The sequence below is a fragment of the Macaca fascicularis genome, chromosome 13 (assembly GCF_037993035.2).
Source record: "Macaca fascicularis isolate 582-1 chromosome 13, T2T-MFA8v1.1".
Lineage (NCBI taxonomy): Eukaryota > Metazoa > Chordata > Mammalia > Primates > Cercopithecidae > Macaca > Macaca fascicularis.
In genome coordinates this window covers 86,098,445-86,170,533 of record NC_088387.1, presented here as the reverse complement: position 1 = coordinate 86,170,533, position 72,089 = coordinate 86,098,445, and positions in this window count along the sequence as shown.

The following is a 72,089-nucleotide window of genomic DNA, read 5'->3' as shown; positions in this document are numbered from 1 at the left end:
GTAGATAACTATTGAGAAGATAGTATGAGTGTACATCCTCTAAGCACATTAAAGAAAAATAATAGAATGATACAAACAGATAAAAAAAAGGAGAGAAAAAGAAATGCAGTCATGTACTACAAAGCAACGTTTCAGTCAATGATGGACCACGTGTATATACAACAGTGGTCCCTGAAGATTATAATGGAGTTGAAAAATTCCTATTTCTTTCTGACATTGTAGCCATCATAATGGTAATGTAACATTATACTGCAACACATTAGTCATGTGTTTCTGGTGATGCTAGTTCAAACAAATTTACTCCACTGCCAGTCATATAAAAGTTTAGTGTATACAATTATATACAATACATAGTACTTGATAGCCATAGGTGACTATGTTACTTGTGTACATATTCACTATACTATTCTTTTTATTGTGATTTTACAGTATAATCCTTGTACTTATACCAAAAAAAAAAAAAAAAGGCTAACTGCGTAACAGCCTTAGGCAGGTCCTTCAGGAGGTATTCCAAAGAAGGCATTGTTACCAGAGGAGATGACAGCTTCATACTCGCTACTGCCCCTGAAGACCTCCCAGTGGGACAAGGTGCGGAGGTGGAAGCCAGTGATATTGATGATCCTGACCGTGTGTAGGCCTAGACTAGTGTATGTGGTGTCTTCATTTTTGACAAAAAAGTTTAAAAAGCAAAAAATATATTTAAAGATTTAAAAATAGAAAAAAGCATATAGAATAAGGATATAAGGAAAGAGAATAATTTTGTACAGCTCTACAATGTATTTGTGTTTTAAGCTAAGTGTTATTAAAAGAGTCAAAAAGTTTCTAAAAATTAAAAAAATTATAAATTTAAAAAGTTACAGTATAATTAAAGAAAATATGTTTTATAAATTTCATGTAGCTTAAGTATACAGTGTTTATAAAGTCTATATTAGCATAGAGTAATAACCTAGGACTTCACATTCACTCACCACTCACTCACTGACGCACACAGAGCAACGTTCAGGCTTGAAAACTCCATTCACGGTAGGCGCCCTATATGGTGTACCTTTGTGTGTGTGTGTGTGTATTTTATACCATACTTTTACTGCACCTTTTCTATGTTTAGATACACAAATACCACTGTGCTAAAATTGCCTGCAGTACAGTAACATGCTGTACAGGTTTGTAGCATACAAGCAATAGGCTATATGATATAATCTAGGTGTGTAGTAGGGTATACCACCTAGGTTTGTGTAAGTACGCTCTATGATGCTGGCACAATGATGAAATGGCCAAACTTCTTAGAATATATCCCCATCGTTAAGTGATGCATGACTGCATAGGACAGTAAGATTGCAAATTTAAACCACAATATATCAGTAATTAAAGCAAATGAACTAAATATTCCAATTCAAAGACATATGTTGTCAGACTGCATTTTAAAGTAATTTTATATGTCGTACATAAGACAATAAGGATATAGTAAACTTGAAAAGCAAAGAAGATCATGACCAAGAGAAAGCTTGTGTCATTACACTAATATCAAAGTAAAATTTAAGAGAAAAAGCATTACTAGAGAGAAAGAAGTACACACCATAAAGACAAAATATTTACTACAAAGATATCAAATTTATCAATTTTCGCCATCTAATAAAATAGTTTTGGCCAGGGGCGGTGGCTTATGACTATAATCCCAGCACTTTGGGAGGCTGAGGCAGGTGGATCACCTGAAGTAAGGAGTTCAAGACCAGCCTGGCCAACATGGTGAAACCCCGTCTCTACTAAAAATACAAAAATTAGCCAGGCATGTTGGTGGGCACCTATAATCTCAGCTACTGGGGAGGCTGAGGCAGGAGAATTGCTTGAACCCGGGAGGCAGAGGTTGCAGTGAGCTGAGATCATACCGTTGCACTCCAACCTGAGTGACAAGAGTGAAACTCTGTCTCATAAAAAAAAAAAAAAAAAAAAAAAAAAAAGCTTCAATTCTTCAATGCAAAATCTCTATAGGACTAAGAGAAGAAATAATTCTACATATTGGAGGAATTTTTAACACATCACGCTCAGTAATTGATAGAACAAGCTGACAAAATTCAGTAAAAATATAGAATATTTGAATAACATAATTAATTTGATCAATTAAATTAATACTGTTTAGAACAACTTTCCCAAAAACTATAGACTATTTTTTAAAATACATTGGACATTTGTAAAAATTAACCATATTCTGGGTAATTAACAAGCTTTGACACATTTTAAATAATTGAAATCACAGTCTATGGTCTCTGGCAACAATTCCATTTAATCAGAAGTTAATAACTATGTAGTCACAGCTACTCGGGAGGCTGAGGCAGGAGAATAGCATGACGCCTAGGAGGTAGAGGCTGCGGTCAGCCATGATCATGCCACTGCACACCAACTTGGGTGACACAGCCAGATTCTGTCTCAAAAAAGAAGGAGAAGAAATTAATAACAAAAGATAGCTTGAAAAATCATATTTTGAAACTAAAAAATACAGTTCCAAAATAAGTCACACGTCAGCGTAAAACATTGCCATTTAAATCAGAAAATAATATTTTAAACTAAATTATTGCTATGGTCTGAATGTTTGTGTCCTCCTCAGAATTCATGTTGAAATTCTAACTTGAAGGTGATGATATTAAAAGGTGTGGCATTTTGGGAGGTGAGTGGGTCACAAGGGTAGAGCTCTTGTGAATAGGATTAGTGTCCTTATAAAAGAGACCCCAGAGAGCTGTCTTGCCCCTTCCACCAGGTGAGGACACAGCTAGAGGCTCTATAAATCACAAAGCAGACCTCAGCAAATACCAAAGCTGACGGGTTGTTTACAGATACACAGTGGAATCTTGTTCAACCATAAAAAATAATGAAATCTTATAATTCAAAGAAACATTGATGAAATAGAGGACATTATGTTAAGTGTTTTTAAATCAATCACAGAAAGACAAATATCACATGTTCTCGCTCATGTGTGGATGCTTTAAAAAAATTGAACTCAAAGAGAGAAAGTAGAATGATGGTTAACAGATTCTGGGAAGGGTAGTGGGGTGTGGGGAATAAAGAGGAGTTGGTTAATGGGTACAAAAGTACAGTTAGATAGAAGGAATAAGATTTAGTGTTTGGCAAATTTACAAGAAAAAAACAAACAACCCCATCAAAAAGTGGGCAAAGGATATGAACAGACAGTTCTCAAAAGAAGACATTCATACAGCCAACAGACACATGAAAAAATGCTCATCATCACTGGCCATCAGAGAAATGCAAATCAAAACCACAATGAGATACCATCTCACACCAGTTAGAATGGCGATCATTAAAAAGTCAGGAAACAACAGGTGCTGGAGAGGATGTAGAGAAATAGGAACACTTTTACACTGTTGGTGGGATTGTAAACTAGTTCAACCATTATGGAAAACAGTATGGCGATTCCTCAAGGATCTAGAACTAGATGTACCATATGACCCAGCCATCCCATTACTGGGTATATACCCAAAGAATTATAAATCATGCTGCTATAAAGACACGTGCACACGTATGTTTATTGCAGCACTATTCACAATAGCAAAGACTTGGAACCAACCCAAATGTCCATCAGTGACAGATTGGATTAAGAAAATGTGGCACATATACACCATGGAATACTATGCAGCCATCAAAAAGGATGAGTTTGTGTCCTTTGTAGGGACATGGATGCAGCTGGAAACCATCATTCTTAGCAAACTATCACAAGAACAGAAAACCAAACACCGCATGTTCTCACTCATAGGTGGGAACTGAACAATGAGATCACTTGGACTCAGGAAGGGGAACATCACACACTGGGGCCTATCATGGGGAGGGGGGAGGGGGGAGGGATTGCACTGGGAGTTATACCTGATGTAAGTGACGAGTTGATGGGTGCAGCACACCAACATGGCACAAGTATACATATGTAACAAACCTGCACGTTATGCACATGTACCCTACAACTTAAAGTATAATAATAATAAATAAATTTAAAAAAAAAAAAAGATTTAGTGTTTGGTAGCACAATAGAGTGGCTATAGTTAACAATAATTTATTGTATATTTCAAAATAACTAAAAGAATGGAATTGGAAAGTTCCTAACACAAAGAAATAATAAATACTTGAGGTGATGTCCTGATTTGGTCATTACACATTATATACTTGTATCAAAATATCACATGTACCCATAAATATGCACAACGATTATACATCCATAAAAATTAAAAGTATTTTTTTAGTCTGGATGCAGTGGCACAGGCCTGTGCCAGCACTTTGGGAGGCCGAGGTGAGTGGATCACCTGAGGTGAGGAGTTCTAGAACAGCCTGGCCAACATGGTGAAACCCCGTCTCTACTAAAAATACAAAACAAAAAAATTAGCCAGGCGTGGTGGTGCATTCCTGTTATCCCAACCACTCAGGGGACTGAGGCCGGCGAATCAATCGAAACTGGGAGCCGGAGGTTGCAGTGAGCTGAGATCGCGCCATTGCACTCCAGCCAGGGCGACAAGAGTGAAACTCAGTCCCAAAAAAAAAAGTGTTTTTTTAAAAAGGCATTGTTGGCAACACAGATTTTGCATATACATGCCAATGAGAGTGAGTGAACGTGACTCACAGAGAAAAAGTAATTAAAAGTAATTAGAATAAAATAAACAAAATTGCATAAAAGCAATTATTCAGGACTTTTAAAGAAGCAAAAGGAAAAAGGAGGAAAAGGCAAAAGAAGGAAGAGAGACAGAAGGAACATGAAAACAAAATGAATTTTGATTCATCCCTTAAGGTCGTATTCATGGCTTTCAATCTTTTCTCTACCTCATGTGGTTTAAGGATGCTCGCCTAAGGCCTAGAGATTTTTCAGCCAAACTTAGAGGAGTAAGATAGGATCTAAGGGAAGAACTCAGTGGGCTGGGTTTGGGGATGACTCCCTACCTCATTTCCAACAGAGTAGCTCTGCTTTTATCTGTCTAAATGTATTGGGCTTCTCTATAAGACTAGATTTGAAGGGATTGGTTTTTTTTAAAGCATTAATTTTGTAAATAAGGAAAGCAAGTCTGAAAGGATGGAGTGACTACCTCAAGGTTATAGAGACACTGAGCAGAGTCATCTGGCTAAACCAGGTCTTTTGGGTCCTCAACATATGCTTTTTCCACTACAACAGAGATGACACAAATCATCATGTTCTCTAGGGGTATGAAAGTAGTCCTAAAACAAAGCAAACAAGCCAACAAAGGAAAGAAAAATATGCCTCTGTTATTTGCCATGACCTGTGCCTATTTTAGTCCGTTACACTTTTTGTCAGGAAGATCTCTAACTTCACCTCCCCGGTCTACGAAGACTGCTTGTGCTCTCTGAACTTGATCCCTTAACTCCCTTAACCTGTTGACTTTCCTGACACACAATTAGCCAGCACTGAATGGTTACCTACCAGACCTCTATGACTAGAAAAGAGAAAAAAATATATCCTTGTCTCTAGACTTTCAGAAAGTTCATCCACAGGATTAATACCATTAATTGTTAAAAACATTCAGAGGTATTTACAATTTAAAAGGTAAAAACATTTCTATGAACTAAATAATTTGCGGAAAATGTGACTTTTGTAAAATAGTAACTATATTGCTTTCTGGTAGCAAATACTTTGCTTAAAAACACTGTCATATGGTGGTCTAAAGGGACTGGCATTATATATGTTTCATTGTAGTTGAAAAGGAAGGTTAATGGGGCTGATATTTTGACCCCCAAATGCTGATGACTAAGGAGAGCATATTGCCTAAAGCACAACTAGATAGCAAAATACAATCAAACTCATAGAAATCAATAATTCAACAGTTGTTAACAAATTCCATCATCTATTTTTTCTGGCAGATATGTGTTTGTGATTTTCATTTTAAGATTTATCAGTCATTGGCATGGCTTATGCCTATAATTCCAGTACTTTGGGAGGCCAAGGTAGAGGAACACTTGAAGCCAGGAGTTCGAGATCAGCCTGGGCAACATCGTGAGACCCCCCACTGTCTCTACAAAAATAAAAAAATTAGCCAAGCACGGTAGCATGTCCCTGTAGTCCCAGCTACTCAGGAGGTGAAGGTGGGAGAGTTCCTTGAGCCCAGTAGTTTGAGGCGACAGTGAGCTATGATTGTGCCCTGCACTCCTCTGGTGCATATTGCCTATCATCACTAATTTCACTGATAAATCCTACAGGGAACCTAAAGAGCCTCTCGTCTCACTATTTGATGGCGTAAAAAGGCCTATGCCTGACACATAGAGCTTTAGCCTGCCCTTTCCGAACCAGATGGGCTTGCAGAGAGACTGAAAGGAAAGGGGCTCTGTCTCTGGGTAGACAGAGTGACACCATGTCTCCAAAAAACAAATAATAATAATAAGATTTATCAATACAGTTATAGTACGATGACACTGGATGGTTAATTCTAAGTAAAAAGCAGTAAAAACTACAAAAACCATTTTTAAAAAGCTTCTTTTCAAGAATATCATATCTGAAGAGGAGTTTATAAATGCAACAGCTCATCTGCACCATCAAGTACTTAAAGTATAAGTTACACAAACTCTATAGACCCTTACTGACATTGGGGCTCAGTAATTGACATGCTAAGCTCATAAACCAGTAGCTAGTGCAACATTTTAGGGGAAATCAAGAAACTCAGTAATCCAGAGAAATAAAACAATGTAAAGATTAATAGCAAAACTAAAAGACCAAGCTCTTTAATTCAGTAATTTTGGCGCTGTGTACATAGGTTGTAAGTGCATAGGCTTTGGGACAGCTTTTACTCCCTCCTGTTATTTAAAAGCCTCTATTCACTTACTTGTGGAATTCTGGAAGATGGTTATAGTTACCAGAATTCATTATTCTATATCAGTAGAGTGTTGTATTAATTCAATAGTATCCTCCTCAGACTCCTCCAAATCCATAAAAGTTATCTAAATATAAGTGTATCTTCAAAACTCATCCATGTACATGTACACAAATATTTCTGGAGTCCCCTGCCTGGTTCAGCAAACATTTACTGAGTGCTTCATAGTCATCAAGTGCTGTAGGATTTGAGGATTCAAAAATTGAAGGAAAAAAAATCCCTATATCGTTTACACTATTTTTAAACACTCATTTCTCAATTACTTGTGGAACTAAAGGGTAAAATTCTGTCTTACGGTTAAATCCCAGGTGAACGGATGATGGAATAGCTAATATTACAAGAACAAAGAAACCTTTCATAGTAAACGTAGGATTGGACCACATTTAAGTCTTCTGTCTCAATGGAATAGGAACTGAGAGCAGGTGCAAATGTGGGACGAATGTCTGGAAGGATAATGATGCAGCACAGTGTCTGGGTATTTTCTAATCCATCAGGAATAAAATTGACTGGATTAGAGCTTTCCTAGGGAGGAGGGGTCAGGGAACAAAGCCCTTTTCCTTTTTGTCTCTAGGCAGGTCTATCTGGTTCAGAAAGGGCAGACTAAAGCTCTAGGTGTCAGATGTAGGCCTTTTTATGCCATCAAATAGTGAGACGAGAGGCTCTTTATTCTCCCTATAGGGTATCAGTGGAATTGGTGATGAGAGGCAACATGCATCAATGAAAACTCATTATGACTCATCCCTTTGCAATTATCTAAGGGTCTCCCTCTGTGATAAAGAAATCATCAAAGAAATGGAACTTAACTGATTTAAAATGGTTTTTATAAGTCATAAAGAATTGAAGGTTCCATAAAGTTGAATCACATCAAAAGTGAGTCATTTGCCTGCATCATTGACAAGCTTTTTTTCCTGCCAATGAAGTCAGAGAACCACATTTATTTGGCTCTAAAATGGTAGCTTCAAACTCTACTACTTTCCTAATCACAGGCAGAACATCAATAATCACCACCTGAATTTGTAGTAGAGCCAAATACTATATTGACACCTGCAACCAAGGCTCAACTAATGTTCTGTATATCGTAAAAAGCTGTGAGGTTGTTACCTTAATTTAGAAATAACCTGGCAAAATGGAAGAGCATGACTTAGGGATCTAGGAAAAACTGTTCTCTTATTTTGGGGTTTGTTTTTTCCTCCTATGGCACTTCCCATCTTCTTGCCTACTTTCCTGCCCGTCATCTTTTCTCCTAAAGAATCAGGAAATCTACAAGAACGCAATTTACTGTATCCCAAGGCCCCTCTGGGGATGATGTCCCCAATTACCCAGGCGGTGCCTCTTTGATCTTTAGCTATTATTTTATATTTTCCTATCCGTCAATTACCAACTCCCCTTGAGGGTCTCACATGGCTATTTTTTTTCACCTAATTGTTATTTATAAGAGCAACAAAATACACAATCTAAGTAGACATGAAACATTTACCTAGAAAGACTATATTCTGGGCTGTAAAACAAATCTTAATAAACTTATAAGGATTCAAGTAATACCAACATTTTCTCTGACCATAATTTTAAAAACTAAAAATCGATAACAGGATGATATCAGGAAAATTTCAAATTAGGAAACTGACAATTTCTTATTATTTTTAATTAACAAATAAAAATTATATATATTTATGGGTGCAGTGTGATGTTTAGATTTATGTAAGCATTGTGGGATGATTAAATCAAGCTAATTAACATATCCCTCACTTCGCATAGTTATTTTTTGTGGTGAGAATATTTAAAATTTACTCTTAGCAAGTTTGAAATACATAATACATTATTATTAACTGTAGTCACCATGCTGTGCAATAGATCTCAAACACTTATTTCTCCAGCTAGCTGAAGCTTTGTACCCTTTGACCAACATCTTCCCATCCCCCACCCCATCCCCAACCTCTGGTAACTATGATTGTACTATCTCCTTTTGTGAGTTCTACTTTTTAAAATTCCACATATAAGTGAGATCATGTAATATTTGTCTTTCTTTGCCTGGCTTATTTCACTTAGCAAAATATCCTCCAGTTTCACCCATGTTGCTGCAAATGACAGGATTTCCTTCTATTTTGAGGTTGAGCACTATTTTATTGTGTATATATACCGTATTTTCTTTATCCGTTCATATATAGATGGACATTGAAGTTGATTCCGTATCCTGGCTATTGTAAATAGTCCTGCAGTGAACAGAGCAATGAACAGCTGCAAGAGTGCAGATACCTCTTCAACATACTGATTTCATATCTATTTTAGAATATTCCCTCAATCCTTCAATTTACTATGATTCCTCAATTTTTACAGTCAATCAAGATTCCATCAAGGACCTACTGTGTGCACTACAGTGATGAAAACCCATAAGGAAGCTGCATCTCACAGTTCTAAGTCCTCCCATGGATTTGTGTGTGTTTGACCCACACTATGTTTTATTAAAAAAACTCAAATAACTTGCCAATCTTTTTTTAAGTTAGAAGATTAAATAAAAATATAAATTTCTATCTTTCAGAGAAATTGGACAATGTGGCAATATTAGGACTGTAATCCATATGGCAACATTGCCTGGGGCTGAGTAGGGCCTGCTGGTTTTAGAGGTGCAGGCTACTTGATTTGCCATAATCAGTCCTAATATGTTTTACTCATATTATTACTGGACAGCTTTTAGGCACGGAGTTTATAACTCTTATGGTTGGTGAATCAGTGGCACTGTTTGTCAGAGTGCAAAGTGGCACTTGGACCTAATACATTTATAAGCTCTAAACTATTGGTAGAAGGTCATCACCATCATCATTATCATCATCATCAACATTTTTTGACATTCACAACTCATGATAAGTGTTTATTGAGTGCTTACTGTATGCTAAGCACTGTCTTAAATATTTTTTATAGATTAACTTATTTAATTCTCACACAATTCTGAGAGAAGTATTAATATGACTCGTATCTTAAAGGTAAGAAAGCTATGGCACAGAGAGGTTAAGTGGTTTGTCTGGTCATATGCCTCGTAAGTGGTATTGTTGGGGGAAAAAAAGTGAGATAATTGTAAAGCTGCTCTAAAAAAATTAAGTGCCATACAAATCTAAAATCTATTGTCATTGTTATCATTGGTGTGATAGCATACCCATTTCAACAATTTATCTGGAAGGTAGGCACAATTCTTATTACCAAAAAAAAATTAAAATACAGACTTCCAGATCTATGCTCATTATTAAATTTTCTTCCTACAAATGAATAAAGGAATGTATACAAACAGAAAAATGCATGAGACATATGCAGAAAGGAACAACTTGGGAAGGAAGTAAAAGTGTAGCTCTGATAATAGATTAGGTTAAGGTAGATTGTTAATTTATCCTTAAAACTTAAAATTATCACATTCATTAATTATAATTTTTAATTTACCTAGTTTTCGTTTTTCAGATAGTGCTGGACATTTTATAAAACCTGACAATATGCTTTCCTTGCTACTCAGATGCAGATACAATGTTTGAGGCTAAACTAACACCGATACATCCAGTCCTTACACTTATCTCAATGACTTTCCCTAAACCTTTTCACTCCTGCAGTAGCTTAAGGCCATTTTCAACAAGAAAGTAAAAAAGGCAATTGTAGGCTTTCTTCAAATAAAACCTCCTCCTTCCCCATTTGCATTCCTTGGATATGAACTTTATTGGATGTCCCAAAAGCCAAATAGTAAAAGCAGAGTCTGGAAGATAGTAATGGATCTAATATTTCAGTGCGTACGTGTTATTAATGACTGACAGTATTTCACTTTACAGTTTGTGAATTTCTTTTGCATTTTCTCTTTAATCTTCACCATAACCCTGTAAGATATTAATGCATGGGTGATTGGTAATATCACAATATAAATGTGCCTTATCTTGCCATAGAATATTATGGGCATATAAAAATAAAGGGCATCAGCTGTGAATTTCTGAATTATTTAGATTGTTATTATGATTTCATTATTTGGATCCAGGAGAGACTTTATGGATCCTCTGGACCAACTACTTCATTTTCCAGAGAGGAAACCAATTGCCAGTGAGTTAGTGGCAGAGCCGGGGCAAGAAACACAGTCCTGATTCCTATTTCAGATATCTCTCCAGTGTAACACACCTCATTTTCTGAAAATAAAAAGGTAAAAGAATATACAGTTTCCCTCTGTTTGCAAAAGTAGGTTCTATGTACAGAGGTAAGATACAAGGAAGAAATTTTAAACAATCATAAAATATAATTAGTAGAACACCAGTGTGGGCGAAAAATAGATTTATTTCATCAGCAAAAGCGATGGGAGGTTGGGGGGAAGTAATAATCCCCATTTCACAGACTGTAGTTTTCAATAAAGAAATCTCACTTCTGAAAGTGAACGTCACACTAAATACTGATTTCATAGCTTACCACACAGATTTGTAATTGTCACAATTTATTAGCATTGCTCACTCAGTGATTCAGTCGTCTTCTCCTTGACAGCTGAAATGCAATTCACTGTATAAAGTTTCTATGTTGAACTTTATTAACCATTACTTACTGAGATTCATACTATGCTTAGCAGTACTAAGTGAAGGTCCAGAATAAATAGTGTCCCTGTCACCAATCAGTTAGCATTCCAGCCTCTTCACAACTTTAGAGTTGCAATTTTAGATGGATTGTTTGTGTTCCCAAGGGCAACCCCTCTACCTGTGTCTGCATCTCATTGCCTCTCATTTATGTCTCAGCAATGCTTCAACACTTGTCCCTCTCTCTCCTGCATCATTAATTTATCCTTCTCTACTAGTTAGCTCCATCAACCCCCAAACATGCTGCGTTTATTTTTTCACCTTAATCTTTAAAAAATTCCTGGGGTCTCACCTCCCTCCCCAATGGTCATATTTTTCTGCTCTGCTTGATGGAAACATTCCTAGGAAGATGTGTTGGTACTTTCTCCATTTCATTTCCTCCATTCTCTGTTGACCCATCACCAATCAGGCTGCTCTGTCAAGGCCACTAATGACCTCCTCATTGCTATATTCAGTGGTGAGTTCTCAGTCTTCATTTTCGTTTACTCCTAAGCAGTATTTGTCTTCTCAGCAATATCTGAATATTGATCACTCTATCTTAAAATGCATTCTTCACACAGCCTCTGACATCACTCTTTTGGTTTTTCTCTGTTTTCTCTGGTGACTTTTTCTCAGTCACTCTCCTTGCCAGATGCTTATCATATCTCTATCTTTCAGTAGTGTCTCTGCATACAGTCATCTGAGTATCTCTCATCTCTACCTGTCCTCTCATCCTTAAGGATCACATTCATTGTTTTATGATTTTATGTATCATCTGTATGATTTTCAAATTTATATCTCAAACCCAGACTTATGAATTTCTCTATGAAATCCAGACTCTTATATTCAACTTTTACCTAACAGCCAATATCGCTCTTGGATATCTGATGAGCATCTTGAAATTAATTGGTCACAGATCTCACTCATTCTCAGACCCCAACAAAACAGCACATCTCCCCCCACAGTCTTCAACATCTCTTTAAATAATTACTCAATCCTTTAAGCTACACAGGTCTCTCATTGGGTCCTGATCACCCTTTATAATAGTCACATTCATTACCCTAACAATACCTATTTGCGTGTGTGTGTGTGTGTGTGTGTGTGTGAGAGAGAGAGAGAGAGAGAAACAGTCTCTCATTCTGTCACCCAAGCTGGAGTGCAGTAACACAATCATAGCTCATTACAGCCTCAAACTGCTAAGCTCAAGTGATTCTCCTGCCTCAGCCTCCTAAGTAGCTGGGACTGTAGTCATGAGCCACTATATCTGGCTAAATTTTTATTTTTGTAGAGATGGGTGTCACTTTGTTGCCCAGGCTGGTCTCAAACTCCCAGCCTCCTGCCTTGGCCTCTCAAAGTACTGGGATCACAGTGAGCCACCATGCTCAGTCCTATTATTCTTTTATATTAAACAGCATTCACCAGAGAAACAGAACAAATGGATGGATGGGTGGATGAATGGATGGATGGATGGATGGATGGATGGATGGATATGGATAGAGATAGCTAGCTAGCTAGATATTTCTTATAAGATATTGGCTCATGTAATTATGAAGGGTAAGAAATTTCATGATCTGCAGTCTGCAAACTGGAGACACAGGAAAACTAGTGGTATGGTTCAAAGGCCTGAGGGCCAAAGTCCATGATGTAGAAGAGTTCAAAGTCTGAAGGCCTAAGAATCAGGACCTCCAAGAACAGGAGAAAACTGATGCCCCAGTGCAAGCAATCAGGCAGAGAGGGCAAATTCCCTCTCTCTCCACCATTTTGTTTTATTCAGACCCTCAATTGATTAAATTATGCCCATCCATATTGCAGAAAACAATTCCACTTCACTCAGTCCACTGAATAAAATGCTAATCTCTTCCAAAAACACCCTCACAGACACATGCAGAAATAATGCTTAACCAGATATCTGGGCATCCTATAATCCCGTCAAATTGACACATAAAATTAACCATCATACTTTCTCTGCTTAATGTTTCCTCTTAGGCACTTACCAGTACCTTGCATATAAATACCAGAATGTCAGCTCCATGAGAGCAACAGCTTTGTTTGTTTTGCCCACTATTGTATCCTGACAGCCTAGAACTCTGCCTGTATTATAGCAGGTACATAAATATCAGCTAAATGAAAGCAATCTTTCAGAAATAAATATTCCTTAGCACATAGTCTTCTTTATAAATAAGAATTCATCATAACTCTGTTAGATCCTCAAATCCTCCTGAGTCTTTCATTTCCTCTCTACATCATCCACTCCAGCTACTCACACCCAGTGGTGCCAGCCTAAACCCTATCACCACTCAGAAATGCATCACATTGGAAACCTCCAGCATCCAGTCCTCTGCTCATAATCTTCTGGGTCCTCCATAGGTTACCAGTGAGATATCCTTCCTGGAATCCTTCCTTATTCAGCTTGGGCTGCGTTGTTCATCCCCTGAACAGTTCTATGAGCCATCATAACAGTTGAATCCCCTTGCCTTACTGGTTGTTTTGTTGTTGTTGTTGTTTGTTTGTTTGGGGTTTTTTTCTTAGTGTTTTTGTTTGTTTGGGTTTTTTTTGTTGTTGTTTGCATTTGACCACTCAAGTCCCTGATTTAAAACAATATACCTACAAATATAAGCAAGCCAGCGTAAACCCACTCTCTAAGTCAGACTGGCTGGGTTCAAATAAATATTGGTTTTAATACTTACCAGTTATGTATATTTAAGCAAATTTCTTCACTGAAAGCCTCAATTTCCTCATTGGTATAATGAAAATAATAATTGTGCTTATTTCAGAGGCTACTTATGAAGACTAATGAGCTAATCTAAGTAAAGTTCTTATCACGGTAAGTTACTATTACCGTTATTGTACCCAAATTGTTGAGCATGGCAAAGAATATCATAAAAACACCACACATATTAGTGCCCCTACAATGTGTGGGGTTTCCAGTCTGGCTCAGCACTGTATTTATTTATTGATCCTTTGTTTTTCTGCCTCTCTCATCTGGCTGCCCTTTTATTCCAAACTTTACTCTCCGCTCAAGTACTTAACTTCTAACAGGGTCCACGTTTTCATCCATCTTTTCCTCTTCCGTCCAGTCTCCTGGACAAGGAATCATTTTATTCAAGGATAACTTGTGTATTTTTGCTCTTGATATCTTCCACTCTACTCCATTCTCCTTCTCTCACTGAATTCTTTGTCCCTTCTTCATGACTGACACTATCGCTCAGCTTATTAAAATAATCAGGCTTATCTTATAGTTTTTTTTTGTTTTCACCTTTTTAAGCTTCCTTTACTTTGTGATCCCTCTCACATACTGTCCTCCTGATCTCATTCTTCTCAGCCAAGCTTCTTGAATGAGTAGTCCTCACATTATCAATTCTCCATTTCCCATTAAACTCTTAATCCCTTAAACTTATTTTTTGAGCATTTTCCATAAAGAATAAATATTTTTGAACACATGATTTAAAAGTTACCTAACATGTTCAAAATTTTCACATCATTTTGAAATTTCCATCTCCCACCATAGAAATATTTTTAATGTAATAAACTACTAATTATTTCTCTTGATAGTAACAGTGGAGTCAGCGATTATAATTTTTCTAGCAAGATTTGGGTGAGTTCTTTTCACATGAAAAAGTTTGCCTATATTTTAAAATAAATTCTCAGTGAAATGAGGCCAGATGTTTTCATTTACCTTTTTTTTTGCATTTTTGTCACAATATTAACCTTACCAATGTTAGCTACTTATTGAATATTTATTGTTAATAAGTACATAACTAATAAATTTTAATTATAAGTTTTATGAATAGACAAATAATACTTGTGATGATTGATAATACATTTGATTTCTACTTATTTGCATTTTCTGTTTTGTGAAAGTATATTTCATTAAACAAAAAACATGCAGTCGCCATCAAGATTCCTTTTTGAGGCAGCTAGGAAGTACTAAAATCATCATTTAATTCAGTCAAGTGAAACTCATCAAATAGTTAATTGCTCCAATGAAAAAAGGTTGATTGGTTTTCCACTTTTTCAGTAAGTTAATGTTATTTTGTGAAATCACCTCTTGAAGACAGCTTTCTGAATCGTCAGATATTGGCCTCAGACTGTTCATCATTCAACACTTTCTAAGTTAGAAGTAGAGACTGCAAGAAACTCACTTGGTAGGAAGGGAAATTACGTGGAGGAGTGGAGTGTGCCAGTCAATTTGTCAGGTGCTTTCTCATTAAGGACTTCAGAGATAAGGGTCAGTCTTTGGGAACAGATTCTAAACACACACTTCCTTATTAAACGGTTTTACAAAAAGCCAAATTCCAAACCATTTGGAGCTTTGAAGATAAGGATACACACATTGCCAAGTTCCTATCAACTGAGCTGCCATTGTTATTAATTATTGTAATAATGACTCACACACAAGAGGCATTACCTGACATGCATTGACTCAGTGCATTTTCAATTACAAATGGAGAAACCACAATAATAACAGCTGTGGGGGAAATGTAGCAGTCCCTTTCCATCAAATGGCTTCTGTTACGAATAATCAAAATTTTTGTATTTAATTTAGTCCAATTGATATGGTTTCATTTTTTTCTTTAACTGAAAATGACTGTCCAACATTGATAACATTCATTAGATCAACAGTTTGCAAATACCTATGAAGAGAACCAAAGGGACTGCAAAGATGTAAAAATCAGGTCCTCATTCTTAAGGTGTTTAATAACCAATAGGGGAGCTAGGTAACACATACCACAATACAAAGCCATGTACGGCTGATGTGAGCAGTACAGAGTGACCTAATGGGTCAGAGAAGGAAAAAGTCCCTTTCATCTGAGGAAACCAAGGCAAGCCCATGAATTCTTTTTGGATGGTTAGAACTTCAGGATAGATGATTGGAACTGCAAGAGTAGAACACATTCAAGCGAGGAGAATAACTCGAGCAGAAGGACCTTCATGCATATTTAACAGGTGGTGAGTAGACCAGTTTTCCTGGAAGATAGGTTTGTTTAAATGAGTGAGAGATAAAAATAGAAATGTAATTTTGGAATATGTAAGGTAAAAAGACCAGAAATAGGGTAATGGTTTTAGAATTTAAAAAAGGGAATGTATCACAATAGCAAAGACATGGAATCAACCTAGGTCCCCATCAGTGATGGATTGGATAAAGAAAATGTAGTACATATAAGCCATGAAATGCTACACAGCCATGAAAAGGACGAAATCATGTTCTTTGCAGCAACATAGATGCAGCTGGAGGCCATTATTCTAAGTGAATTAATACATGAACAGAAAATCCAATACCACATGTTCTCACTTACACATCGGAGCTAATCACTGGGTACTCATAGATACAAAGATGACAAAAATAGAAACTGGGGACTACTGAAGCGGGGAAGGAAGAGAGAGGGCAAGGGTTAAAAAACTAACTACTGGGTACTATGATCAGTACCTGGGTGATGGGATCATTAATACCCTAAACGTCAACTTCGTACAATATATTCAGGTAACAAACTTGCACGTGCACTTCCTCAACATAAAATTAAAAAAAATTTTTTTAAAAAGAGAATGTGATTTAAACTCTGTCTTAACATATACCAAGGATAATTCCCAAACTTGTCATATATCCCCAAATAGACTTAAAAACCAAAGTGTTCACAGTCATTCTGCAATTCTGTAAATACTTCCATCTTGATATTTTTTATTTGTCTTTGTGTTGGTATTATCGCAATCACTTTCTAGCCATTTTATGTCCCAGAAGGTTATCCTTATGTTCAGACTCTTCTTTTTTCTTTTTTTTTTATTTTTTTTGGTGGGGGACGGAGTCTTGCTCTGTCGCCCAGGCCGGAGTGCAGTGGCACAATCTCGGCTCACTGCAAGCTCTGCCTCCCGGGTTCCCGCCATTCTCCTGCCTCAGCCTCCCAAGTAGCTGGGACTACAGGCGCCCGCCACCATGTCCGGCTAATTTTTTTGTATTTTTAGTAGAGACGGGGTTTCACCGTGTTTGCCAGGATGGTCTCGATCTCCTGATCTCGTGATCTGCCTGCCTCGACCTCCCAAAGTGCTGGGGTTACAGGCATGAGCCACTGCACCCGGCTCTTCTTTTTTTAAAAAATATATTTTTTAAGTAAGCTTTTTATTTTAGGGTAGTTTTAGATTTACAGAAAAGTTGCAAAGATATTACGGAGACTTGCTATGTGCCCAGCATCCATTTTCCTCTGTTGTTAAGATCTTGTATTATATGGTGTGTTTTTCACGACTAATGTCATAACCAACACCGATACATTGTCACTAAGTAAAGTCCATGCAGTAGTCATATTTATTTAGTCTTTATCTAATGTCATGTTTGCCATTCCAGGATCCTATTTGGTATACCACATTATATTTAATTTTCAAATTTATTCAGAGCATGACAGTTTCTCAGGCTTTCTTTGGTTTTGGTGTCTCTAAGGAAGAGTGGTCAGATATTTTGTAGAATGTTCCTCAATTTGGGTTTGTTGGATGTTTTTCTCATGATTGGAGTGGAGATGTGGGTTTTGGGGAGAAAGGTACAGAGGTAAAGTATGATTTTTATCACATCATGTCAAGGGCACCTACTATCAATGTGACATCAATGTTGACGTTAAGCTTGATGACATGGTTGAGATAGTGTTTCTCAGGTTTCTGCACGGCAAAGAAACTATTTTTCCACATTTTTCATACTGTACTCTTTGGAAGACAGTCACTATGTTTATCCCACATTTAAGGAGTGGGAGAATTATGCTTCACCTTCTTGAGAGTAAAGTATCTACATAAACTATTTGAAATTCTACACATAAGATTTGTTTATTGCCTCTCATTTATTTGTTTATTTAATCATATGTTTATATCAGTATGAACTCATAGATATTTATTTTATACCTTGATTACAATCTAATACTATCTTGTTAATTTTGTTGTTCAAATTGTTCCACCTTTAGCCATCGAGAGCCCTTTCTTGGTTTCTGGATCCTTTGACATATCTCCATCAGATTTTCTCTTTAGTTTTTCTTTATTTTCTGTTACTATAATATAGTCTAAGCCTATTTTGTATATTCCCTGCCCCTGCTCTAGAGTTAGCCACTTCTCCAAGGAGGCTTGGTTTCCTTACACAGAAAATGGTATTCGAAACCAAGGTCTGGTCTCTGGATGTGCTCATTGCAACTGCAGTGTCATTGCTTCTAGGCCCTCTCAGTAAATGGAGCTCAGAAATATATGTATATGCACTAACTCATATATACATAGATATCTATTATTATTTCTATATTTAGTTATTTGTATCTATGTTGAACTAAATATTAGTTCATATTGACGTATCCATCTGTAATCCAGTACTAAAAGATTTATTCTTGTCTTCCCCATTTGCTTACTTGTAACTTCCTATTACAACAGTAAGCAACCTTCTCCTGCCAGCCAGCCATACATTACCTATTTGTTCAATCCTAGTATACATGCATAACGGTTTCAGAATTGTTCATCTGTACTGCCACGAGAATCAACTTTATCAACTAGACTGCAGTATGTATATATAGTTCCTTTTGTCTCTACTCTTAGTCTCCACTCATTTCCAAAGTTATTTAGGTCAGCACCTTTTCTTTTAATTAATAAATTTTATTTTTAGAGAAGCTTTACGTTTGCAGAAAAATCGAGCAGAAATTACAGAGAACCACCATATGCCTCTTTTCCTGCCTGCTCACTGTTTTCATGTTATTTCCTATTATTAACATCTTTCCTTAATATGATGCAATTGATTAAAAAATTGATACATTATTATTAACTAGAGGCCGTTGTTTACATAAGGGTTCATTCTTTGTGTTATGCAGTTTTATGAGTTTTGACAAATGTATAATTTCATATATCCATCATTACAATATGATATATAATAGTTTCACCACTACTAAAACCCCCTGTGTTTTATCAAGCCAATCTTACTCATTCCCCAAAACTCTGGCAATGAATGAACTATTTAATGTCTAAGGTTTTGTGTTTTCTAGAATATCATAAAAAAATGAAATCATGGCGCATATGGTCTTTTTCAAGCTGGCTTCTATCACTTAACACTATGCATTTAAGGTTCTTCGTGTCTCTTCGAGGCTTGATGACTCATTTATTTTTATTACTAAATAATATTCTGTTGTATGGATGGACTACACTTTATCTACTTCCGTATTGAAGGACACCTTAGCTACTTACAGTTTTGGTGATTATTAACATAGTTACTGTAAACATCCCTGCATATAAATTTTCAAGTCAATTGTGTAAAAATCTAGGAGCATATATGGTCTGACTTTAATTTTGGCAGAAACTACCGACCTGTCTTCCAAAGCAGTGGTGCCATTTTCCATGGCAATGATTGAGACTTTCTGTCGTTCGGTATCCTCAGCAGTAATAGATATTGTCAGATTTTTGGATTTTAGCATTCTAATATATGTGTAATATATTTCATTGCTGTTTTAATTTGCAGTTCCTTCATGGCAAATTATGTTGGGTATCTTTTTTCATGTGCTTATTTTTCATTTGTATAACTTCTTTGGGGAGGTGCCCATTCGATCTTTGCCCATTATTCATTGGATTGTTTGCTCTTTTTGTTTAATTTTAATATTTTTTGTATGTTCTAGATATATATATTCTGAATATTCTGGATATTTATCAGGTATGTGATTTCCAAATATTTTCTCCCAGTCTATGGCTTTGTTTTTCAGTCTCTTAATAGTGTGTCTTACAGAGTCATTTGTTTTAAAAACGTTGAATTTAATGAGTAATTTAACACTTAAGAATTCAGCATTATTTTTGTGCTGGTCTAATGTAAATTTACTCTGTTGACATCTTTCAATTATTCATGTTTTTGTCATCTGTTCAGATGGAGTTAGTCTCCCAACAATATCTTTAGCCCACTTTGATTCAAAATTAAGAGAACTAGGGAGCACCCATCATCATGGAAGACCACAGCATCCTGTGCTTCCCCAGTAATGTCATCATTCCTTTCCTCATAGTACTCATTTGGGAGAATATCGAAGGGGAAAGTTTGTTTTTCTGAGAGTCGTCTCCAGCTACAGTTCCATCAAAGAAAAACAAGAAGCCAGTGAAGTGAAAAGAAAATAGATTCCATACCATTTAAAACGATTGCACTAATTTTATGTAGCGGTAAACATGAATTTATTCAGCAGTAGATTTCAATTATGTTTCTAATTTGCAAATGTTGCCCTCCAGTAGATCTCAAATTAGAGGGCTAAGCACTAAGGAATGGCAAGGCAATGACATTGCAATTAGAGAGTCTTCTAAAATATTTAATTAACTATTTGGGAAGGTAGTAAATGGTTCATATTATTTATCAATAAAAGGCATATATGACATTTGATTTATATGGGATTCATAACAATGTTTCTTTGACTGGTTTTCATTTTCTGTTTTGAAGTTATCTAGTTATATCTGAATCTGCCCTGGGAGGGTTGAGATTTGAATAAGTTTGAAGATTGCCATGGAAAATAATTATTTGGCTACTCTAAAAGACATTACAAGAACTCGTCTAATTCTTATTATAAAGGGATTTGTTGTGTGCAACCAAGCACCAGAAATGAGAAAGCCATTTTCTTCATATTCCCAACACTGTGAGAAGATACCCAAAATAGATCCTTATCTAATCCTTTTTAATTTTTTTTTTCAGATTCCCCATCATGTTTTGTAGCCTCTCTGATCCAAAAGAAATGTGAGAGTCAGGCAGAACAGTATTTACAGTCACAGTTTAGCTTAAACAATTTGGGAACCTCTCTCTGAGGCTTAGTTTCTACAACTAAAAAGGAAATAGGAAAAATGCATGCCTTATAACGCTATTGCGCAGGCTAATTGAAATAATGAAGATGAAATCTGCACAGCCACCAGGGTAATGTTAGCTTCCCCTTCTTTGCATGTTGAATTTTCTTTCCTTTGGAATATACTCACCATAAGCTTTCATAGTTCATATAGGATGCCAGAGTCATGAACTTAGTGTTCTATTTCATTTCTTTTTAGAAAATACCACATCTCACAAACATACATGGTCTAGCTGCCCTCTTGTCACACTTTCCATGTGCCTACCCTTCATGCAGGAGCTTCCACCCCAAGGGCCCCTCTCCATGGCCTCCACTGCAAGCAAGTTCTGAATGAAGGTCATTACACATTCCAGCATACTTTGAATATCATTTGCATATTTATTTCCATGAAGGTAAGAGTTGTGTCCTATGTGCCTCAGACTATCTAACATCTTCACAATAGGTTCTCAGAAAGTGTTTAGGAATTAATGAAAGGTAGGAAAAGAGGAAGGGAGAGAGGGAAGGAAGGAAGGAAGGAAGGAAGGAAGGAAGGAAGGAAGGAAGGAAGGAAGGAAGGAAGGAAGGAAGGAAGGAAGGAAGGGAGGGAGAAAGGAAGGAAGGAAGGAAGGAAGGAAGGGTTGTAGTCTGAAGACAGATATGAAGAGCCTTTTCTCCCTTTTGCAAGCACCCACCTAGAGAATAAAGCAAACTTTATTTTTCTTTATTAGATAAGTGGGAACTTAATAAGAAACCTGCAGCACATTAGTGTAAAGGAAGTTCTGTTTAGCTTCCTCTACTAAGCCTAAATGACTCCTTGTGGTTTGTCTTGTTATCACTCTTAATATTTATGGTGAGATCTGGGCAAAACGTCGAAGGCTTTGAATTCTCTGAGCCCTCAAATTTCTTCTTGCACTGCTCTAATAATATAAAACTCTCCAGATTTCTTTTCACCCTGCAAATGGTCTCAAGCATCGTTTATGCATGTGGCTGCTATGAAACAACGCAAGCTTCACTCCACCTGGGCAAGTTTGTTTTGCCAGATATTTAACTTTAATGAAGTCTATTGAATAAAACTTAAATGCCAGAGAAAGGTTTTAAAAATTGCAGATGGGATTCGGGAGGATGTTGGAAAATTCCCCCCTTGACACCGAAAATTTTCCCCAAGCCAGCACTAAAGCTCAGTAGTTTTAGGGAGTGGTGGATTCGATAGGATCCCCAAACTGATCTTTATCAGAAAGTACCACTGAGAACTTGGAAGTGCTCTTCAGAACAAAGGTGGCCAAAGCTGGAGCTGCTTGGGTCCAGGCATCACATGCCAAGGGTCACTTGGTTTCACATTAGGAGTTTCTTAGACCTAGAGCTACCCCACCAAAATAACAAGCCTCCTGGAACACCTGGCCTGCTGTGTACTCCCTGGCCCTGGCCCTCTCCTCTTTTCTGATCTTAGTTCCCTTGAACTCTATCATCTGGTTCCCAATCTCCCTTTCAGTGTATGAAAGGAATCTGTCTTGGAAAAGTCCATCTAAACAAGGAAAACAAAATTTAAACTTTCTGGACTGCAAATTATTCATTCACAAACTATTGAGACTGGCGTGGTGGCTCACGCCTGTAATCCCAGCACTTTGGGAGGCCAAGGCGGGCAGATCACCTGAGGTCAGGAGTTCAAGACCAGCCTGGCCAAAATGGCAAAACCCCATCTCTACTTTAAAAAAAAAAATTAGCCAGCATGGTGGCACATGTTTGTAATCCCAGCTACTCAGGAGGCTGAGGCAGGAGAATCGCTTGAACTTGGTAGGTAGAGGTTGCAATGACCTGAGATCTCACCATTGCACTCCAGCCTGGGCGACAGAGTGAGACTCCATCTCAAAAAAAAAAAAAAAACAAAAAAACAACAAAAATCTATTTATTGAATATATAGCACATCATGTGGTACTACAGAAAGTAAGATGAGCTCAGACGCAATTTCTATCCTTGCAATGCTTATATGTATAAAAATATTCCAGTTCAACGAGGATTCTTTTTTCATTTATTAGTTCATTACTCTCTCACTAAAAGCATTTTCTGTTTCCAGTGTTTTAGGATTTATGTGGGGCAACAAAAAAGGGTTTTCTCTTTTCTCCATCTTTTGTCAAATGTGTGCTTTGTTTAAAGCTAGTACAATGCCATTTTAGTTAAATCACATTTGCTTTTATGTAATATAACTGTCATGTCAAAACTTTTGTATTATTGTGGAAGTTAGTAAATACAAAAATTGTATTTTCAGAATAAGATGACATAAAACTCATTTTTATTTTATCTTTTGACTTTCCCTAAGTAGGGATCTTCCAGCAAAACACTGCATTTCATTTTTTTCTCTTTAATTTTTCTCAAAGTCATTTGCCTATCTCTCCCTTCCCTGTATACAAGCATAGACACCTGCCAAAGACAACCAATGAGTCCCTGGCCAGAGTCAGAGGCAACCCAGTCATGAAGATTCCCACTGAAAACCTAGTACTTCAGGGACACGCTTGTCTCCTGCTCTCTCTAGAGGTAGTGAAAAATCCGAAGATGGCACACATTGTGAGTTCCCCAGAAATGGAAAAGCTTTGGGTCATTTAATCATCACATGCACGTAAGATATTGTGTAGATTCTTTTAATTGAACTTCTTCATAGAACATTATACTGAATGTTTGCAAATGGGAATGAACCCAAAGCTGTTTACTGGGGCATAATTTTCCCCCAGTACTGATGGACTCACACCAAGTGCAAGTACAAAACACCGACTTGGTACTCCATGCTAGAGGTCTTCTTTAACGCGAGGGTTATATATTATAGATTGCAATACATCTATGGGTGTTTGATGTGTAAACATAAAGAAATACTGAAAACAACCTTTCAGTCTGTCAGTCAAAAAAAATCTCAAAAGTTTAGTTCACTGGGATCTTTATTAGATTCGCTAGCAGTGTCTAAAATAAATGTTTCCTTTGTCAATTTTTCAGTGAATTTGTCAAAAACAAATAGAAAGATTTTCAGTGAGCTTTATTCTGTGTGTAAACACAGTGCTATTTATTCATGAGAGAAAATTACTTCATGAAAACCAAATTACTACTGTGCCAACCAATTTTGTCAAAGCTCTCTTAAGGTCTATAAATTTTTTTGCAATGCATTTTGGTTTTAGAAAGATGATGGCAATTCTTTCCTCTAGATGATGTGGAAGTAATAGGCTATGATCTATACGACTACAAGGAAACATAAAGCACAGTTTGACCCTTCCTGGCCACCTCTAGTTCGAATCAATATTGCAACTATTATATAAACAAACATAATCAAATCATTTGGAGTGTTAAGACCCAGAGGATTGCAAAAGGCTCTGTAGGGGGTATAAGGGCTCTTTTGATTCTTTCAGATTGACTGGGAAGCTGCCTCACGTTAATGATGCTAACTCAAACTGAAACCACTCCAAAAGGAGAGAAATGAGATATTAAGAAGCAGATGACCTTTGAATCTATTTACACCTCTGGGCAAAACCAGCAGTGAGGCTGTGAGGAGTTGTGAAGGCTATTCTCTAAAAGGAGTCTTGTGTCACCTGCACCTAACTGAAAACAGAGAGAGCCACAGGAAAGTTTTCACAACATTGGCCTTCTATTTTTCAGGCAAACTCTGCCTCCAAATAAACAAAAATTTATTTTGCTGTGTTTTGTTCCATTTTTCAAGAATGCAATCATCTTATCATCTTTCTGTATTATTGTCTCCAGTAATTAGATCCAGTGTCTTGGGCCTGTCAAAAGCACTGTACTAGTTAGCCATCAAATCACTTTAATTAAATTCAATAAATAAAGTTGTAAACATTGTTTATGGTTTATCGAAAGTGCAATTGATTGCATACTGAAATATTCAGAAACCTCCAAATAAATCAACCAGTTAGAAAATTCAATATTTTCAGACAGGGCAAATTTATCCTATAAGTACATGCAAAAGTAAAAACTATCCCCTTGTAGTCTTATATGTTCAACTTTATGGAATAAGCCAAAGACTTAGAGGGAAATTTAGAGACGTTCTTTATTCATGAAAGACTAACTTATTCCAGCTTAAATTGCCCACATCTTTAGTCTTGAAAGTTTCCCAAATGATTCAAATATCCTTTTAACCTATCCCCATGTCTCATAAAAACAAGACATTCTTCTTAGTTAACTTAAATCCTTTCTTATACAATTATCTCTAACCTTTGGAATGAAGGGAAATTGAGCCAGTAAGTACCATAATGAAAATGCTGTATATCTATCTTGTCCTCTGTTTGTGCAGTATCCAGCTCTTTTGGCTCTACACAGACAGGACTCTTGCTAAGGTCACCACTTACCTGAGTACATGCCCCCAAAACAGACATTTGTTAGTTGATAGAACTAAAGTAAGATCTAAGTTCCCAATATCTAATGATATCTTAAATCAGTCTAATTGATCTGTTGACATTATCTTAGCATCTTTAACTGCCTTTCTGGAAAAGATAGCTGAGGTTGAAACCCAAGAGGCTGAGTACTGCCAGCCTCTTTTGAATTCTCCTCTTATTTGATCTTATTGTAGAATTTAACACAAATCACCCTCCCTCTTTACCAGGCTTCCCCAATCACTCCACATATGGTTCTCTAATTGTTTCTTCTTACTTCCTTTTGCCTTTCTGTCCTCTATCCTTAGTAAACTCAGGTAAGTCAATTCTCTTTTTTCCTACATTCCTTTGGTGATCTCATCACTTCCAATGGCTTCATCAACCAATTGACATTAACTCTTAGATTAATCACATAGGCTTTAGCTTTCCTCCTAAACTCGATACAATCTCCTACTGCTTACCAGAAGTACTAAGAGCCTACCAGGCATCACACCTGACAAGTTTATTTCTTTCCAAACCTGCTGTCTTTATTGGTGACATCACTTTCCATATAATGGAAAGCCCAAACCAAGGACCTCAGAGTCATCTTCATCACCCCTTACTTCTTTGCCTTCTAATTATTTGGTAACCAGAATATAGCTGTTATGCTACTAAAATGTCTCTCGGTATATCTGCTCTTGTCTTTCCACTGCCACTGACTTGGTCCTCAGAGTCTCTTATCTGATCTACTCTTATATGAGCAGGTTACCTCATCATCATTCTTAAACCTATCCACTCTCCTTTTGGCATTTATGCCTCAGAGATCTTTTAAAAGTATAAATCCACGTTGCAAAACAAAAACAGAACCGACAAAATTTCTTTGATGGCTCACTTTTGCCTACAGCTACAGATTCAACTAGCCTGTGGTGAGCACATTACACCCACTAGATACTGTAGTAGTTATCACAGCATGCATTATGTCTAAAGAGCATCACATTGAAGATTAGGAAAGTAGGTTCTCATCCCACATATGGGTCCACACATTTCCTCTCCAGTCCTAAGTTTTACCATTGTAAATGAAAGGATTGTATTAAATGATTTCTATGGGTCTTTCAACCTCAGATAACATTTTCAGAAAGGCAGTTAAATACAATAAGATAATGTCAACAGATCAGTTAGACTGCTTTGGGAAATCATTACAGATATTGGGAACTTAATTCTTACTTTAGTTCTATCAACCAACATGTGTCTATTTTGGGGGCAATATGTTTTGTGCAGGCAAGCAAGGGATGTAGAAGCATGAATCAGTTCTAAGCACCTAGGAACTTCTGATCTAGTTGTGAAAAAAAACAAAAAACAAAAAAAACCAGATTGTGTTACTAACCAGGATATAAAACACTCATAGTCTATACTGCTTAAATCAATGACTGAATCAATCCATAAATAAAGAGAACAAATAAATCTTCTGTGCAGAAGCATCCCAAATCCTCTATGTACATATTTGCTCTCAAGGAGATAGAGCATAACTCCCCAACCATTAAATATGGACTACACATCATGACTTTCCTCCAAAACGTACAAAGTGACAAGATGGGGATTTTTTTAAAAAGAGTAACTTTACAGTGGAGAAACCTAGGCTACCTAGGCCAGGTGATCCAGGTTAACATCAACAGTGATAAGTTACATTGACAGTATGTACCCTTGACATGATGTGATAAAAAAAATAGCCCTTTATTTCTGTGGTTTCCTTCCCCAAAACCTATAACCCTGTTCTAATCATGAGTAAAACAGCACACAAACCCAAACTGTGGGACACTTTACAAGATACCTTACAAGTACTCCTCAAAACACAATCAAGGTCATAACAAGGAAAGTCTCACAAACTATCAGATTGAAGAGGATCCTAAGGAGACATGATGACTAAGTGTTGTGTGTTATCCTGGATGGGATGCTAAAAGACAAAAAAGACATTAGATAAAAACTAAAGATGACCTGGGCACGGTGGTTCATGCCTATAATCCTAGCACTTTGGGAGGCCAAGGCTGGCAGATCACAAGGTCAAAAGTTTGAGAACAGTCTGGCCAACGGAGTGAAACCCTGTCTTGGTGGTTCCAAGATAGCCGAATAGGAACAGCTCCAGTCTACACCTCCCAGCATGAGCAATGCAGACGATGGGTGATTTCTGCATTTCCATCTGAGGTACTGGGTTCATCTCACTGGGACTTGTCAGACAGTGGGTGCAGGACAGTGGGTGCAGCTCACTGAGCATGAGCCGAAGCAGGGTGAGGCATCCCCTCACCCAGGAAGTGCAAGGGGCCAGGTAATTCCCTTTCCTAGCCAAGCAAAGCAGTGACAGATGGCACCTGGAAAATCGGGTCACTCCCACCCTAATACTGCACTTTTCCAAAGGTCTTAGCAAACGGCACTCCAGGAGATTATATCCTGCACCTGGCTCGGAGGGTTCCATGCCCATGGAACCTTGCTCATTGCTAGCACAGCAGTCTGAGATTGAACTGCAAGGCGGCAGCTAGGCTTGGGGAGGGGGGTCCGCCATTGCTGAGGCTTGAGTAGGTAAACAAAGCAGCCAGGAAGCTCGAACCGGGTGGAGCCCACCGCAGCTCAAAGAGGCCTGCTTGCCTCTGCAGACTCCACCTGTGGGGGCAGGGCATAGCTGAACAAAAGGCAGCAGAAACCTCTGCAGACTTAAAGGTCCCTGTCTGACAGCTTTGAAGAGAGTAGTGGTTCTCCCAGTATAGAGCTTGAGATCTGAGAATGGACAGACTGCTTCCTCAAGTGGGTCCCTGACCTCTCAGTAGCCTAAATGGGAGGCATCCCCCAGTAGGGGCAGACTAACACTTCACACGGCTGGGTACCCCTCTAAGAGGAAACTTCCAGAGGAATGATCAGGCAGCAACATTCTCTGTTCAGCCTGTTCAGCAATATTCGCTATTCCACAGCCTCTGCTGCTGATACCCAGGCAAACAGGGTCTGGAGTGGACCTCCAGAAAACTCCAACTGACATGCAGCTGAGGGTCCTGACTATTAGAAGGAAAACTAACAAACAGAAAGGACATCCACACCAAAACCTCATCTGTACGTCACCATCATCAAAGACCAAAAGTAGATAAAACCACAAAGATGGGGAAAAAATAGAGCAGAAAAACTGAAAATTCTAAAATTCAGAGCACCTCTCCTCCTCCAAAGGAACACAGCTCATCACCAGCAACAGAACAAAGCTGGATGGAGAATGACTTCGACGAGTTGAGAGAAGGCTTCAGATGATCAAACTTCCCCGAGCTAAAGGAGGAAGTTTGAACCCAACGCAAAAAAGTTAAAAACCTTGAAAAAAGATTAGACGAATGGGTAACTAGAATAACCAATGTAGGGAAGTCCTTAAAAGACCTGATGGAGCTGAAAACCATGGCACGAGAACTACATAACAAATGCACAAGTTTCAGTAGCTGATTTGATCAACTGGAAGAAACTATATCAGAATGGAAGATCAAATGAACGAAATGAATGAAATGAAGTGAGAAGAGAAGAGAAGCTTAGAGAAAAAAGAATATAAAAGAAACTAACAAAGCCTCCAAGAAATATGAGACTATGTTCAAAGACCAAAGACATCTGATTGGTGTACCTGAAAGTGATGGGGAGAATGGAACCAAGTTGGAAAACACTCTTCAGAATATTATCCAGGAGAACTTCCCCAACCTAGCAAGGCAGGCCAAAATTCAAATTCAGGAAATACAGAGAACATCACAAAGATACTCCTCGAGAAGAGCAACTCCAAGACACATAATTGTCAGATTTACCAAAGTTGAAATGAAGGAAAAAATGTTAAGGGCAGCCAGAGAGAAAGGTCGGGTTACCAACAAAGGGAAGCCCATCAGAATAACAGCTGATCTCTCAGCAGAAACTCTACAAGCCAGAAGAGAGTGGGGGCCAATATTCAACATTCTTAAAGAAAAGAATTTTCAAACCAAAATTTCATATCCAGCCAAACTAAGCTTCATAAGTGAAGGAGAAATAAAATCCTTTACAGACAAGCAAATGCTGAGAGATTTTGTCACCACCAGGCCTGCCATACAAGAGCTCCTGAAGGAAGCACTGAACATGGAAAGGAAAAACCAGTACCAGTCACTGCAAAAACATGCCAAATTGTAAAGACCATTGATACTAGGAAGAAACTGCATCAACTAACAAGCAAAATAACCTGTTAACATCATAATGTTAGGATCAAATTCACACATAACAATATTAACCTTAAATGTAAATGGGCTAAATGCTCCAATTAAAAGACACAGACTGGCAAATTGGATTAAGAGTCAAGACCCATCAGTGTGCTGTATTCAGGAAACCCATCTCACATGCAGAGACACACATAGGCTCAAAATAAAGAGATGGAGGAAGAGCTACCAAGCAAATGGAAAACAAAAAAAGGCAGGGGTTGCAATCCTAGTCTCTGATAAAAAGTCTTTAAACCAACAAAGATCAAAAGAGACAAAAAAGGCTGTTACATAATGGTAAAGGGATCAATTCAACAAGAAGAGCTAACTATCCTAAATATATATGCACCCAATACAGGAGCACCCAGATTCATGAAGCAAGTCCTTAGAGACCTACAAAGAGACTTAGACTCCCACACAATAATAATGGGAGACTTTAACACCCCACTGTCAACATTAGACAGATCAACGAGACAGAAAGTTAACAAGGATATCCAGGAATTGACTCAGCTCTGCACCAAGCAGACCTAATAGACATCTACTGAACTCTCCAACCCAAATCAACAGAATATACATTCTTCTCAGCACCACACCACACTTATTCCAAAACTGACCACATAGTTGGAAGTAAAGCACTCCTCAGCAAATGTAAAAGAACAGAAATTTTAACCAACTGTCTCTCAGACCACAGTGCAATCAAACTAGAACTCAGGAATAATAAATTCACTCAAAACCGCACAACTACATGGAAACTGAGCAACCTGCTCCTGAATGACTACTGAGAAAATAACGAAATGAAGGGCCGGGCGCGGTGGCTCAAGCCTGTAATCCCAGCACTTTGGGAGGCCGAGACGGGCGGATCACGAGGTCGGGAGATCGAGACCATCCTGGCTAACACGGTGAAACCCCGTCTCTACTAAAAAGTACAAAAAACTAGCCGGGCGAGGTGGCGGGCGCCTGTAGTCCCAGCTACTCGGGAGGCTGAGGCAAGAGAATGGTGTGAACCCGGGAGGCAGAGCTTGCAGTGAGCTGAGATCCGGCCACTCTGCACTCCAGCCTGGGCGACAGAGCGAGACTCCGTCTCAAAAAAAAAAAAAAAAAAAAAAAAAAAAAAAAAAAAACGAAATGAAGGCAGAAATAAAGATGTTCTTTGAAACCAATGAGAACAAAGACACAACATACCAGAATCTCTGGGACACATTTAAAGCAGTGTGTAGAGGGAAATTTATAGCACTAAATGCCCACAAGAGAAAGCAGGAAAGATCTAAAATTGACACCCTAACATCACAATTAAAAGAACTAGAGCAGCAAGAGCAAACACTTTCAAAAGCTAGCAGAAAGCAAGAAATAACAAAGATCAGAGCAGAACTGAAGGAGATAGAGACACAAAAAAACCTTCAAAACATCAATGAATCCAGGAGCTGGTTTTTTGGAAAGATCAACAAAATTGATAGACTGCTAGCAAGACTAATAAAGAAGAAAAGAGAGAAGAATCAAATAGACTCAATAAAAAATGATAAAGGGGATATCACCACCAATCCCACAGAAATACAAACTACCCTTAGAGAATACTATAAACACCTCTGCGCAAATAAACTAGAAAATCTAGAAGAAATGGATACATTCCTCGACACATACATCCTCCCAAGACTAATCCAGGAAGAAGTTGAATCTCTGAATAGACCAATAACAGGCTCTGAAATTGAGGCAATAATTAATAGCCTACCAACCAAAAAAAAGTCCAGGACCAGACGGATTCACAGCCGAATTCTACCAGAGGTACAAGGAGGAGCTGGTACCATTCCTTCTGAAACTATTCCAGTCAATAGAAAAAGAGCGAATCCTCCCTAACTCATTTTATGAGACCAGCATCATCCTGATACCAAAGCTGGCAGAGACACAACAAAAAAAGAGAATTTTAGACCAATATCCCTGATGAACATTGATGCAAAAACCCTCAATAAAATACTGGCAAACTGAATCCAATAGCACATCAAAAAGCTTATCCACCATGATCAAGTGGGCTTGATCCCTGAGATGCAAGGCTGGTTCAACATACACAAACCAATAAATGTAATCCAGCATATGAACAGAACCAACGACAAAAACCACATGATTATATCAATAGACGCAGAAAAGGATTTTGACAAAATTCAACAGCCCTTCATGCTAAAAACTCTTAATAAATTAGGTATTGATGGGACGTATCTCAAAATAATAAGAGCCATTTATGACAAACCCACAGCCAATATCATACTGAATGGGCAAAAACTGGAAGCATTCCCTTTGAAAACTGGCACAAGACAGGGTTGTCCTCACTCACCGCTCCTGTTCAACATAATGCTGGAAGTTCTGTCCAGGGCAACCAGGCAGGAGAAAGAAATAAAGGGTATTCAGTTAGGAAAAGAGGAAGTCAAATTGTCCCTGTTTGCAGATGACATGATTGTATATCTAGAAAACCCCATTGTCTCAGCCCAAAATCTCCTTAAGCTGATAAGCAACTTCAGCAGTCTCAGGATACAAAATCAATGTGCAAAAATCACAAGCATTCTTATACACCAGTAACAGACAAACAGAGAGCCAAATCATGAGTGAACTCCCATTCACAATGGCTTCAAAGAGAATAAAATACCTAGCAATCCAACTTACAAGGAATATAAAGGACCTCTTCAAGGAGAACTACAAACCACTGCAAGAGGATACAAACAAATGGAAGAACATTCCATGCTCATGGATAGGAAGAATCGATATCGTGAAAATGGCCATACTGCCCAAGGTAATTTATAGATTCAATGCCATCCCCATCAAGCTACCAATGACTTTCTTCACAGAATTGGAAAAACTACTTTAAAGTTCATATGGAACCAAAAAAGAGCCTGCATTGCCAAGTCAATCTTAAGCCAAAAGAACAAAGCTGGAGGCATCACGCTACCTGACTTCAAACTATACTACAAGGCTACAGTAACCAAAATAGCATGGTACTGGTACCAAAACAGAGATATAGACCAATGGAACAGAACAGGGCCCTCAGAAATAATACCACACATCTACAACTATCTGATCTTTGACAAACCTGACAAAAACAAGAAATGAGGAAAGGATTCCCAATTTAATAAATGGTGCTGGGAAAACTGGCTAGCCATATGTAGAAAGCTGATACTGGATCCCTTCCTTACACCTTATACAAAAATTAATTCAAGATGGATTAGAGACTTAAATGTTAGACCTAATACCATAAAAACCCTAGAAGAAAACCTAGGCAATACCATTCAGGACATAGGCATGGGCAAGAACTTCATGTCTAAAACACCAAAAGCAATGGCAACAAAAGCCGAAATTGACAAATGGGATCTAATTAAACTAAAGAGCTTCTGCACAGCAAAAGAAACTACCATCAGAGTGAACAGGCAACCTACAGAATGGGACAAAATTTTTGCAATCTACTTATCTGACAAAGGGCTAATATCCAGAATCTACAAAGAACTCAAACAGATTTACAAGAAAAAAACAAACAACCCCATCAACAAGTGGGCAAAGGATATGAACATACACTTCTCAAAAGAAGACATTTATGCAGCCAACAAACACTTGAAAAAAATGCTCATCATCACCGGCCATCAGAGAAATGCAAATCAATACCTCGATGAGATACCATCTCACACCAGTTAGAATGGCGATCATTAAAAAGTCAGGAAACAACAGGTGCTGGAGAGGATGTGGAGAAATAGCAACACTTTTACATTGTTCGAGGGACTGTAAACTAGTTCAACTATTGTGGAAGACAGTGTGGCGATTCCTCAGGGATCTAGAACTAGAAATACCATTTGACCCAGCCATCCCATTACTGGGTATGTACCCAAAGGATTATAAATCATGCTGCTGTAAAGACACATGCACACATATGTTTATTGTGACACTATTCACAATAACAAAGACTTGGAACCAACCCAAATGTCCAACAATGATATACTGGATTAAGAAAATGTGGCACATGTACACCATGGAATACTATGCAGCCATAAAAAATGATGAGTTCATGTCCTTTGTAGGGACATGGATGCAGCTGGAAACCATCTTTCTCAGCAAACTATCGTAAGGACAAAAAACCAAACACTGCATGCTCTCACTCATAGGTGGGAATTGAACAATGAGAACGCTTGAACATAGGAAGGGGAACATCACACACCAGAGCCTGTTGTGGGGTGGGGGGTGGGGGGAGGGATAGCATTAGGAGATATACCTAATATAAATGATGAGTTAACGGGTGCAGCACACCAATATGGCACATGTATACATATGTAACAAACCTGCACGTTGTGCACATGTACCCTAGAACTTAAAGTATAATAATAATAAAAAAGAAACCCCGTCTCTACTAAAAATTCAAAAAATTAGCTGGGCATGGTGGTGGGCACCTGTAATCCCAGCTACTTGGAAGGCTGAGGCAGGAGAATTGCATGAACCCAGGAGGTGGAGGTTTCAGTGAACCAAGATCACACCATTGCACTCCAGCTGGAGCGACAGTGCGAGACTCCATCTCAAAAAAAACCAAAACCAAACAAACAAACAAAAAAAGATATCTTAGCAAATTTCAAGTATATAATTAATTGTTATCAACTATAATCACTATGCTGTATATTAGGTCTCCAGGACTGATTCATCTTATAAATTTATAACTGCAAGTGTATGCCCTTTGACCAACATCCCCCCTTTAGCTAAGATCTACACTCTTGCCAAGATCTACTCTTTGTACCGACAGAGTAGATCTCAAGTCTTCTCACCACACATGCACACACACACACAAAATGGTAATTAGGTGAGGCAATAAATATGTTAGCATAATTGTAGTATCATTTTACAATGTATATGTATATCAAGATATCACTTTGTATACCGTGAATATAATTTTTATTTGTTAGTCATATCTCAATAAATTTGAGGGAAAACAGAAAAAAATGAAATCTAACCATAGTATGGACTTGTATTGATAATATTGTGCTATCAGTACATTAATTGTGACAAATGTCCCATATTATGTGTAATGTTAATAATAGCAGAAACCAGTTATGGGGTATATGCCTGTCTATACTAGCGTCTCAATTTTTTGTAAATCTAAAACTATTCTAAAATTAAAACCTTATTTTAAAAACAGAACATTCATTCATTTAACAGACATTTTTTAACGTTCATATTATTACAACCACTTTGCCATGCACCAAGGACAAAGAAATAAATGGCATGGAGCATCCTATATGATTTAGACCAGTGACTGAGTGCAATGGTGTATTAGTCCATTTTCACAGTGCTGATAAAGACATACCTGAGACTGGGCAATTTACAAGAGAATGTGGTTTAATTGGACTCACAGTTCCACAAGGCTGGGGAGGCCTCACAATCATGGCAGAAGGCAAGGAGGAACAAGTCACATCTTACATGGATGGCAGCAGGCAAAAAAAGAGTTTGTGCAGGGAAACTCCCATTTTTAAAACCATCAGATCTTGTGAGACATATTCACCATCACGAGAACAGCTCAGGAAAGACTCACCCCCCACCCATAATTCAATCACCTCCCACCTCATGTGGGAATTGTGGGAGTTATAACACAAGATGAGATTTGGGTGGGGACAGAGCCAAATCATATCAAATGGTAATTCAGAGGAAGGTGAGGTCACTTCTGGCTGGGTGTTGTAGGGGAATACTGGAGAGGAAGGAGTTAAGGGTAGGCTACATCTACTTTACAATATATGGGTGAGTTTTACTTATGCTTACAAGGCAAGGAAATTTCCCTGGGTAAATAGAAAAAAAATAAAAATAGAATAATCAAGCGAAACAAACTCTGCACAGATCATACTAGTGGGAAAAAGCACTAAGGTTCTCTATAGAAGTGTCCCTCAGCAGGGGGTACACAACACAGTCGATGAGTGGTTTAGATCAGTGTTCACAAATATTGAATGTTTGTGTCCTCCCTCTAAAAAGTCATATGTTGAAGACTTAACTCCTAATGTGATGTATGTGGAGGTGGGGCCTTTGGAAGATAATTAGATTTAAATAAATCCATGGGGGAGGAGGAGGAGAAGGAGAAGAAGAGGAGGAAGAGGAGGAGGAGGAAGAGGAGGAGGATGAGGAGGAAAAAGAAGAAGAATGAGGAGAAGGAGAAGAAGAAGAGGAGGAGGAGGAGGAGGAGAGGAGGAGGAGGAAGAAGAAGAGGAAGAAGGAGGAGGAGAGGAGGAGGAGGAAGAAGAAGAAGAAGAAGAAGAAGAAGAAGAAGAAGAAGAAGAAGAAGAAGAAGAAGAAGAAGAAGAAGAAGAAGAAGAAGAAGAAGAAGTGGAAGAGGAGGAAGAGGAGGAGGAGGAGGAGGAGGAAGAAGAAGAAAGAAGAAAGGAGAAGAAGAAGAAGAAACCAGGTCTCTCTTTTTCTCTTCCATGTTAGGACACAGCAAGACACAGCCATCTGCAAGGCAGGAAAAGGACGATCACACCATCACCAAGAACCTGACAACTCTGGCACCCTGATCTTGAGCTTCTCAACCTCCAGAACTATGACAAATAAATGACTATTGTTTAAGCCAGCCAGCGTATTTTGTTATGGTACTCAAGGAAGACTAAATGATCAGTCAGCTGCCTACCAGCAATGCTCATCACAAAATCCTTATGTTATGAGTGTCTTGGTTTGTACGTCAGTTGGTAGAACTCAAGAAGCAATATTCCTTATGTCCCCTGTAAAAGTCTCTTAACTTATAATACACCCATGTTATAACATTGCCTGAATAGTATCACAAAGCAAAATCATCATGTTTGTCATTCCCCACAAAGAAGGTGAAACAATTAGACAGGAAGCATGTTTGCTGCTAAGGAGGCCAGCCCTGGGAGTGAAGGACCTGTCATTAAGTGCCTAAGATTCCCAATTATTAAGTAAGAGATATAGAATGAGAATCTACTTTTCTTACCTCCACTGTGATGTTGTTTTTTATGTTTTTGTTTTTTCAAAAACTTTTATTTTGGGTTCAAGGGTACATGTGCAGTTTTGCTATATAGGTAAATTGCCTGTTACAGGGTTTTGGTGTGCAGATTATTTCATCATCCAGGAAATAAACATAGTACTCCATGGGTAGCTTTCCTATCTTCACCCTGATCTCACCCTCCACCCTCAACTAGGCCCCGTTATCTATTGTTCCCTTCTTTGTGTTCATGTGTACTCAATATTTAGCTCCCACCTATAAGTGAGAACATGCAGTATTTGGTTTTCTGTTTGTGTGTTAATTTGCTTGGGATAATGGCCTCGAACTCTATCCACATTGCTACAAAGGACATTATCTCTTTCTTTTTTATGGCTGTGTAGTATTCCATGGTGTACATGTGCCACATTTTCTTTATCCAGTCTACTGTTGATGAGCATTTAGGCTGATTCTGTGCCTTTGCTATTGTGAATGGTGCTGTGATAAACATATGTGTGCATGTCTTTATTGTAGAACAATTTATATTCCTTTAGGAATATACCTAATAATGTGATTGCTGGGTCAAATGGTAGTTCTGTTTTGATTTCTTTGAGAAATCACCAAACTGCTTTCCACATTGGCTGAACTAATTTACACTCCCACTAGCAGTGTATAAGCATTCACTTTTCTCTGTAACCTCACTATCATCTGTTATTTTTTGACTTTTCAGTAATAGCCATTCTGACTAGTGTGAGGTATTATCTCATTGTGATTTTGATTTGCATATCTCTAATGCCTATTGATGTTGCGTATTTTTTCATATGCTTGTTGGCTGCATGTTTGTCTTCTTTTGAAAAGTGTCTCTTCATGTCCTTTGCCCATCTTGTAATGGGGTTATTTGTTTTTAGCTTGTTAGTTTGTTTATAGTCAGGTTCTTTATAGATTCCTGGATACTAGTCCACATGTATAACTTTCAAATATTTTCTCCCATTCTGTAGGTTGTCTGTTTACTCTGTTGATAGTTTCTTTTGCTGTGCAGGAGCTCTTAAGTTGAATTAGATCCCATTTGTCAATTCTTGTTTTGTTGTAATTGCTTTTGGAGTCTTCATCATGAAATCTTTGCCAGGGCCAATGTATAGAATGGTATTTCCTAGGTTATCTTGCAGAACTTTTATAGTTTTAGGTTTTACATTTAAGTATTTAATCCATCTTGGGTTGAGCTTTGTATATGGTATAAGGAAAGAGTCCAGTTTCAGTCTTCTGCATATGGCTAGCCAGTTATCCCAGCACCATTTATTGAACAGGGAGTCCTTTCTACATTACTTGTTTTTGTCGACTTTGTTGAAGATCAGATGGTTGTAGGTGTGCGGCTTTATTTATGCCCATAAATATCTCCCTTTATTTATGCTGGTAATGGTCTTTCCTTTCCATGTTTAGCACTCCCTTAGGAGCCTCTTGTAAGGCAGGTCTGATGGTTATGAATTCTTTTAGAATTTGCTTGTCTGCAAAATGATCTTATTTCTCCTTCACCTGTGAAGCTTAGTTTGGCTGGATATGAAATTTTTTGGTTGGAATTACTTTTCTTTAAGAATTCTCAGTATAGGTCCTCAATCTCTTCCAGCTTATAGAATTTCTGCTGAAAGGTCTGCTGATGGATTTCCCTTTGTAGGTAACCTGCCCCTTCTATCTAATTACCTTTAACATTTTTTCTTTCATTTTGACCTTAGAGAATATGATGACTATGTGTCTTGGGGATAGTCATCTTGTATAGAATCTCACAGAGATTCTCTGCATTTCCTGAGTTTGAATATTGGCCTCTCTAGTGAGGTTGGAGAAATTTCCATGGATGATATTCTAAAACATGTTTTCCAGTTGTTTTCTTTCTCTCCCTCTCTTTCAGAGATGTCAATGAATTATATATTTTGTCTCTTTATATAATTCCATATTTCTCAGAAATTTTGTTCATTCTTATATTGTTTTTTCTTTATTTCCATCTGATTGAGCTATTTTGGAGAACCAGTCTTCAAGTTCTGAGATTCTTTTCCCAACTTGGTCCATTCTGCTGTTAATACCTGTGATCGAATTCTGAAATTCTTGAAGCAAGTTTTTCAGCTCTAACAGCTTTGTTATTTCTTAAAGTCTATAATGTGTCTTTCAGCTCCTATGTCATTTTATTGTGTTCCTTAGATTTCTTGGGCTAGGTTTCAACTTCCTCTTGAATCTCAATGATCTTCATTCCTATCCATATTCTGAATTCTATTTCTGTCATTTCAGCCATTTTGGCCTAGTTAAAAACCAATGCTGGGGAACTAGTGCAGTTGTTTGGCACTCAGAAGACGCTCTGGCTTTTTGAGTTGCCAGAGTTCTTGTGCTGGATCTTTCTTATCTGTGTGAGCTGAAATTCCTTCAGTCTTTGAAGTTGCCATCCTTTGGATGGGATTTTTTGCTTTAATCTCTTTGATTCTCCCTTCCTCAGTGTTCACTGGGAGTCAGAAACAAATCCTGGCGCTTGGTAGCCCCTGTTGGGTTCCTCATTTCCTCCCACTTCAGCCTAGCATCTGTATCCTCCCTCCATCCATTCTTGATGCCTTCCTTCTGAATATCTGCTTGGAGTGTGTGTGGCAGTATTCCCAGTGTCCCAGCTGGGAGGTCCTTCTGGCTGTGACTAGTGAGCCATTTTTCTCCTATTCTTTGTGATGCTCTTTGGGTAAAATCATCAAATGCATTTGCCCTCTTTCCTCCCTCATCACCAGCCATTCTACCATCAACCTCATCCAGATATTATGGCAATATCAGGGGTGAAAAAAAAAACAAAAAAAAAAACAAATTAAGAATTAGTAATGCTAGAAGAGTTTGGTTTCCAGGCACACTGGGATGTCAGAATTTGACATGAGAAACAAGAGCCCAATGAGTTGAAATCAGCCTGAAAAGCTGAATAAGGTTATCCACTTGCCCAGCACAGTTTTCTGAAGGTAGGTGAACTTGGGCTTGAGAAAGTTTGTCATCAAAATCTAAAGTAAATTATGTTTAATACACAAGCTTAAAGGCATAAACATGGTTCCAGGCAATATTTGAAGGCAAGTGGTATGAAAACATTGTCATTCAGTGCAGAAAAACAGGAAGTGGAAACCAACCAACTGAGATCTGGGCTAGAGTATGGCGAGGACAAAGTCCATGTTTCTCAGGGAGATGATCAGCAGGACCAGAGAAGGCAAGAGCACTATCCAAGCACACTAGAGTTGAATCAGCCTTCCAGTTCCTGTAGGAGAACTGAAATACTAAACCAGAACCTGAGACCAGACCAGGATTAGTGAAGGCCATGCTCTGTGAAGATGCAGGTGTAAGTTTACTTCAGTCACAGTAAATATCAGACTACATAAATATGGCTAACCCTGGACTCTGCCTATTGCTGGAGGTCCAGAGTTAGCTGGAAACCCTTGAGTTCTTTGGTCTGTTCAGCACAGATCAGATGCTTGGTAGGGCCAAGCCTAGGGAAAGAGGCTTTCTCTATCCACAGCTGAGCAAGGCTAGAGAAGTCAAGGGCTAGCAAACAGGGCCTGTAGCTGCACAAGAGAAGGATGAATCCTAAGCAGACAAAGTGAATTAAGTTAGAAAGTTTCTGTGGCCAGGCATAACTATAGCTCTCCTTAAGTACCCACTCCTATGGAAGAAACTTACATGAAATGAATATACAGTAATATTTGGGCAAATAAAGATACAAGCCAGATTTTCAAAAAAAATATGTGTCCTGAGTATCTCCTGCTGAACAGATGGTACCATTTGCAAAACATTCAGTCTTACGAGAAGGGAAGGGGGAAGATTGATTTCTTTCATCATATAAAGGGAACTACAGAAAAGTGAGCGGGGACACATAGCTACCCTCTGATTTTAGTCACAGAGCCTTGTTGTTTAGAACACTTTTTTTAAAAAATGCCCTCAAAAAAGAGATTTCCCATCCATATATCTAGTAGATTGTACTCTGTGTTAAAGTATCAAATGAAATCCAACAACCTGAGGGCTCATTCAGTTCTTTTAAAGTCAAGCCAAACACAATTATTTTTCAGGTCCCCACAGCGATTTATCCGGAAGGAATATTCCCTTGACTGAAAGTAAAATGTTCACCCCTGTGTGTCTAATTAGGTTTTCCAGGGCACCCGGCAGACAGTGGCAACAGCCATGCTGTGCAAGTGAAATTAAGAATCAGATCATTGTCTAGCAAGTGAGAAGTGTATCTGGCCAATCAAGAGAGTACTTTTGTTCCCACACATTCTAACTTTTTCAGTAGACACTCTTCATTATATTCCCTAAAAAACAATTCTTTTAAAAATTGGGTTATATGAGACTGGAATGGTAGTGTGAGCCAAGGAATGGCAAGGCTGCTGGTAGGGCAAAACCAGGGATGGGCAGGACATAAATTTTTGATCAATCCCCCAGTAAGGAGCAATGATGGCAGCTGTCGTCTCATGCCCCTTCTGCTGAAAGTGCATGGAAGGCACAGAGGATATCAGGGAGGTCACAGCAGCTCCTTGAAAACAGACCAGTTCTAGATGTTGTCCTAAAGTACCTTATATGTTACTTTGCAACTCAAGGACTTTCTTTACTTTTCATTTTTTTCACTGTGAAATAATTTTTTGTGAACTCATTTTTTTTATTAGCTCAGTTTGAAGACTTGTTCATTTTAAAGATTAAAGATATGAGCACTGGAGACTGCAGGGAAATGCTCTACTGTTGGTGCCTTCTGCTTTTCCCAATATATAGTGGTCAAATGTGTTCACATTTCTGAAAAGGAGTGCATCCTGGAAAGGGATTGGAGAAGGATGATTTACTAGAGGGGGTAAAATAATTCCAGGCACATGGATTTATACCAGAACATCTGCTTTACAGACCCTCTCCATAGAAAGCTAGAGAGTCTTGAAAATAAGAACACAAACTCTCAGTTTGATCAAGAAGACACTTAAGCAGCTGTAGCTTAGGTATGCTTTTGTCTTTGCTTTTGTTTTTCCCAAGGGATATAGAAAACAAAGAGAAAATCTAGCCTGTTCATCAACAAAAGAAACATCTACTGACCTATCTGCTGTCTAAAGCATTAGTTCTGCGCCTCTCCAATTACCTGTGCATATTGCATATTTACTTCTCTTGCCTCTGCTCTTTAAGAACAGGAATCTCTTCTGGGAGAGATGAAGACATTTCTGATTCTGAGGAATATGTGCCAACTCCCCCAGCTAAGGACCTTGAACAAACACAATAAACGTTTGCTCCCTTATGGCCTATCACTCAATATTGTTCAGTCTCCCAGAAATGAAAGACTTAGATGCACTCATGGCATGCAAAACCTTGGATTTTGTCTTCTTGTGTTAGTATCTGTAAATCTGAGAAAGCTTAACAATAATTTATTTCCAAAAGAATATTTAATTCTAATTTCCCATTAATATATACAAATATGATATTTACTTTGAAAGACAGCTTCAAAGCTATAGGAATGAATAATATGAGTTCTTAAAATACATAATAGAGTTATGGATAATACTTATTTTCATAAATGTATATTACAACGTAAGTCATTTTTAAGCCTATTTGCATTCTAATTTCCTCAACAGTTTACTCAATAGATTAATTAGCGAATCTCATCTTCTAAAATTAGATTTTAGTTTCCATCTCTTTAAGAGAAGAAGATGAATAATATAGACATTGATTTCCAAATTTGTTGATTTCAAGGAGAGTGAGATGCAGACAGGACCTTAATTTTCACATAATTGATTTTTAAACAACCCATTTCTACAAATAATTTTTGATAAAAGATTCATTAAATTACATGAAAATAGTACTGACTCATTAGCATAAAATATGGTGTATAGGATATTTTGCAGCCTTAGGTTGTCATTATTCCCATCAAGACAAAATTTTTAAAATAAATTCTCAACACCATTGCAGAGTCACATAACTTCTGATCCAATAAACATTTACTCTAAATGCTAGAGCGGAAAATCTCTGCCCAGATAGTTTGGAAAAAGTAGCATTTTTTTGCTATTTACTATGTGAGAAAAGCAGAAGGAAATGGGGACATAGAAGAGGAAAAAAGGATCAGGAGTGGAGAATCTTCCCTGGATTGCTATAGGGCCAGTCTCTTTTAAACTCGAAAACTCCATGACTCTTAGAGGCATTACAGTGGCCTATTTATTTATTTATTTATTATACTTTAAGTTCTGGGATACATGTGCAGAATGTGCAGATTTGTTACATAGGTATACACGTGCCATGGTGGTTTGCTGCAGCAATCAACCTGTCATCTATATTAGGTATTTCTCCTAATGCTCTTCCTCCCATAGCCCCTACCTGCCGGCCATGGTGTGTGACGTTCCCCTCCCTGTTTCTACATGTTCTCATTGTTCAACTCCCACTCATGAGTGAGAACATGTGGTGTTTGGTTTTCTGTTAGTTTGCAGAGTATGATGGTTTCCAGCTTCATCCATGTCCCTGCAAAGGACATGAACTCATCCTTTTTTATGGCTGCATAGTATTCCATGGTGCATATGTGCCACATTTTCTTTATCCAGTCTATCATTGATGGGCATTTGTTAAGTCACTCAGATATATGCCTGCTCTCTCAGTAACTGGCCCCCAACCCAGTTTTAAAATAATGTCTGTTTTCTGATTCTTTCCCTCCCTTAAGTTGCTGTCGTGGATTTCTAATGTAGCAGTAAATAATCTGATATACCCATTTCCATCAAGTACTATGAATTAGGTTCTTGGTTCATGAATGGTTGCTAGATTTTTTTTATAGAGGCAGGAAGGAAGAAGGAGGGAGGTAAACAAAGAGAAATAAAAAAGGAAATAAGGAAGTAAAGAAAGGAGGGAAGAAGGTAAAGAAAGAAGGGAGGTAAGAAGCTAAAGAAAGGAAGAAGGGAGGGAGGAAGGGAAAGAAGGAAGGAAGGAAGAGAAAGAAAGAAAGAAAGAAAGAAAGAAAGAAAGAAAGAAAGAAAGAAAGAAAGAAAGAAAGAAAGAAAGAAAGAAAGAAAGAAAGAAAGAGAAAAAAGAGAAAGAAAGAAGAAAGAAGGGAAGAAAGAAAGAAGAGAAAGAAAGAAAGAAAGAAAGAAAGAAAGAAAGAAAGAAAGAAAGAAAGAAAGAAAGAAGAAAGAAAGAAAGAAAGAAAAAGGAGAGAGGGAAGGAGGGAAGAAGGAAGGAAAGAGGTCTCCAAAATCTCTCTCTCTCTCTCTCTCTCTCTCTCTCTCTCTCTCTCTATATATATATATATATATATATATATATATAGTGTGTGTGTGTGTGTGTGTGTTCATGTGCATGTGTGTTGGTGAGATTCCAGAAATTATGAAGGTGAGGTAGATATGCAAAGAGTATGGTTGATGGGGGATAGAGTTTCAGGGAAATATTAGGTTTCTTTTTTGATATTTCCTATGGATCCCAAGTAGATGGTGGCTCATTTTACTTAACCTTGCTGTGACTCTGGGACACGACTTTTCCCTAACACAATTGGATTATTCTTTTACCATTCGCTAGCTATTTCTTTAGGAGATATCTGAGGTACACTTAGCTCAGTTGCTTAGCTCTTTCAGTAACTGGGATATAGAAAAAAGAATTCTGATCTTGCCATCAGAAAACCTGAATTATTTCTATTACCAACTCTGTGACCTTGGTGAGTTATCTAAATCCTTCTGAGTCTCAAAACTAGTTTCTGTAAAATTCTTAAAATAAGACCTACCTTATAGGTTGTGTGTGCCATACCAGCTGTGAAACTGGAGGTCATGAGGTATACAGTCTAAAGCAGACAAATTAATTTCAACTCAAGGAACACATCTAGTTAAATTACAACAACTACCTGTAAAGCTTAGAAGGAATGTGGTCCATGGCCAAGTCCAGGAGTGGGACTATGAGTGACACATAAGTGCTATCCCTGATATCAGGTATTATTTATTATTTAACTTTCAAATGACTATCTCAGGTGTCATCTCATTCCTTCATGACTGATCAAACCTAATCAGTCCGCTCCCTTACTATAATAGAGAAGTCAGATCTATAAGTTTACTTACTCGATGAGAAGCTGTTTAAATAAAAATATAAATAAGTGTAAACAGTACTATGTTTCACCATCTTTTTTATTCTTCAAACGCAGATAGTCTATGGAATAAAAAAAGACCAATCAAAGACATCTAGCAAAATTCTTCTTAAGATGAAAAAAAGTTTTTAATACTTCAATCTGTGGTTTTTGTTCTTTATGGGCAGAGGGCAACATCTGACATTATTTTCCTTTTTCACAGTCAATATGACTATTTGATTCAAAGAGAGGACTCAAGTGCAGTAGAATAAAGATGCTAGAGAAATAAAGAAGGAAGTTTCAAATTAAAGAAGAATGGAGTGGAGATGGGGAGGAAATGCAGATCAAAGTGACAGGGTTGAGGGGAGAAGAAGGGACAAAAGAAATGGCAGATAAGAGCAGAAAGACCAAAGCCAGGGTGAAATGCAGTGAAAAGGAAAGAAGTCAGAAGGAAATATGTTTTCATTTATACTACTCCGGAAGAGTATTTTAAAACGAATATGATGTCACTTCCATGTCGGTATAGCAAAGATATTTCATAACACATAATTGTATTTCTTTTTGTCCATCAGGACCAAATTATTGCCTTCTCTAGAATTAATTTTTCTACTTTTTAGCGGAGTTTCAGAGAAATGCTAAAATGATTTCATTTTTTAAGAACTCATGGTTTACTTATGGCGCCTTTAAGAACATTCCCATCATAAATATAAACAAATCTAATCTTATTCTCACAATGTGTATCCCATGAAGATATTTACTTCCAAATTTAAATTTAGTCACTGAAATAGATGTACCACACAAAGGAGAATCAGTGCCAAACCTAAGCTCACACTTTTAAGAATCATAAATCTTTATTTTTTAAATGAACATTCAAGCAACAATGATGTCCCTGACACAGAAGGAATGCTATGTTAAGATATTGCATTCCTTGACAACTTTGCAAGTATGAACATAACACTTGTGGTGGATCTTACTAGTGATGTAACAGGAATTTGCAGTTACTTTTAGTTTTAGTTTTATTTGCATTTGAACATTACAATAGATTGGCATTTTGGAATTTGTCTAGACTATAAAATTTTGCTTAGGAAAGTATAGATATGTTTCCCTTGCCCCGAAGGATGAATTCCTACTATACTCCGTGATTGCATCTTGCAAACGAACCTTTATAAAGGAAGTCTCTCTGCATATGCCTATGTCTCACACAGTCAGCTCAGTACATGTGACCATCTCAGTCCTCAGCCTGCCTCTCAGGCAGTTCCCTAAGAGCATCCCACAGGCATTACTCAACTAGTAACATATTTTGCTAGATTGTTTCACTTCCCAGGAGTGAGATTCAACATGATACATGATCTGACTCATGTAATAGGTCTACAAATTTTTAATTAAAATGTGACTTATGAAACAGTGCAAACATTCAGTATAGGTCAAAGGCTTAGCAAACTATATATTCATTAGCTGGAATATTATACAGCCATCAAAAATTATATTTAAACACATTTTTAAAGGTATAATAATAATTTTTTAAAAATCAGTATTCAAAATTGTATATATGCCATAATTGCATATATAGTGGGAAAAATAAAATTAAGCTTGTATAATAATAAAACTAAGCATGTGTAAAAAGAAATATACTGTAACTGTGACTAAGTAGCTGGACTGTTGTGATTTTTTAAATCTATATTTCCATTTATTTTCAACATTTACTTTAATGACGTTATGCTGCTTTAATAATGAATATGCTTGTATTTCAAAGTATTTAACAAAAAGGCCAATTTTGCTTTTGTTTTTCCTCTTAAATTTATTTTTTCCTTTTTTTTTTTTTTTTTTTTTTCCTAATGAGAGAGGATCAAGGCAAAGCATAGCAAAGGTCCAAAACAGGAAGATTCAAGTTGGGGACCTAGGATCAGATATGGAAGCTGCCACAAAGAGATAAGAAAGCAAGTAAGCAAGTAAGCACAGCTGCAGGTTTATCGTTATAGGTCAAAGTTACAAACTGAGATTAGCCCACAAACATATAGAAAGAGGAAAAGAAGCTTAGCTCTAAGACCAGAAAAGGAGGAAAGGAAGAGGAGGCAAAACCCTGGTATATCATGGGACATCTCATATGTAACTCATTGAGTCTTCATATTTTCTTTCTTTCTTCATATTTTTTTTATGAACTTTGGAAAGAGCTAAGAATCAGCCAGGACTTTAAACTTTGGAGAGAACTAAGAATGAGCCAAAACTTACGACCCTTTAATCATTCAGTATAAATTCCTCCAGGGCCAAGCACCATCTCTGGCACTGGGGATGCAACAATGAACAAAAGAGGACAGCCCCACGCTCCTGTGGTTGATAGTCTTGATGGGGAGAGCTGACAAAAACATAGAAAAATTAATCAGCTAGATAGCTAGCTAGTGTCAGGAATGAATAAGGGCATGAAGACAATAAGATAGGATCATATGACCAGGAAGTGTATTTCCCACAGCCAGGGCAGGACTTTTTAAAGCGGTAACATCTGAATTGAAGCATGATGATACAAAAACCAGTAAAGACCTGAGGGAGGGATGTTACAGCTTTAGAGGACAATCTCACATCAAGCCAGCTCCTGCAGAACACAAGAACCTCAGTGAAAAGAGATAAACCAAGGCAGGGAGTCTCTGTTAAAGAAGACAAGGACAACACTTGGTCTCATCTCAGCTCTGGGTGAAAGAAAGTGGGAGGTTGAAAGGTTTCCCTGAAAATTTATATTTACAAACCTGAACTCACATGGGTTACAGTCAGAATATACACTACTAGTAGAGTGGGGAGGATATAAAGCTTAAGATTTAGTTTGAACTTAGTATTTACTTTTCATAAGCAAAAGAAAATTATCTTTAGAGGAAAGCAGCTTAAAACTGGTCCTCAAAAAAACTCCTACAGGTTATGTTCCATAAAACATGTGTTCACAGAAAACAAAAACAACAGACTCAGAAAGACTGCCAATATTAGGATTATCAAATGGGTAGCCTAAATAATTATGCTTAATGTGGTTATAAAAATTAAAGTATCTGTCTCAAGTATTATAGAAACAGTAGACTGAAAATAATGAAACATACTTGGGAAAGAATTAAATAAAGCTTCTAGAAAAAATCAAATAAATATTTTAAAAACTGAAATTAGAAAATCAACAAATAGATTAAAGAGCAGATTAGGCACAAATGGGAAAACACATATAAAAGTATATATAAAGTACTCAACAAAATTAGGGATTAATAGAATTATGCATGTAAAGCTGGCTATCCCAGATTACTACCAATAGAATGTTAGAGAAGAGAGTATTCCTGGAGGTTAGCTTATCAAGCATTCTCTCAGAACAAAAATTCTCCCTGAAGGCTCCTTTTATTCAGAGTGTGAGCTCCAAGACAAAAGGGACCAGTGTGACTTATTCACCAGCAGATCTCGAGCACTGGAAATAGTTGTTGGTTAAGTGTTCAATACACATTTGTTAACTGAATGAGTGAATAAATGAATAATGACATATTTAATAATAGTTGGTAGAAATCCTACAATGATATTTGGAGATTTTAGTCTAATTCTGGGAATACACGTCTCTAAAACATCTGGTTTTAAAAAATGAAAGACTCAGCCCACTAGAAAATAATTTTTGTACTCAATGCCAAATGCCAAGAGATTGACATATAGAGATTTGAGTTTCTGTATATCACTGAATGGTTTGACAGTGGTTTTCTCTTCTTATGCCCTTATTTAGATGTTGTGCTGACAAAATTCAAGCAATACTCCACCTCCACAATCTGTTTCATCTCCCACACTCCCTGCACATTTTGAGATACTGAATTTAAAATTTGTAAATGCCAGTGAATGAGGCTCTGATGCAGTCTTCGGAATTTGAAAACTCCTTATCAATCCTAGCAGATTAGCCCAAGCTTATCTTTAATGTAGCATATCAGTTGAGGAGATGGCAGGGAAAATAATAAGTAAATAATTTTCACTGCTAAATCTTGTTCAGTTCATGACACATTGTATATTACATGCCTACTCTCCTCTGTCCACTATTAGTTTTTTTCTGGTGCTCAGGCGGATGTGATTCCATCAGTACAAATTAGCTGAAAACCCAGCCATTACATCTACATGGCAATCTACAGATTCACAAATATGATGCCATCTCCACAGGATTAACTTTATGCTGGGCATTTCATCTACAAGGCCACCCACAAGTTACAAAAGGAGGCAAAATGGTAGCTCTCTGCATATGTATAATGGAGTCTCAGTGCTCCTGCTTTTAAGTAGGGTCATTTCTGTTCACACGAATGGAATAGATTTTCCAAAATGGATAGAATCCTAGAAAAATGACATAACGACCAGGCTCTGCAAATCAGCTGTAATCGTTATACCCTGGAAACCTAATTGAACTAAAAAACTCAAGAGTGATAACCAGAAATCAGGTATGTATGACAAACTTGTAACTAAATTACTAAAAGGTTGGCATTGCCATTTTTCATGCACAGCTATAAATGCCTATGCAAAAAAGTCTTACACAATGTTTCACTCTTTTCTAAATGCTACAAGCTGAAGAATACTATCTCCTTCCTGCATAGAATGTTATGGAAGAAAGAACAGGTAGTCTAAAGTCCAAGCAATAGTTTTTCAAAGACCTCTGAGATTTAAACCAATTCCTACAGAATATTAACTAAATTTTCATTCTTTACTCACCCACAGCCCAGTTGCCTCACACAGTTTGAAATGTGATTGCCAGTTAAGAAAAGCTTCAGTCCATTTGTATTCGGTTCAGAGACATTTTTAATAGTGTTTACAGTCTCAAACACTGTGTGGACAAGTGCTGGAGAGAACCAGCATGTGCAGCTTTCTCCAGCAACAGGTACCAGAAAATGCCTGCAGGCACAGGGGTGAAATATCCTCTCTTGAAAGAAAAAATAAGTGTTGTGGGACAATCTTTCAACAAGGTTCTCAGTGTTAGACTATGAAGCAAATAAGAAACCTGGTTTGCAAGCATAAGTTTCCAAGCATCTTTCACAGCTATATGGCACAAACTTCCACAATGTGGTATAAGAATGTGCTGTTTCAGATATTAATGACTTTGTAACTGCACGCAAAGGGACGAGTATGTATACATTGGAGGCAGGTTGACCAGAAAGGTAAATGTGTGCCCATTTCTGATTGCATTTATGTTTGTATTACAGCAAGCTCTTGGAATAAATGACTAGAATGATTTGAAAATTGCTTTGATGCTATAGATATTGGTGCTGATAACATAGGGAAAGGTTTCTTACTAAACTCTACTGGGCCTAAAATTATGCTGGAAAGAATGCAAGTACATATGAGATACATAAAGATGTATTAACAGAACACTCTAGTATAAAGCTGAACATCAACCATGACAAATGTCGGGTCCCAAGTTTGCCAGAAAGTAAATTATTATAGACAGAGGAGAACATACCATTAGGTTGTACAACATGGCAGAAATGCACAAAATTTTCTACAAATATCTTTAACTATGAAGGATTATTCCCATCCCTGGCAACTCCTCAATCAATGTGATATGTTCCTCTGGAATTGATACAGCATTCTAAAATTTCTTAAACCTACATCAGCACCCTGGAGGTTAGCATCGGGAAGATTCATTTTCTTAAGGTGTATAGAGTACTTAGGGAAGGTAGAAAAGGAGTCATCTTGGCTTGGGATTTGGCAGCATGACATTAAAGTAACGGAAATGAAGGGGGAAATTCTGTCAATCATCTATGTGCTTGATATATTCTCGAAACAGAAAGCCTCTAGACATTTAAATTTTTTTTGCATTCTGAAGTCAAAAAATCCAGTCTCTAGTCTGAATTTTGTATTTCCCTCACCACCCAGATGTTTTGAAGAGGCATAAACCCAGATTTAAATTAAAGCCTTGAATCACATTTCAAAAATCATAGACAAAGAATTTATCTATTATTATTTTTCTCCATATTAAAAATCATATCTAGGATCTAAGCTTATAAAAGTGAGCAACTTCACCCTTTTCTTCATGATATGCTTCACTTCTGAAGAGACAAAACCTGATTATTTTAGCATCACCTATAGTTTCATGCTTGAAACAGCACCTAAGGTATATTCATGAACCAGAAAAGCCCTTATCACTGTTATACAATTCCATTTTGGCATCTACTCAGCCATGAAAGCAGTTTCATTTTTATGTGAAATGTGCCAGATGGCGTGTGCACTGCATGGTTGAAACAAACACTCAGAACTCAATTCTGCTGCAAGTTCTTTACTGGAGGGAACATTTGGTCATGTGGTTATAACTCCACGTGGTACTTTAAAAGTGACCAAAGCCCTATGTTAGGAAATACTTTTGTTCACATTATTTCAGTTTTTTTTTTAATTAATTTTTGGCAAAAGAGGGGTGTGACTTTTGGAGTTGTTGAGAATCATCCTGCTGATAACTGAATTGTCAATTGGTATTGATGTGTGAAATCTGAACCTAGCATAGCTTCTAAAGAAACCACATTTGCCATTTTAAAAAATCATATGCCAGCTAATACAGGTAGAGTGGTTTGGGAAAGACACATTAGATTGTCTCTGAATGGAGAGTAAAATCTCTAGATCATTAAATTGAATGGCACAGGATTCATGAGCTGGGAGAGTTCTTTTAATATTGATTTTTTTTTAAAGGAGAGATAAATTCAAGCATACCTTCCTTCAAAGAAAAATAAGTGTTAAATGAATATTATGACCTCTTTATAGAGATCATTATATTGCTATAAGGAACAACATTAGTAGTGTAGTATACTATATAAGAGACATATACATATGTGAGGGAGAGATAGACCATTGTATTAATCTGTTTTCATGCCGCTGATAAAGACATACCCAAGACTCAGTGATTTATAAAGAAAAGGAGGTTTAATGGACTCACAGTTCCACGTGGTTGGGGAGGCTTCACAATCATGGCAGAAGGTGAAAGGCACATCTTACATGGCAGCAAGCAAGAGAGAGAATGAAAGCCAAGTGAAAGGGGTTTCCCCTTATAAAACCATTAGATCTCATGAGACTTATTCACTACCCCGAGAACCATATGGAGAAACACACCCCCATGATTCAATTTTCTCCTACCAGGTCCCTCCCACAGCATATGGGAATTATGGGAGCTACAGTTCAAGTTGAGATTTGGGTGGGAACACAGCCAAACCATATCAACCATGATGACATTCAATGAACGTGAACAAATATTGACCACATGCTACCTGACTGGCATTGTGCCAGGTGAGAAAAGAGACATATGACCTCATCTTGCTTATTATTTTAGTTGAAGAATACAAGAAAGCAATCCCATTCACAATAGCTACCACAAATTAAAATAAAATAAAATACCTAGAAATAAATTTAACTGAAGAGTTGAAAGACTTCTATAAGGAAAACTATAAAATACTAATGAAATAAATTGAAGAGAATATAAACAAATGGAAAAACCTCCCATGTTCACAAATAGGAAGAATTAATAGTGTTAAGATAATCATACTACTCAAAGCAATCTACAGATTCAACGCAATCCCTATCAAAATACCAGTGACATTCTTCCCAGAAATAGGAAAAAAAAATCCTAAAATTCATATGGAACCACAAAATACTCCAAATAGCCAAAGTAATCCTGAGCAGAAAGAACAAAGCTGGAAGCATACCAAACTTCAAAATATATAACAAAGCTATAGTAGCTAAAACAACATGATACTGGCATAAACAGACACATAAACCAATGGAACCAAACAAAGTCCCAAAATTAATCTATACATCTATAGCCAACTGAAGTTTTACAAAGGTCTTAAGGAAATTCATTAAAGAAAGGATAGTCTTGTAAATAAATGGTATTATGAAAACTGGATATCTATATGCAGAAGAATGAAACTAGACCACCACTTCTCACCCTATACAAAAATGAACTCAAAATGGATTACAAACCTAAATGTAAGATCCAAAACTATAAAACTACTAGAGGAAAACATAGGAGAAACACCTCAAAACATTTGTCTGGAAAAAGATTTTATGAATAAGACCTCAAAAGCATAGGCAACAAAAACAAAAATAAACAAATGTGATTAAAACAAACTAAAAAGCTTCTGCACAGAAAAAGAATTAATCAACAGAACGAAAAGAGAACTTACAGAAGAGGAGAAAATATCTGCAAACTATTCATTCAAAAGAGTATTAATATCCAGAATACACAAGGACTTCAAACATCTGAATAGAAAAAACTAAACAGTCTGATTTAAAAATTGGCAAGTGACCTGAACAGACATTTCTCAAAAGAAGACACACAAATAGACAATAAATATATGAAACAAGGTTCAGCATCGCTAATCATCAGGGAAATGCAAATCAAAACCACAATGAGACATCATCTCACCTCAGAATGGCTATTATTTTTTAAAAGGACAGAAAAAAACAAATGATGGTGAAGACACAGAGAAAAGGAATTTTTTTGTTTGGTGGAAATGTAAACCAGTACAGCTAGGGACAACAGTATGGAGGTTGCTCAAAAACTACTGATAGAACTACCATATTCTCCAGCAATCCCACCGCTGGCCATTTACCCAAAGGAAAGGAAATAAGTATATAAAAGAGACATCTGGCTCCCATGTTTATTGTAACAGTATTCACAGTATCCAAGATGTGGAATCATCCCATGTCTAACAACAGATGAATGAGGTATATATACACAATAAAATGCAATTCAGCCACACAAAAGGATGATATCCTGTCAACAAGATTTAACTGCATAAAATAGAGCTAAAATTGAATACTATATTATCAAAACATGAGACAATATGGTGATCTTAGCAGCTCTCCTCCCAGTAAGCTCTATAAATCCCTGTGGAGATTTGAGGTGAGCCTTACCTCTCTGGCTACCAGAGCTCTATTGCCATTTCTTGGGATACGGTCAGAGGGGATCTAGTCTTTGTCCTTGCATCAGAAGTTGCTATTTGCCAGGCATGACTCATGCCTGTAATCCCAGCACTTTGGGAGGCTGAGGTAGGCGGATTGCTTGAACCCAGGAGTTCAAGATCAGCCTGGGCAACATAGTGAAACCTCATCTCTACTAAAAATACAAAAAATTAGCTGGCATGGTGGCATGTATCTTGTATTCCCAGCTACTCAGGAGACTGAGGCAGATCAAGGCTGATTGAGCCTGGGAGATCAAGGCTGCAGTGAGCCATAATTACACCACTACTCTCCAGCTTGGGTGACAGACCAAGATCCAGTCAAAAAAAAGAAGAAAGAAATTGCTATCATTTTGAGCTAAACTTTGAGCCAGCCTGTCCTCAGCTCACCTGTCCTAAATCCATGTCCCATCTGCCCACTACTCCATCCACTGATTAATAACTTAACGTACTTGTGCCTTCCAAGTTGTACGTTCTTTGTAGACAAATACAAGTTCGAACTGTCATTTGTCATGTCTATACTAATGAAAACAGAATTCAGACCCCTTGCAAGAGTAACAGAATAAGGAGCCCCCAAAGGCACCTGAAGTTTGAAAGGGCTGAAAGAAAGGGTCATCAACAAGAAAAAGGGAACCAAAATAAAGAGGATAGGCTGGCAGCAAACCTCACTCACACAGTTACCCAGAGCAGGTTCCTCTATGTTGCCCCAAAAACTAATCAAAAACCTGATGATGAGTAACCACCAGTGAAGACATTTCTTCTTCTTTTTTTAAGACATTTCTTAAACTCAGAAACACCTGGCTGAAAAGGACCTTGGAGATCATCTGAGTATTTTCATTTTGCAGAGTCAAAAATAACTCACTTGAGGACATGAGCTTGAGTGTCGGTGCTCTTTCTAGTGTCATATGATACTTCTTGGGACAGACCTGTGCTGGACGCTGTAAGTGGATGCACTTCCTGTTGGAGGAAAGGAGGTAAACCTAGCAGCTCTGCTAAAGAATCAGTTCTTGGGTTTTCTTTCTGATTTATTTTTAATCCCTAAGTTGGTACTATGCTGTCTAATTTTCTAATTTGATGCCTGTATACTTTTAAACCAGCTCATAGCATTTCAACAGGGTCAGTATGAGGGTGAGGCAAGAGAGATGCCTTATATGATCCTAACACTGACTGTCTCCTTATATTTTGCATCTTAACTGTCTTACTCACCATACATTAGACCCAGCCCTGCATTTTAACACATCTAACAAACTGTGGTTCCTGATTTATTTGTACAGGTCAAGATAGAGAATCGGGGAGCCGACTATTTAGATTATAAGGCAAAAAACAACAAACATATACAAAATGAAGCTGTTACTTAATTCATCACTCTTTCCTGAATACTGATTATATTAGCAAAACAGAGATGGAGCCCCTATGACCTAGAACTATGAAAATATGAACAGTTAACTTTAGTATGTTAAAGGATTCCAAATCCAAAGTAATCACATCTCCAGCAGACTTAATTTAAGATGCTTCTAAATTTCAATACCTGACCTGACCTATGGGTTTTAAATTTAATCAGAAATACAATTTTTCATCTAAATTATGGAAGTAATAATTACCTTAAAGAGGGAAAAACTGCTAGTGCTGTTCCCATATGACCAACGGAAGAGAATAAGTAAATGGAGAACTGGCAGAAATCAAAAGGGCACATAAAACATATGATCATTTGTTGGAATATATAGCCTTTCAGCTTTTGAAATATAGACTAGATTAGGGTGTGACTTCTCTTTTGGGTAAGCTGTGCTGTTTGGATTAGGGCACTTAACTCTGCCAGCACCAAGGGCTGAACTGATCAATAATATACATCTCATGTTGTATTGCAATGAGCCCAATCAGTCTTTTGGGCTGAGAGTGTTGGGTATAGTGCTTGACAGAATAAGCACAGCTCATGTGATGGACAACTCTTCGTCTCAGTCTCACAAGAACCTGAATGTGAATGTCAAGGAAGAGTCAGAGAGTATAGTGACAGTGAGAAGTCGGAACTCATTTTGTTGCACTATTAGAAATCCAAGGCAAACCCAAACCAGCTTAAACATCCAAAGGAAGTTGGTTGGCTCAGGGAATCCAAAGTAGGGTTGAATAATCAAAAACTAGAAAGTTTGGGGTGTATTTGGGCCCCAGGAACAACTAGGGCTAGAACCAGGATCATGAATGTCATAATGTCATGAATTTCTCTCTCTCTTCCCCCACCCCCCACCTCCCTTTCTTTTTCTCTTTTCTCTTTGTGTTCTTTGTGTCTTTCTCATGTCGGATTCCTTCTCTCCCACTGCAGAACATCTTTTTCCAAATATCAGAAAATTTAACCCGGAGAACAAGGTCATGTAAGAAAATGATGTCACTAAAATAGCTACATTTAAACTTCATTGAGAAAAGAGTAGGGAAAAAAGAGGTTGCTAGATAAATAATTCCATAGATGTTCGTTTAGCAATCATTCTAAATGTTACATTCAACCAAAGACTAGTTTACCCTTTAAAGAGGAAGACAACCCCAACAGATGTGGTGTTAGAATCTAGGTATTTCCTTATTTTACATAATTTAAAATTTAGAGGGAAGAGAATGAGGATATTTGGATTACTTTTAGAGACTACATAATACACTTGTGTTTATGTGCCTACCTTTCCTGTTTTGGGGAGCCTAACGTCTTCTTGTCATGAGGGAAAAACAGAAACAGGAAAATATTGGATCGCTGATACACCTTATTGGCCCTAGTTTCAGGAAGATAAACTCAAAGAGATGTTGTGGCACCCCCCTGATTATACCATCCCAGAGAAACATCCTCCATGTTTCCAGTAGCCAGTGGGAGAAGCAGCACGTGAGGCAGTGTAGTGTTGTTATTGTTTTTATCGTTGTTAATTTTATTTGGAGGAGTGAGACAGCAGGAGGCCTATTGCTATAGATCTTAACATAATAAAATTTCTTAGAGAAATACTCCACAGACAATTCTCCCCTGCCCTGATTTGATAGTTCTCTAAACCTGTTTAATAGATGATAGATACATTAATTATTTACATTAATTAATGTAAATAATTGCATTAATACATTACAGTGCCATTGCACATCCATGGAACTTATTAATTAATCCATTAAGTAATTATTAAATTTCAAGATTGACCTGCACATGGGAAATAGAGGAATGTAAATTACAGAAACCTTCTGGGGTACAATATGCAAACATTCATTAACATCCTTAAATTCTATCAGTCAACAATTCTCCAAAAGGATAGAAGAAAAGAGTTGACTCTACTTTCCTAATCATAATAACAGCAATAATAATGAAACAACCAAGCAACATCAACAATTAGTATTATTACTTGTAAATCAAAACAACTAGCATTGATTGACAGTTTGCAATACACAAGTACAGCTCTGGAAGTGTTATGTGCGTACGATCACTCCATTTTCCTTGCAAATAACAAGAATTCAGTTTCCAACTGAAGCATATATTCTTAAGACCCTCAAAATCCAGCAAGGCATACTTACAAAAATCCAGCCTATTAATCTAATAGGCACATAATAAATGTTTAAAATCCAGTTTTTAAACAATAGGGACTCTTCACTCTAGACCACAATTCCAGAATTCTGCTGCCAAATGTTTTGGACAGAAAGAAGGAAAGTATTTATTTGCTCCCTCAGATACTCTAGGGTTTTCCTGTATAACAGTATTTCCTGAATAGTAGCAATTTGTCACATGACTAAACAAATTCATCAATCTAGTCATGAGGTATTCTTGACCAACAGTACACTGTGTAGTTACTATCACACCAAAAAAGAAAAAAAAATCCTAAGAGTTAGTCACATCCCCCACATAATCCATCTTCTGTAAAGAGATTGCATTCCCTTTGCATTCTTTTTCCAATTCAGAACCCGGGCCTTGTCCTTTTGGGTACCTTTTAGATTTCAAAACTTAATTCAAAAATATTTATTTTGTGCCTATAAGGACATATTCCTTGAATGAGCCAACAAAATAAATGTTACACTCAACTGTGCTTTGCCTGTAGCTCTTAAGATGTTCCCCTTAAATTAGTAAAACATACAAAATTCAGATGGCAGCATATGGTGCCTTCCATGGAAACATTTCCTTTAAATTATTGAGAATTCTGCAATCTGATTCCACTTTAATAAACATATGAAAACTACCTCTTACATTATAAATGTGTAACTAGCTAGATTAAGTATTTTCATATGCTTTGCTGATTTTTCCAATACCTTCAGGAGTTAGACTAAATGTTTTATGTTTAATTGAAAGGTATGATGCATGCTATTTATCATCTATTAAGCATCAACTTAAATATTTCTAAAATATGAAAGGAAGTTACCGTCTGCATCCAGGCAGAGCAAACAACCCAGCCCTGAGGCTTAATACATTACAGTGCCATTGCACATCCACAGAACTTATTAATTAATCTATTAAGTAATTATCCTTCAAATTTCAAGATTAACCTGCACATGGGAAATAGAGGAATGTAAATTATAGAAACCTCCTAGGAAAAAATTGGCAAATGTTCATTAACATCCTTAGAATTGTTTACCATTATTTGAACCAGAAATTCTACTTCTTTGAATTCATCTTAAAGTAGCAAAGAAATACACAGAATAATTTATATTTATCACAGCATTATTTATAGCAGTGTAATGACATTCTCCAACCTTTGATTTTATAATATGGTAAAATTTTCAGTCAATACTCAAATTATGATGCTTATGCAGGAAGTTGCTTATGCAGGAAGTAAGCTGACCCGCATAAGATCTCTTGTATATGTATATGTGTATGTATATGTATACACCAAAATGTTAGCAGTGATTATCGCTGGATGGTTGGGTTATATACAATTTTTGTTTTATTTTTAATATTTATCCTGCAATTTCCAAATTTTTAACTCAAATTATTATTTCCATTATTTTAACTAATTAATATAGCACACATTATAAAAGCTATCGAGGTACTAAATATGGGCTGTTGCCCAATCTCCCACCAATGACCTCCTCCTTCAGAAAATCTATGCTTGAAAACCTTGGTTTTCTGCTTGCCTAAGAAAGCTCCCAGGAAGCTTCAGACACCAGCTTTTTAAGATGTGCAGTACCCCTCAGTTGTAATATTGTGATCTACTCGCATCCCACATGCATTACCCCTACTTGCTCATTTTACGAATGAAAACACAGATGATGGGCTCCCTGGCAAAGTCACACAGGTGCATCATCTCAGGTAGAATTTACATTTGTGTCAGTTAATTGTCAAGCTTGTTTATTCAAGAGTCTAATTTTGCAGATTCCATTTCTCTTCAGAGTGGAGGTCCCCACCAATGGAATATGGAGGCTGCAAAATTTTTCACTTTATCCCAGAAATGACTGGGTTCAGGATAAATCCTGATTGGCAGCATCCTACCCAACACCTCCACCCATATGTATAAGGAGCAGTTCAAGCTAAATTTTTAGAGACTCTTCCAATAGCATCCCATTGCCCACTCAATGATTTTCAGACCCCTTACCCTTACATTTTCGATTTTCTATATATGAACTATCCTCAAGACCATGTCTGGCTATATTGATTTCTATTTCCAGGTATAATTTTCTTTTTACCCATTTTTACTTGCAATAATATAAACATATACACTGGTTTTCAGTTTTCATGCATTTTTTATGCTGTTGCCACTGCTTAAAATTCCCTGCCCCATATGGATTATGTCCACCCATCATACCGTGTCCTGCATCTACATCAGACCCAACTAGCCTAATCTAATTTCTGGTTCTGCTGGAACCCCGATCAAAGCTGCCTACATTTTTTCTAAACTTCTCAAGTTTTAAAATATATTTCCTCATTTTTTATGAAAGCAATGCCTGCATAATAATGATGATATTGTCCTAATAAAAACTTAAACATCTGCATGTAAATTATGCTACACCATTAATAGGATTCCAAGACAGAAAGCAGGATTTGTGAAGGGAAAATGGGCAAGTAAATTCTCATATCTATTTAATTACAGAGCACTCAGGTAAAATTTCCTTTGGCTGCCTCCATCAACATAGCAATGACTTTCATACCACTTTGACAGGGCAATTTCATCTACTTGGCAAAGCAAAAGGGAAAATAAAATATCATCAATCCCTTTCATTTGATTCATTTCTTCTTTCATTTTTAGCTTATCAGTTTGTATGCATTTCTAAGAGCCACCAAAATATAATGACCTAAAAACACACACACACACACATTAAAAAAAATCGGAGAAAGGCAGGTTGTGGCCAGATGATGAGTGACTTTTAGGTCAAGCTATGAAGTTTGAAAAATACCCTGTAGGCAAAGGGGGTCCTCATGAATATTTCGGGGGACTAACTTGATCAGATTTCTTTCTCAGGAAGATGTACTAGTATTGATGGAGAAATGAGGTATGGGGACCTACAGCGATAATCAGGCAAACAGTGAATTAAGGTGTAGAAAAGCTGGAAGAAGGGGTAGGGATGAAGAATAGAGGTCACGCTATACATAGTTCTGAAAGGCAATATGATGATTGTTTGACTCTAGGGAGTGTTATTCTATGTGTGTTGTAGAAAACTGGCTTTTAAAGAATATTTTTGAAAACAAACATTAGAATTTTTAATGTTGTATGTCTATTATCACCTATAGAGAAAAAGCAGCAGCTGCAAACCACAGCTAGCTCATTTCTAATGCTGAAAAAGAAAGTGAGCACTGCAAACTGTTCCCCCGACTCTAATCTGCCCATCCATGAGTTTGAAATGACAAAAAGTGAAAAAGAAGTCTCCTCTAGACAGAAAAATTTGATAAAGAATGATTTCCTAATAGAAACAATACAATACACAAAAAGAGGAAGCTATAAAGAGCAGAGGGTTAAGTATCCAGTAAGTCCAAATGCCAAATGTTGAGTTACTAAAATAGATGAGGGTTACTGGAGATTTTCCTGAAATGAACCTTTTAGACTGCTTGTCAATTCCTCCAACAGCAGTTCATCACAACATAGGCTGACAGATCACACCGTATTTTAATATTAACTCATCCACAGCTCCAAACTCAGGTGCTTCAAGAAGTCTAAAGCCCAGGGATGCCGTAAACAGGTTTAGCTGCCCAGGTTTTCTCAGCCTTGAAGATTAACTCTCATGCCCTTGATTCATTCTCAGAATGTGCAGAAGAGAGGAGTGTTGGTGTCTCAGTAAGCCCCTTTCTGTGCATGTAAGATGATAATCGTCCAAAAAATTGGAAGCTGGGCACTTTAATTTTCTACCATCTGTAATCATATGCAAACTGTGGTAAAGCCAAAAATGGAGTCAAGGTAGTAGGGCTTCTAACATGCTATTTCTTGTGTCTTTTTTCTTTTTCTTTTGGACTCTAGATCTGGAGAAAATAAGCTGTTTGCAACAGGGTAATTCAGTTATATGATGCACTCATGCAAAATCCCATTTTAAGTGACAGGTCATCATTATAAAGGAACCACATGATATGGATAGGGGCTGGCACAGATTCTAGTGAACAGCCGTACTCCTTTATTTGAGTGGCTGCATCATAAATCAGAGTGGACCAAAGTGAAAATGAACCATTTTTTAAGACTAGAAACTCCATGCTCACTCAGAGTAGAGGGCTGCACAGGCAAGCTGACAGTTTCTGTAGACCACGGATGGGGCAGTCAAGTTTCCACTAGGTGGGAATTTCTGATGCAATAAATGACACAACTAAAATTATAACTGAATCTAAAACATCACCCCCCTAAAAATGCCTTTAAAACATGAAATTTCTGTAGGATAATAAATCATACAGGAAAAAAAGTTAAAATTCAAGCTTATATGTGTTAGCAAAATTAGGCATGATACAGTCCAATTTAAATGTTTAATAATGAATAAGCCTAATAGATTGGGTTACATGCATACATTTAAAATATGAGAATTACTCTAGGCTCCAACTAGAGCTAGAAAACTACCTACCTCTATGTTATAGTAACTGCAATTTTTAAGGAAGAAATTCTAAACACCTCATTTCTCAGCAAAGCAACAAGATGTAGTGGAATAAACACAAGCTTCAGAGGCAGATGTGGCTTCAAACTCCACCTCTACTACTTAGTGACAATGTGACTTCACTGCTTGAAATGTTGGGTAAATGTTGGATAACTATATTGGCTTCATTGGTTAAAGTAAAGGTAACAGGTAGAAAACACCTCATAGAATTCATGTTAATTTCCATTTCCCTTCCTCCATTTTTTTCCTGTTTTGAAATGAAGCAAAGCTCTTTCAGCCTCCAAAGGGATCAATTATGGCAGTGGTTGGTCCCAAGCAAGCCTGTGTGTTAAGAGGCATCCCACGTGGTTTCTTGTTCATTTCATTCAGGGCACCTTCACTGCAGCTTCCTTCCATTTTCTCTCTTTAAAGATGAATTTGTGTTTCTGCCTGGAATACAAATTGCTTGAGTTGCACTTAGTCTGGTCCTGACAGCTAAGACAAAACTTTCATGGAGAAGTGGATTGTGCCCAGGCAACAGCAAAGAAAATGCAACCTCTCAAATTGGCTTAATTGTACTATTTTCAAAAAACTGTTGAAACTATTACCTCCTCTGTTTCAGTTTTTAAAGCTTTTGATTAAAAAAAAAAAACCCTCTTGTTAGTCCTGTAATTTGTACTTGCACAGAAGAGATCTAAATGTATTTCCTGAGTATATTTTATAAAAATATCAGATATGACAGAAATATCAAGGATCAGCTCTCTAAGAGAAAAACAGAAAGTTCTCACTTCTGTAGTTTTCACTCCAATATGATACTAAAGTGTTGTGCCTGGTTTCAAAGAATAAAAACACCCACATGCATGCATATAGCACAAAGAAGGGATGTCCCCCTGCTCAGTTCCTCCTGCAACAAATTCTCAACATTCAGGGCATCCAGAAGATGGCAGAAATTCAGTCTAGGAGCTCATTCCTCCAGTGTTCATCAAGGGCCCTTCAACCCAACACTGCTTACGCTTCCACTTTTGCAAAAGGAAGGGCACCGAGTGAGGCTATCCCGGCCTCAGCTGAATCTACAAAGGGTGCTTCATGCTGCCTAGTTAATTATTCTGGTATCTTGATTATGCAGGAATAAAGCGCAGGAAAAATTTTCTCATTTTCTTGGTTACAAAATATTAATGATGAGATTAAACAATGGATTAATAAACTCTGTTAGATATGATGCTTAGATGAAGTGTTCGCACACTGAGAGTATTTGTCCTCTGCTTCCAAGAAGGTTTCTTCCTCCTGCATTTCGATCATGAGAACAAAATGAGAACATACACTCATAGTTTTTGTTCGTGGCTCTGATAAGAATGTGATATATCATGAAAGAAGACAAACTTACGCCCACAGTTCAAACTATAAGACAAAAATGTTCTGTCCAGGGGGGCAAAGCACAGGTGAAAGGGGAAGCAGAAAGAAAGTAATAGTAGCCTATACACAGTAAATACTCAACAAATATCCATTGTTTTTGTTGCTATTGTTGCCATCATTGTTTGGTTGTCATCATGACCGAGGGTAAGTACTGGGTAAGTTGAGTAGATGGAGGTCAAAACAAAATAGAAAAAAAAGAGAAATAGATAAATATGAAGAGATATTTTAGAAAGGAAGATGAAAAGGAAAAAAGATAAGAGGATATAAAGAAATAGAAATTAGGTAATTAGGAATGCTCTGGAACGTTATTAAATAGGTAAGTATAGGTCAATGTCAGCCATAAGGCACTGAGTGCTTTAGAAGAAAATTGACTGCATAAACAAGAGGTCATTTTGTTTTTAAGGGACAACACGTAGAAAATTCACAGAGTATATAAAAATTCAGCCTATCTTTCTAAACGGACCTCTCCCAGGGCCTGTTTCTCATTTTGTTCTGAACTGTGTAGAGCACATTTAAGTACAGGACTTCACATATGTTGACTTTTAAAGAAGAACTTCACTTCAGGAGCTCTTCAGGGACTACAGCAAGATGAGAAACAGAACTTGGGTGCTTTTCATCTTCGTCTGAACAGTCTGCTCTTCTTTCATTGTCACAAACACACAGTGCCCATTTTTCAGATGCTACAGTCTCACATCCACAGCAGCTGACATACAGAAAAGAAACAGATATCTTGAGTCTTTTCTGAGACTTTTGTTAAGCATGAAACTTTTTAAGAACAACTTAGGTTTCTCAGAATTAACTCATAATTGTCTACGCTTAATGTTTTTAAAGATAACTCTAGTCTAATAAAAAAAGTTTAAAACCGTGTCATATTGAACCTTTAGTTCAGTCTAGCCAGTGACAAGATCAGTCCTCTGGTAATTTAGCCAATTACCAGATCAGCCCTCCATTTTCTCCCTCCAACTGCATGGCCCTGTAATACCTGACCTTGAGTTCATAGAGGCCGTGTCTCTATAAACGACAATCACTTGAAATTTGCCTAATCATGGAACGCCAAGTGTCTTACTACCCAAATTGTACTCACCATTTCACTGAACTGTTTTTCAATTTCAAGCATATTGTCAGCTAGTGTGATGTTTACTGTTCAGTAAGTTAGTTCTCTATTATACAGGAACCCCCTAAACATAAGAAAAGTACACGATTGCTCTTCTGAAGTGAGAAAATGTACATGCATCCATGGCAGATTACAACACTGGTGAATTTAATTGTGACCACAATTCAAGTCCAGGCCATTCATGTGGATAAAGCTTCAGTACACACTCAAGAGCCATCACCTGTGTTGTTAATGAACCCAGTAACTCACTAAACCGTTATTATTAACATTGCTCACAATGTTCTAGACACTATGCTATAGGATTTGCATGTGGTGTATGTTTTATTTTCAGAAAGAACACAATGAAATCAGTACTATCACTAGGCAAATTTACAGATGAGGAAACTATTGCTGAGAGAAGGAAGTCACTCCCAAGGCCACACAGCTAGCTCGTGTCAAAGTCAGATTAGAATCTGGATCTTTCTGTCTCCAGAGCCATGCTCAGAAATACTCTTCACTAGCTTCAGTGCACATATCACCTGGAGACAATTTCTTATTTATTTCTGTACCCTCTTGAACTGGAAATGCCTTCTGCTTTGACCAATGGAATACAGTAGAACTGATGTTGCACTAGATGCAGGCATAACCATCCATAGTCTGGAATCATTTTCTTCCTGTCTTTTTAAGCCAAAGGTTACCTTGACACCATCATTCCATGAGAAGCCAAGAATACAGAGAAAGGCCCCGAAGGTTGAGATAGCATGTGTGTGTGTGGGGAAGAGAGAGAGAGAGAGAGAGAGATAGATAGAGAGAGAGAGAGAGACAGCACCAACAGCAGACTACCAAGTACCAATATGCCATATACAAGATAAGATGCCACCTTGGAGGCTTTGAGGTGGATCCTCCCACTCTGGTCACCCCAGTGGGCACCACGTTCAGCAGAGACCCACAAAGTTATATGCAAAATAAATGGTTATTTCAAGTCCTAAACCTTGGAGTCATTTGTCATGGAGTAATAAATGACTGAAATACACTACCATACGTAATTATAAATATATATATATGCACACACACACACATATATATATATAAAGAGAGAGAGAGACCTATATACTGAAAACAAAATAAAAAATAAATGCTTTATGCAGAATCTAATTTTAATTAAAAATCTGGGTAATTGAATAAAATTTTTTCCTGTAATTATTTGAAAATTTTCTTGTTCTCTCATTTTCACCTTGAATGTGTAGATATAGCCATAGAATTCTGACTCTGTGGTCAAGATTTTATAATGGTTTATATATTTTAAACTTCAACAAATTTGATGTACTGATGTTCATAATATATTTTCCTTTAATTTTGTATTTCCCCTTACCTTTAGAGCAACTGCAAAATTGTGCTGTCTTCTACAGGGGTATAAGATACATACAAAGATCTACATTCCCCTCTTTTGCACCGGATTCATCTGTTCAGAGATAAAAGTCAGTCTAGGTTATTAAATGGATTTGTATATGTTCTGCTCTAGAGAGCTGAATTGGTACAGGAAATCTTCATTATCATAAGTTTCCAGATGAACACAAATCCAAAGTGAAATTTAACAAATTTTTAACTTGCATAAGCAATAGTTAAGTTTTCAGCACTATTCCACTTTCATGCTGGAGATGTAATGGCATCTTATCCTTTTACCCTCATGCCTAGACACTGTGCACAGAAAATCCTTCCTTGATCATTAAAATTGATGCACATACCAAATCATTGAATAACCACATTCATCCCCATCTGCTAGGGAGGCACAGTGCCACATAGATGTGCTCCGCCAGGACTTTTGAGGCATAACAATCAACCGAAGATGGGATTAGACATAAACCACGCTGATTGCAACAATAGTTCTGCCCAGTCCAACTTTCTGTTTAGCCCTGGGCAAAATATTTCAATAGAAAACATTATGGCTGTTACGTGTGTACATAATCAATTACAAAGGTTAGTGTCTGGGTCAACCTGATGGAAATTGTATCTAAAGTTTCTAAAATTTCCCGCCGTGTAATGATGACCTTTCCCTTCACTATCAATGGCCATGTTACCATCTGCAGTTGGAACACTGTGTCTTTCCCCTTCCCTAAGTTGGATCTCTACCTTATCCTAACCCACAAGCACCCCCTCACTTGCTTTCTTTAGTTTATTTCTAAGTGAAATTTTCATAAAATCTGTGCCAACCTGTCTCCCATCCCTCAAATCTTCAGCTCTACTTTCCATCCTAATCCCTCATCCAGTTTCATGGTTTATCTATAATTTATAGCCAATCACTTCCTCTAATAATTCAGACTCATGTACCCAACTGTTTGGGGGGCATCTCCACATGGATATACACAGGTACCTCAATCTGAACGCATCACAAACTGAATCTACTATCTTCAACTCACCAATTCCCATTTTAAGGAATAGCAATATCATCCACCCTGTATCACAGATCCTCTCCCTTTCTCCAAACCTTCCATCTGTTACCAGGCCCTGCCATGTTTTATCTCCTCCTAAGTCTCAAATTCAGCCCCTGCTTGAAATCCTTCTACCATTGCCTTAGTTCAAGAGCTCATTAGCTCTCACTTCAACTATTGAAAATGCTTTCAGTCTTCACACATTAGCTCCTCTAAAGTAATAGCAGTTAACATTTATTGAGTGTTACCAGGACTCAGGTACTTTCCAGGTTTATTATACATATTAATAGGTGCTTTTATGATTCCCTATTTTAAATATTAAAAAAGGAGGCAGAGAGATTAAGTTACTTGCCCAGTATCACATCTAAACATGGTAGAAGCAGACTAGGAATCCAGGCAGTCTGGCTAAGCTTTTAACTACTCTACTCCACTGCCTGATCTTGGCTTTCCTTTGTTTGAAGTGGCTGCCAATCACTCACAGACCTAAAAGCAAGCTCCCCAGAAAAGTTTTCAGAGCTCTTTTTAATGGAACTCCTACCTACTGCTCTCATGTATTTCCTGGCTTTCCCCCTTCCCTGGTCTTTGCTTTCTATGTGCAGATCTGCTCAGGACTCTTCAGTCAACTCTGTCACCACTCCATGTTTCTCTCTTACCTCTCGCTTTCACACACTTCCACTCTCCATCCTTCCATCAGTCACTCTCCCATTAACCTTTTGTCTTCAGGCTTCCATCACCTTTCATCTGAACATGCTTTTTTAGAATCACCAAGGCCTCTCTGGTGATTGACAAACTGAATGTTGTGAAATGTACAGTCAAACCCCTTTGAGCTCCAGCCCAGCCTCTTTTTAGCTACGTGATCTTCAATAAGTTATTGTGCTAGTAAATTATTTCTCTTTCATCTATTCTTCTCTAAAGTACATCTACCTTCCTTCTATCCTGATACTGTCAAGCTCCCTGCCTCTCACTTTTATCTTGACACTCTCATCCACACCTGTTTTCCTTAGAGAGCACCCTGTGTCCCAGGACTTTGCTTCTGCTTCTCCCCTTCCACCCAGTCCATGCTTGGCCACTTATTGACTGCATGGTCTTTGACATTTAACTTCTCTGACAATGTATCCTCACTTATAATATGTAAGTAATAATAACTATCCTCATACTTCAGTGTACTGTATAAGAATTAATTAATATATTATAAACGAAGCTACGTTTAAAACTCTGAAGAGCCACTCACATGGTAATGTGGTTGTTGTATGAAAGTGTGTGTATGTGTGTGTAATATACATATAATTTTAAGACAACCTTAAACTTAAAGAAAAATTGCAAGGATAGAATAAGGGACATTTTTTGAACCATGTGAAAGAATAATGCCAAATTTATGCCCCAATCACAACCTAATACTTAGCGTATATTTCCTACAAACAAGAACATTGCCCAACATGATAACAATACAAGCAATAAAACCAGGAAATTAACACTGATATGCCACTACCATCTAATTCTCAGATCCTTCATGCATTTCCAAATGTCCCAATAATGTCCTTTATAGCAAGATCATCCAATTCAGAATCACACATTACATTTAGTTGTCATTATTCTTTAATCTCCTTCACTCAGAACAGTTCCTCAGCTTTTCGTCTACTTGTATGACACTGACATACTTGAAGGTTAATGAACAGTTATTTTGTTAAAGGTCTATCAATTTCAGTTTGTTGTTCTCCATGATTCAATTCTGGATATGGGTCTTTGGTGGAAATATTACAGAAGTGATGTTGCATTTTTCTCATTGCATCCTCTTAGGGGTGCATGATTTTTATTTGTCCCCTTATCAATGATGTTAACTTTGATCACTTCATTAGGTGGTGAACTTACTTTTTCCCTGTGAACTTACTTCCCACTCCCACCATCAATACATATTTTGTGGAGAAAGTGCTTCGCGGAAGAGGTACTTTAAAACTTACTTTCTCATTAAAGTTGCAATTTATTTATTTATTTATATCACTATGAACTAAAAATTTCTTCTTTTATTCAATGACTCATTTATTTTGAGACTGAAATAGCTCAACATTTGGCCAGCAAAAGCCAAAATATGTCATTTTAATATGCCTTCTCTTCTTTTTGCGCTCCTTACTTTATGGTCCAAAAATCTGTTTCAGGCTCATGTTATATTTTCCTTGTCCCAGCTCTGGGTCAGTTATTTCTGCATGGAGACCTTGTTCCTTTTAGTCCTTTGAGTGAAGAATGGTGTTTTGAAGCTAATGTATGGGCTCTAGCTGTATTGCTTGCTGGAGTGGGGATTGCTGTTCCAAGACCTTCTTACTTGAGAGAGAGGAAACATATCTATTATTACACACACACACACACACACCCCAAATATGGACAAATTTAAGAGAACATTCTCTGTGAATTCCTTTCCTGAATAATTCCATCCCAAAGGCATTAGGTGGGCAAAGCAAGGGAGACATCCACATGGAAGACCAGGCTACTGTGAGAAGTTGGCGTCCAAGCAGGGTGAGGAGTATGTCCATGTGGAGGATGGGAAGGCCCCACGTGAGATATTGGAACCCAAACAGGGCATCCATTCATGGGAGTAGTCTGGCATGGGTATCACAGCATGGGCTGGGTGAGGACTCTGCCCATTCAGAGAAGGGGCTTGGTGAGAAATGTCAGAACCTAGGCGGGATGAGCAGCATCTGCACTAGGGAAGGCTACACGTGGAGCATAGGGCCTCAGGGGAAGAGGGCATCAATGTATACAAGTGGTGTGTCCAAGTTTGAGCACAGTGAAGAGGAGGGTGTCCATGTGTGATGGTACACCTAGTATGGCATATGAGGAGGGCATCCACAGAGAGGAGTGGATGGTGGTGATGAGGGCTGATTAGTTACACACAGGAATATTAATTGAATGTGTGACAGATGCACTCCTTACCCTGCTTGGGCACCAACATCTCACACCAGGCCAGACTTCCATGTGCAGATTTTTCTTGTTTGAGCCCACCCAGAGGCTTTGGTACTGAGATTCAGGAAGAGAAAAAGGAAAGAGGCCTGGCGCGGTGGCTCAAGCCTGTAATCCCAGCACTTTGGGAGGCCGAGACGGGCGGATCACGAGGTCAGGAGATCGAGACCATCCTGGCTAACACGGTGAAACCCCATCTCTACTAAAAAAATACAAAAAACTAGCCGGGCGAGGTGGCGGGCGCCTGTAGTCCCAGCTACTCAGGAGGCTGAGGCAGGAGAATGGCATAAACCCGGGAGGTGGAGCTTGCAGTGAGCTGAGATCTGGCCACTGCACCCCAGCCTGGGCGATAGAGCAAGACTCCGTCTCAAAAAAAAAAAAAAAAAAAAAAAAGAGAAAAAGGAAAGAAAAAGAAAGAATTGTTGTATTATTTTACTTATCTTATTTTTTGGCATCTTTTCTTCCATTCACAGCCAATATTGTCTTACACGTTATTTGTCCATATTTGCTGACTTCATTTTCTCAGTCTTTACTTATTCCTTAGCCCACTTCCATCTGGCTTTAGCCCTTGTCCCTTTCCAGTGTGACCAAGTCATGGATGACTTCCTTATTTCTAAATACAAAAGACATTTTTCAGTCCTCGTGCTGCATGATCTGTTTGAGGCATTTGACACGTTCGCCTCTGAAAATAGCCTATTCCCTTGGCTTCCATGACGCAGCACTCTCATGATATCCTCCTACCTCTCTGGCTACTTCTCAGCCTCCTTAACAACCTCTTCTTCCTTTGGCCATTTCTCAAATGTTGGCACTACTAAAGGCTCAGTCCCAAGCCTTCTGCTCTTCACACTCTTCACACTCCCACATCTCAGTACTGCCTTGGCTCCAATTCTTATCTCTATGCTAACATTTTAGAAATCTTTATCTCTATCTCTACAAGTCTGACTTTGAGCTCCAAAAACATATACCCCACTGTCTATCATACATTTATTCGACTCAGCAGTATTTACTGATCACCTGCTATTCATTGTGTGCACTATTCCAGGTTCTTACCAACTCCATGTGCATGTCTTTAAGTCACCTAAAACTCAACACATACGAGATAATGGTGTTGTCTTAACCTCTCCTCCAGAGCCTATGCACACTTCCAGCATTCTCTGTCTCAGTAAATGCCATGATCTCTTCCCCTCTGCTGAAGCCAGAAATGTCTCGCCCCTAGCCACTCATCCTTGAATCTAATCAATCAAGAAGTCTTACTGCTCCTACCTTTTACATATTTCCTAAGTCTGTTTAATTCTGTCCATCTCCACCATTATTTTTAAATTACAGTCTTCTAACTGGTCTCCCTGCCTCCAGACTTCCCCTTTACACACACAAACTTTCAATCTAATCTCTACATAGAAGCCAGAATATTCCTTCTTTTTCATTGTTGTTGTTTGTTTGTCTGCTTGTTTTAGAGACCTAGTCTCGCTCTGTCACCCAGACTAGAGTGCAGTGGCGCGATCTCTGTTCATTGCACCTCCCAGGTTCAAGCAACTCTCATGCCTCAGCCTCTTGAGTAGCTGGGATTACAGGCATGTGCTATCACCCCCAGCTAATTTTTGTATTTTTAGTAGAGACAGGGTTTCACCATGTTGGGCAGGGTGGTCTGGAACTCCTGGCCTCAAGTGATCCACCCACCTCAGGCTTTCAAAGTGCTGGTATTACAAGGCATGAACCACTCCGCTAAACCAGAATATTCCTTTGGAAATACAAATCTAGCCAAGGAAAGAGGTGAGGGACTGTGCTACCAACCCCAGGTACTAGGCTTTTCCCATAGATTTTTGCAATCCGCAGATCAGGAGATTCCCTGGTGAGCCTGCGCCACCAGGGCCCTGGGTTTCAAGCACAAAACTGGGCAGCTGTTTGGGCAGGCACTGAGCTAACTACAGGAGTTTTTTGTACTCCAGCGGCGCCTAGAACTCCAGAGAGACAGGAGAACCGTCCACTTCTCTGGAAAGGGGGTTGAAGCCAGGGAGCCAACCAGCCTCAATGGGACTCAGCAGGTCCCACTCCCATGGAGCCCAGCAAGCTAAGAACCACTGGCTTGAAATTCTCGCAGACAGCACAGCAGTCTGGAGTTGACCTGGGATGATCCAGCTTGGTAGAGGGAGGGGTATCCACCATTACTGAGGCTTTAGTAGGCTATTTTCCCCTGACAGTGCTAAGTACACTGGGAGGTTTGGACTGGGCGGAATTCACCACAGTGCAGCAAAGCAGCTGTGGCCAGACTACCTCTCTAGATTCCTCCTCACTGGGCAAGGCATCTCTGAAAGAAAGGCACCAGCCCCAGTCAGAGGCTTACAGATAAAACTCTCATCTCCCTGGGACCAGAGCACCTGGGGGGAAGGGCAGCTGCTGTCAAAACTTCAGCAGATTTAATCTTTCCTTCCTGCAGGCTCTGAAGAGAGCTGCAGATCCCGACAAGGGGGATTCTCCCAGCACAGTGCACTAGCTCTGCTAAGGGACATACTGATTCCTCAAGTGGGTCCCTGACCCCCATGCCTCCTGACT